The 72089-nt window shown below is 41.4% G+C and overlaps 2 protein-coding genes and 1 long non-coding RNA gene across 3 annotated transcripts; 1 reads left to right on the top strand and 2 right to left on the bottom strand.

The window, feature by feature from the left end:
* Window positions 1-8781: 8781 nt before the first annotated feature.
* Window positions 8782-14541, bottom strand: LOC125377804. Its single transcript, XR_007219825.1, has 3 exons — window positions 14526-14541; window positions 10901-10963; window positions 8782-8844 (listed from the first exon to the last, which is right to left on the bottom strand). It is a non-coding gene; the product is annotated as an uncharacterized LOC125377804 (long non-coding RNA).
* Window positions 14542-22919: 8378 nt separating this feature from the next.
* On the top strand, window positions 22920-37104 carry LOC124135058. Its single transcript, XM_046500235.2, has 5 exons — window positions 22920-23092; window positions 33114-33607; window positions 34087-34183; window positions 34948-35090; window positions 35925-37104. The coding sequence occupies exons 2-5, from the start codon at window positions 33122-33124 to the stop codon at window positions 36066-36068; spliced, it is 870 nt and encodes a 289-aa protein (XP_046356191.2). The 5' UTR covers window positions 22920-23092; window positions 33114-33121; the 3' UTR covers window positions 36069-37104.
* Window positions 37105-40094: 2990 nt separating this feature from the next.
* On the bottom strand, window positions 40095-62574 carry LOC124135056 (L-galactose dehydrogenase-like). The gene is made up of 11 exons (XM_048389271.1): window positions 62089-62574; window positions 56789-56898; window positions 55068-55213; window positions 54222-54383; window positions 52914-53044; window positions 50347-50449; window positions 48788-48919; window positions 45307-45392; window positions 44531-44617; window positions 43105-43197; window positions 40095-40391 (listed from the first exon to the last, which is right to left on the bottom strand). Exons 1-10 carry the CDS (start codon window positions 62094-62096, stop codon window positions 43113-43115), a joined length of 1050 nt encoding a protein of 349 aa, XP_048245228.1. The 5' UTR covers window positions 62097-62574; the 3' UTR covers window positions 40095-40391; window positions 43105-43112.
* Window positions 62575-72089: the final 9515 nt, after the last annotated feature.

Here is a 72089-nt window from a genome sequence, read left to right as displayed (position 1 = left end):
CAAATACATGCTCATGCTCAAGTTCGTACTCAGTTGAGATTTGTACTCGGAGGTTATAAAACATCTTGAGTCTGTACTCAGCTGAGACAACTCACGCTCGGCTTGAGCATGCTCGAAGGACTCTTTGTTTATGACACAAGCGGCATTCTGGAACTCTTCAGTCGAGAATGGTAAGAAAACAACCCGGATGTTGTCGTCTGCTTATTTACAATGGCAACGGAGGGCGTGACCGAGTCGAGAAGGCGGGGTAAGGGGTGGACAGAGGCGGAGGAGGTTTGTCTCATCCAGGAAGTTGTTCAGCGAGAGCAACTGTTGTTTAGTGAGATCAAGGGACGCGGTGTGAAGTCCATCCATCGACAGCAGACCGATGGATGGCAAAGTATCCCAGACATCCTCAACACGTAAGTTGTTCATATTTTATCGTTGTTTAATATCATTTGCAGCATGATACGCTATATTATCGCGGTAGTTAAGTTATAAATACGTCTTGCGCAAAGTGTTCATTCAACTTTTATGACACAGGATTGATCGATGCTGATTTTATTTACCATAATCGGTAAAACAAAGTACCTGTCATAAGCGAGTTAAAAAAGTAAGGGCGGGCGGTGTCTTCGCGTCCCACTATAATTGTGGTGTGATACGTTTGAATTATGTGGTTTACATATTCACACGATCTAGTTAGGGTCAAGGGACATCCTCCAAACAGTTTTAGTAGATTCTTTTCTAACCAATTTCGAGTGGAGGAAGGGGTAATTAAGTTATAAATAATTCTAACTTGAAAAAAGTTAAAATAGCTGCATTACTGTATTTTAATTTTTAGTGGATTCTTTTCTAACCAATTTCGAGTGGAGGTAGGGGTAATTAAGTTATAAATAAGTCTAACTTAAAAAAGTTAAAATAGCTGCATTACTGTATTTTAATATTCTGTTCACTTCAGTCATTCATGAAACTGGCGATGTAGCTGCCGCTGCACCAGAAGGTAATACATATCATCATATGTCTGAATACTATTAACATGTATGATTATACACAATCAAATATATCACATGGGACATATATCTAATAACTTTTTGAGTTGTCTCCCTTATATAGGTCATGTCTTGTACATAATACCAAAATTTTCAACATGTATTGTAGAGCAGTTTGCTATTCCTGTCATAACATTATTGTCTGAGCTGATACATTGTATACTATCAATGTAATTATTCTAAATTAATAACATGAAAGTATAACTTTATTTTGTGACTTTATTGAATGCTTAAATATATAAATGTCTGAAAATGATACTAATTTTTTTGCATTTTTGCAATGTTAAAACTTTTATCCCCTTATTTACAGGTCTGCAAGATGAAGAAGAACACATTGACGTGCACATTGATGAGCAAGACAACACAGCAGAAGGTACATCAGAAGGTCTGGATCTGAATAATATCTGTAGAACATATTACTATACTAAATAATGAACATTTTCAGAGTTTATTTCAGTATATTCAAGATTGCAGTTACAGATCAAATTTATGTTTACATAATCCTTCTATAATACTAGTATAATACTACTACTAATAAAATATGAGCTTTGTATGGATTATTGAAAGCATAGAAATAAAACACTAATAGCAAGATGCTAATACATGTATAACCCCAAATCATACATTCACTGTCTTGTCATAAGCTGAACATACTAAGAGACAGGAAATATATTAGAATTATATTTCAGTCACACACACACCCATAATGGTATCAACAATACTATACCACCAAAGATGAACTCAGATTATTTATAACCTCCGTTTATTGAGTCTGAGTTTTGAGTTGAGCACGAAACCGGATTTGAGCATGAAATCGTACTCAGGGAAGTTTTATAACCTCGGGGCCTGGTTGACTGTTTGTGTTTTGTAAAAAAAAAATTATATCGCAAGAGTATGTTTGGGCACCCAGTTGTTCCACTGGGCCTGCAGTTTACGAAATGTGCTGGCCCTTAAGGCTCTCATTTTACTCTGATGTGTTTCAGACACTTCCTGAAGTGGTGCTAATGCTATTTACCAATTTTAAAAAAAGAAAATTTCTTGATTTCCGTGGAAACAATTTGTACTAAGTCTCATACGGCGGTGGATTTCGTTTCCGTATCCGGTCAGCAGTCGCATCAATTTCCAGAATTACAAGATCACACGCACGCTCGTGGTGAGGAGAAAGTATTAAATGTAGATGAAGGAAGTATATACAGCTGGAAGTTCTGCGTTCACAAACCTCCACGGTATGGCCACTTACGTTTTAGCTGTTTAATAGTCGGTTGCTGAGGAGACCTTGGTGCCGGGTTGGAAATCGTTGCAGTCAACGTTGTGTCCGACGTCACGACTTTAGATGTGGTGGGTGTCTGTAAAATACAATAACAATAACTAGATTAACATAAATACAAGCAACGATGTAGGGCTCCAATTTACTCGAAGATCCAGTTATACATGTCCCTTTGGATGGTGTATATTTGGGCGATTAGTGCAAGAATCATCAGAAGATGACAAATCCTCTGGCACCCACTCGTAAACACAATTCTTCTGACTGCAACTTTAAGTCCAACCTGATGAGAGAATTTCTATCTAATCTGTCTGTCCGTATACAAGGGTAGTTATTGAGATATCAAGAACACCATGGAAATGGGATTCGGAGCTTTGTATTTCTATGTCAGGTACACACCACTAGGTACAGAGTCAAACTTGTTGCCATGAAAACGGGAAAAAATATAAATTCTAAACACTCTAAGTAGCAAACGGTACCATCATTAGGCAATCTGGTCTTTGAATGTGCGCGGTTTCAAGAAAGAATACCTATTAATGTTAGAGATATGGTCCGGACAAGCACTCCATTATGAACAGACTCAAAGTCAAACCTGTTGCCATGGAAACAGGAAAAATTAACATTTTTAATATTCCTAAATAGCAAAAGGCACCACTTCAGCTCTTGATTAATACAAATATATATGCCAAAAATCCTTAAATAGCAGGATCTGTTTTATATATCTTGCAAGTTTTGTTTCAAAATATTGAACGGTTTTTGAGTTGTGTTCGGGAAACGAAATCCACCCCTTATAAAAAAAGTACAAATTGTTTCCACGGAAATCAAGAAAAATATAAATGCCAAAAATTGGTAAATAGCAGAAGGCACCACTTCAGGAAGTGTCTGAAACACATCAGAGTAAACTGAGAGCCTTAAGGGCCAGCACATTTCGAAAACTGCTGGCCAAGTGGAACAACTGGGTGCCCATGCGATATGAATTACAGAACACAACCTGTCAGCCAGAAGCCTTTGCTGCCATCACACCGAGTTCCCAGAGACTCAGTGGTGATAGATCAAGCCTACATTTATCACGGAAATTATCAGCTTGTAGGTTTGCTTTGTTGTTTAACGCCGCACTGAGCACCAGCTTTATATGACGGCGGTCTGTTAATAATCGTATCTGGACCAGACAATCCAGTGATCAACATAATGAGCATCGAGCTACGCAATTGGGATCGATGACATGACATGCATCAACCAAGTCAAGGTTAAACGTGCGCCCATCTGGCCCCGCCCCAGCATTTATCCACTTCGATCATAACCCAGGTATCAGTTCTGAGCGGTCCTCAAAAAGGTACTGAAAGTTATTCTTCCCACTCTTTCCGGATTGGAGCAGCAACAACTACAGCTATCAATGGGGCACCACCACATCTCATCCAGCAACACGGCAGGTGGAAGTCAGAATGCTATCAGTCTTATATATGTCTTCCTGCGAAATAATTATTCATGTTAGTTAACAATATCTAAAACTAATAACTGCAAAATGCTACTACAGTACATTTGTTCCAGTCTGGCTGGTGGGCTCAAGCTTCATGACAAGGGCAAGGCAACAGCTATCCCCCACAGCGCCCGGAGCTGGTGCCCCACAAAAAGATCTTGTGGTTGGTAAGGGGCGGTCTACAGTGGAACGACCTGGATAGGGTAATAGATGCTCAGGTGGAGGCAATGCGGCGCAGCCCTTCAGCTGTGGTCATACACCTGGGATCTAACGACTTGGGCTCCACTGAGACAAGCCAGCTCCTCCTCGATATGGAGACATCGATCATGCGGATCCAGGCACACCTGCAGGATACCCATGTCTGTTTTTCTGGCATCCTGCAACGTCGATACTGGCACTCCGTACGCGACCCACGTAAGGTGGAAAAGAGCAGGTCCAAGCTTAATAGGGGGCTAGCCAATTGTCTCCGCGACGTTGCTAACTTTTCATTTATACCCCATCCCAAATAGTGGCCACTGACCGATTCTGGTTCCAATGGGAGGGAACCCACCTTAGTTTTAAAGGGATACAAGTTTTCATCAAGGATATCAATAATGCCTTGGTTCCAATTTGCAAGTAAGGTAATAATAAAAGTAAGACATCTTTCTTGTGAGGCAATCATGGGGGGCACGAGTATCATCATTTGCGGCCGTTGGGTGTGGGGTAGCACTTTGGTGCTGAGTGGCATGGTTCTTCTGGGCTACCGCCTATATCATTATAATTTAAATTAATATATATACTAATTAGGGTTTCCGGTTATCTTCTTTCCATTTCCATTTCCATTGTTCATCAACTTTAATGTCCATGACAGGTACCAGGCACAACAAATTGTACATATCTAATTATCTATCTCTCCAGAATAGTGTACATGTACATATCTTTTCAATGTGATTAAAACAAGTCATTGAGTGGCGTGGTTCTTCTGGACTACCTCTTATATCATCATAATTTATATTAATATATGTACTAATTAGGGTTTCCGGTTACCTGTTTTCCAGTGGGAACCCAGACTGGGTTACCTTCTTACCAGTTGGAACCCAGTTTATCCCGGGTTTTCACTCGGGAATCTAGTAACAATTATATTTAGCAACGCAATTTGCCACATAGCTTGGCCTGGCGGCGTTCGCTCCCATTTAGACCCGCAGCTGTGGTCGGTTAGTGACGTTTGCGCCATAGCATTAATTATCTATTAACAAATATGTTTGGCGACTTAAGTAGCCACATAGAGAAATTTGACCTGGCATGGTTATGCCATTTAGGACTTTAATAGTATTTATTCCATTTCTAAATTGGGGTAGCCCTTTAGAACCTCCACTCCCTCGGCCATTAAATCCACTGTTGTGTCTTTGTCGTTCTTTCAACATAGCCCACCTTCCTCAGGTAGGTGGGCCCTCGCTGTAATATCCTGCAATAAATCCCGGTTTCAAATGTACGATTTGTGCGCGGTAAAATTATACACGTTCTAATAAAATCATTTCATATTCTGTTAATGTCAACAAACATCTGTCCAAGGATATTCACTCAGATGTTACTGACTGCACTCTTCAAATTTAGCTGCCGCCATTTTCGGCAATAACGTTTCACACAAAGAATGTATGGTGCACAGTTGATGAAAACCAAAATTATGTTTCATACACAACACTCAACATAGTTCCACCATCAGTTAAGAAATATTGAATGAGTCATTCCAACTGGAACATTTGAAAACATTTATGACATGTTACTCTTAAACCGTTGGCTCACAGTGGGCACAGAGAATTTGTGTATGAGTGCGGACAAATCGTAACTTCGTGCAAAATACAAGATGTACCCAATGTCCTCATTAACTGCACTCTACCCACTTTACAAATGTGATGGTATCGTCATCATCTGTCTTGCTGTCTGTGAAACTGTCATTAGGTGGGGACTACAGGTGTGCGCGTAGCCTTGGAAGCAGTACCAGCGCGACTAGATCTCTTCCCCTTGGCTTTGTTGTTATTGGAAGAAATGCCTTTTCCCATAGCTATAACCATGCCTGATGTTGCAGGCTGGTCAGTACATGGATCACGTTGACTGTCCCGTTTCCTCTTACAAGGATTGTTTGCCTTCTTTATTCTGTCTATCCCGATGCTCTGTAAATTTGTTCTGGTCAGTTATTACTTTCCCACGGACGATTTTACTCAGTGTATTCCTTGTATTAAACATTTTAACATATTTTCAAGACTTAACCACCCTGACATTACAGAAAATCCTTCTGAATCAGACGGCGGGGTCCTGGTAAAAGAACGGGCAGGCATGACAAGCAAGTCATCAACAACATCGGAGTTCAACGGGTGTTCAATGTTTTTAGGCGTCAGACCCGTGAAGATTCCGGGCTAGAATAGGTCTTCAGCAACCCATACTTGCCATAAAAAGCGACTATGCTTGTCGTAAAAGGCGACTAACGGGATCGGGTGGTCAGGCTCGCTGACTTGGTTGATACATATCATCGATCCCAATTGCGTGGATCGATGCGCATGATGTCAATCACTGGATTGTCTGGTCCAGATTCGATTATTTACAGACCGCCGTCATACAGCTGTAATATTGCTGAGTGCGGCGTTAAACAACAATCAATCAATCAATCAATCAAAGTGGAATTGAACACTTTACATGCATATGTCGTGTTTACTGATGGCTCTCCCGGAATTTTCTGTAAGAAATTATTGATAGGCTCTGATCCAGGTGATCTCAAAAGGACCGTAACACTCGATATCAAGCGGTTGCAAATGGTGACTGGTATGAGGTGGAAGAACAAACAATATGACGTGATTTTTGCATCGCCAATTCAATTGAATCAAGTGACACGTACGTGACTCCTGTGGCCGTCATATATAATATAAGAGCGGGCGAATTTGTGCCACGAGTAGGGGGAATTTAGCCAAGTGATCCTTCGTGTAGGTGCAGAATACGTCCGTATTCGACCATCCTGTCTCAGATACAGTGCCAGGGGCTCCAGGTGTTTCTTCGGACAACAGTTCTTCTCTCATCCGTTGACCAGGAAATACAAATGAGGAGAAACATTCCCGCCATTGCACTGACAGCTGCAATCATCGTTTTATACTTCCCCGATGTCACGGTCTGTGCCTTACAGTGAGTGAGTGTGGTTTAACGCCACTTTTGGCAATATTACAGAAATATCCAACGGGGGACAGCAGAAACAGGCTCCACACACTGTACCCATGTCGGGAATCGAACCCGTGTCTTCGGCGTGAAGAGCGAACGCTTTATTTTACCACTAGGCTACCCGACCGACCATGTTCCTTGCAATTTACACTGGCAACAATCTTGAGGGGTGGGTGGGGATGTAACGTCGGCAGAGAGCCCTTTCTCATCGATGTTGAAGATAGCATTGGGAGAATTGTCCAAGCTGTGTTTCTTTATCACCTGTACTAGCTCTTAAAAATACCCCGCATTGTTCCCCTTGGTCGCCAATCTCGCCCTTGCACCCTAATCTCGCCCTTGCACCCTCCAGTTTACGTGGTTTCTGGACTTTAAGTTCTGGCATCTATCAATAAAGCTGTACAACCACCGTAAGCTCAATGGATGAGAACGATCCCGATATCCGCCAGGTTGATTGTCTCCTGACGAGTGTAACCATAGCCAATCTCCCCCATAACCCGACTGAGACTGGCCAAGAATTATTTCTGTGTTGCTGTAAATAACGGCATCGGCCCCGACTTGACAGTATCGAGGCTGACATTTCCAAGAAGACGGTCTTCAAGCGTTGAAACTGGAACAGCCCACCCCGCTGCGGATACAAGTTTATTGGCATTATTTGATATATAATGACCACGAATGGTCTAACTGGTCTGAAAAAAGATAAAGTTGATTGGTTGGTTTGTTGTTTAACGCCGCACTCAGCAATATTCCAGCTATATGACGGCGGTCTGTAAATAATCGAGTCTGGACCAGACAATCCAGTGATTAATATCATGAGCATCGATGACATGCATCAACCAAGCCAGCGAGCCTGACCACCCGATCCCGTTAGTCGCCTTTTACGACAAGCATAGACTCCTTCTACGGCAAGCATGGGTTGCTGAAGACCTATTCTACCCCGGATCTTCACGGGTCGAAAAAAAGATAAAGAAATATCTTTGAACAAATGGTAAAAATAGTATTAGATGTCACGAAAACGTTTCCATATTTTTTTAACCGCGCATCATCTGTTGACGTCAGTCATGTGATATATTGTTGCCCAACATGGTTAACTTAGCAGACGAAGACGAAAGGCAAATTTTTAGAAGTTCAGTACAGCGATTTTCAACAATTTTAAAAAGGATTCGATTTGTAATAAGTTTCTAGAGGCTATTTCAACGTCTTTGAAACTATAGCAAGAATACCTTCCTCATTTCCATATGGAGGGTCGAAGGGACATGCTGACGAAAATATCACCCGGTTACCTCTGACACAGCATGTGCTCTCGGACAATAACGCGAGAATTAGAAACTCCGAAAACAGGAGAACGCCGAATTCAAGTAACGTTCAAAATGATCTAAAAGATAAATGGTGACAATATTTCCAAATTTTTATGATAAAAAAATGCCTTAAAAAGAGTGCTGACAATATATTTCTTAATCTAAAAATGTGTTTGCAAATGTGCTCATTTGCGGAGGAGATCCGGGGTAGAATAGGTCTTCAGCAACCCATGCTTGCAGTTGAAGGCGTCTAACGGGATCAGGTCGTCAAGCTCGCTGACTTGGTTGATGCATGTTGCCAATTGCGAAGATCGATACTCATGTTGTCAATCACTGGATTGTCTGGTCCAGACTCTATTATTTGCAGACCGCTGTCATATGGCTGGAATATTTCTGAGTGCGGCGTTAAACAAAAAACAAAAAATGTTTGACGAAAAAGGAGACTACCTACGGGATCGGGTGGCCGGGCTCGCTGATGTGGTTGATGCATGCCATCGTGCCAAGATTCAATAATATCAATAAGCATATCCTTACCTGGGTTTTTCCTGTGGTCCGATTTTTTGTCCGATATTTTCTTGTGTGAAAGTACCTACGCGGCTGAAATATGATATGAAAATCAATGCGTCAACATCTATATACGTCCATGTCGAAATATATCAGAGATCATGACGTATACCTTGGCAGCTTTTGGGGTTTGAGGTGAAATTAAAACAAAATGTTAAATTGGGTTTGAGGTGAAATCAAACAAAATGTTAAATAGGGTATGTTCGAATTCTTTAATTTGACAATATTGTGGAATGTTGAAATTTGTGTAGCTTTTACATTGGAAGAAAGCCAAACGCGTTGCGGTTTGCAATCAAAAGAAACGCGAAAAAACGTTTCCTTGACCCAAAGGATATCGCAGAGTCGATTGTTCGATTCCGACTGTATCATCGCAGGTTTTAATAGATGTAAGAAATATCAAGCTTCATGTGTGTATTCGGGACATTTGGGACCTTTGCAAAGCTACTTTCAAGCAGCTTAAAGAGACTGGTGTTAAGTAAAAGCGACAAAATAGTGAGTGAGTGAGTTAAAATTTTACATTGCATCGGCTATATTGCAGCCATATTGCGATGAAAAGAAGTTAATTATTATTAAATACCTGTCAACAAAGGACAGTAAAACAGTAAGTCATGTATCACAGCTAAGGTATAAAACAAACCAGTTCACAATAAAATCAAAGCATTCAAAGAAAACAAAGCTAGACCTCCTAACTGGGGATCACGGGAACTTACAGTGCTTTTGCTTCCTGCATGATTCCCAGCAGGATTTATGTTGTTGTTGGTTGGTTGTTTTATTGTTTAACGCCGCACTCAGCAATATTCCAGCTATACGACGGCGGTCTGTAAAATAAGCGAGTCTGGACCAGACAATCCAGTGATTGACATCATGAGCATCGCTCCAAGCAATTGGTTTGGTTTGTTGTTTAACGCCGCACTCAGCAATATTCCAGTTAACCAAGTCAGCGAGCCTGACCACCCGATCCCATTAGTCGCCTTTTTACGGGAAGCATATGTTGCTGAAGACTTATTGCAATTTGGATACGATGACATGTATCAACCAAGTCAGCGAGTCTGACCACCCGATCCCGTTAGTCGCCTTTTACGACAAGCATAGTCGCCTTTTATGGCAAGCATGGGTTTGCTGAAGACCTATTCTACCCCGGATCTTGAAATGGCGTTTCTTTGTATATTGTTATAATAACGAAGAAATGCCACATCGTCGCATTGATTTGACTGAAAAAAGCGACACATGTATAACTTTCCACCACACATTAATATTTAATTATGTATATTTGGAGTCGCATCGATTTAAGGTGAACGAAAAGGGATACATAAGGCTCACTTATACTGATTGTTACACATTAAACTTTAAACCCTCATCGATCAGTTTGTATCGGTATACGACTTGGATGCATAGCCGTCTCAAGTAACCCATGCTTGCCGAAAAAGGCGACTATGCTTGTCGTAAGAGGCGACTAACGGGATCGGGTGGTCAGGCTCGCCGACTTGGTTGATGCATGTCATCGTATGATACTAATATAATTGCGTTGATCGATGCTCTTGACATAAAAAACTCGATTGTCTGGTCCAGACTCAATTATCTTCAGCCCAAATTCTTCTGCCCGCTGTTTCCGCGGCGGAGTTACAGTATCTTTGCTTTGGGTCCTGTCTGCCAAGCACGGCGGAGGGATAGTAACTGGACTGGACAGTCGGGGGGTTCCGAATATCGGCTGGTCAGTCCGACAGCTGTGAAGATCGAGGTCCGATGAATAGATAGGTCTTCAGCAACGCATGCTTGCCGAAAAAGGAGACTACCTACGGGATCGTGTGGCCGGGCTCGCTGATGTGGTTGATGCATGCCATCGTTCCCAATTGCGTGGATGGATGCTCATGATGTCAATCACCGTATTGCCTGGTCCAGACCGCCGTCATATAGCTGGAATATTGCTGAGTGCGGCGGTTAACAGCAAACAAACAAAAACAAATCAATTCATCAGTCCCAAATAAGAATAACCTGTTAGTTGTCTAGAGCAATTGTCCAGCTAAAGAACATCGCGGCTTTTTCAGATAAGATTTTTAAGATTCAATAATATCAATAAGCATATCCTTACCTGGGTTTTTCCTGTGGTCCGTATTTTTGACCGATATTTTCTTGCGTGAAAGTACATAAGCCGCTGAAATATGATATGAAAATCAATGTGTCAACATCTACATCCATGTCGAGATATATCAGAGATCATGAGGTATACTTTGGCAGCTTTTTGGGTTTGACGTGAAATTAAATAAAAAAGTTAAATTGGGTTTGAGGTGAAATTCAAACAAAATGTTATATAGGGTATGTTCGAATTCTTTAATTTAACAATATTGTGAAATGTGACAGGAATGTTGAAATTTGTGAAGCTTTTACATAGGAAGAAAGCAAAACTCGTGGTTTGCAATCAAAAGAAACGCGAAAAAGGATATCCCCAGAGTCGATTGTTCGATTCCGACTGTATCATCGCAGGTTTTAATAGATGTAAGAAATATCAAGCTTCATGTGTGTTTTCAACATTTAGGGACCTTGCAAAGCTACTTTCAAGCAGCCTAAAGAGACTGGTGTTTATGTAAATAAAAGCGACAAAATACATTTCCACGATCATAAATAATATCTGACGAAGTCCATTTTTCGATTCCCACTATATCATGAGCATATCTTTATGAATCACTATCAGATAGTCAGCTTATCCTGCCTCTTTCATTTCAATTGTGTGGATCGATGCTCATGATATCAATCACTAGATTGTCTGGTCCAGACTCGATTATTTACAGACCGCCGTCATATAGCTGGATATTGCTGAAGTGCGGTGTTAAACAACAAACCAACCAACCACCCAATCTTTCATTTCAGGACCCGTAAAGATACGGGTTAGAATTTGGTCTTAATTAAGCAACCCATGCCTTTCGTAAGAGGCGACTAACGGGATCGGGTGGTCAGGCTCACTGCCTTGGTTGATGAATGTCATCGATGCTCATGATATCATTCACTGGATTGTCTGGTCACAGGCTGTCGTAATATAGGTGGAGTAGTGCTGAGTGCGGCGTTAAACAACATACATATGCATACATTAGCCCGTGTGTGTGGCTAGCTGTGCCACTGCTATCGAATTCATTAGACTGTATCGCTTGCCGTTCCGCTACTGTCGAACCCATTAGACCGCCTGTCGCTTGACATGCCGTTACTGTCGAACACATTAGAGTGTGTCGCTAGCTGTGCCGCTACTGTCGAATCCATTAGACCGCCTGTCGCTTGCCATGCCGTTACTGTCGAACCCAGTAGACAGTGTGTCGCTAGCCGTGCCGTTACTGTCGAACAAATTAGACATAGCGTGTCCTTAGCCATGCCGTTACTGTCGAACCCATTAGACATAGTGTGTCGCTAGCCATGCCGTTACTGTCGAACCCATTAGACAGAGTGTGTCGCTAGCCATGCCGTTACTGTCGAACCCATTAGACAGAATGTGTCGCTAGCCATGCCGTTACTGTCAGACCCAGTAGACAGCGTGTCACTAGCCATACCGTTACTGTCGAACCCATTAGACAGCGTGACGCTAGCCACGCCGTTACTGTCGAACCCATTAGACAGCGTGTCGCTAGCCATGCTGTTACTGTCGAATCTAGTAGACGGAGCGTCACTAGCCATGCCGTTACTGTCGAACCCATCAGACAGAGCGTATCGCTAGCCATGCCGTTACTGTCGAATCCATTAGACAGAGCGTGTCACTAGCCATGCCGTTACTGTCGAACCCATTACAGTGTGTCGCTAGCCGTGCCACTACTGTCGAATCCATTAGAGTGTGTCGCCAGATTAGCTGCCAAGTGGACCATTACGTTGTTGTTTTAGACTGTATAGTGGGCAGTTTCAATTAAATTAATTTCTTTGAAAACAAATTAATTAAATGACAACTTATATTATTTAATAGATCCTTTATGGATGAATAGAAAAATCAACAGAGTCATTGTGATTCTCCCCTCACAAGGATACAAAAACGGGAGAATCCTTACGTTTTGATAAATAATCATGTTGAATCTAGTATTGCCATAACGACATCAGAGATTCAGACCCGTGAAGATCCGGGGTAGAATAAGCAAGTGCGCGCAAGTTTGTTGTTTAACGCTGCACGCAGCAATATTCCAGCTATATGACGGCGGTCTATAAATAATCGAGTCTGGACCAGTCAATCCAGTGATCGACATCATGAGACTCGATCCACGCAATTAGGATACGATGACATGCATCAACAAAGTCATCGAGCCTGACTGCCCGATCCTAATTAGTCGCCTCTTACGGCGGTTACGTCTCTACTGGTATTCTGACAGCACATGTACGTACAACCGCGAGGAGTATACGCCTGCTTACTGGACTTGCCTTGTAGTAGTTGTTTTGGAATCTCCGCCCGACATATTTCTTTCCATCAGTAATTGTACAAGGTTGTTTAATTGTCGACTAAAGAAGTTTGGACTCAATGTATTCTTCGTCTTCAATCTGAGCTACTTTCCCCGTCAACATACGCGTTGACTGAACTGTGTGTGTGTGTGTGTGTGTGTGTGTGTGTGTGTGTGTGTGTGTGTGTGGCGGGGAAGAGACCACAATGAGGTTTCACTAAATGCACTACAGTGGCGGTTCGATCCCCGATCACACCAAAAATCGTTAAAAGATATTGTTACTCTCCCCATCGCTCGGCCAGTAAAACAAGGACTGTTCGGCTGTGTTGAAGTTTGGTATCCATGTTAAATCCGCGGCATGGTTTCTCAGTGGGCTGGAGCTAGCACACACACACACACACACGTCACGACGTTAAACCCTCACGACGCTTAGACGACAAGCATAGTCGCCTTTTACGGCAAGCATTGGTTGCTGAAGACCTATTCTACCCCGGATCTTCACAGGTCCATTTTGTTTGAAGCAAATGCAAGTGATACGAGAGGTTCAATCTGATTGGTCCATAGGAGAGGCACATAGAGGACATGACTCGTCATAGCCACTGGTGGCGCTACGCTCGAGCCAAGGAATTTCGGCAAGGGTGGAAAATGGACTTTTAAAGTCAGTTAACTCTCTTGCCTCGGGAAGATGCTCAGATGTAAAATCAGTTCTCTTCTATTGCATTCAATAGAAACTGGATTTTGATCGCTTCCCAGGGTGTTTGATGGTTTGGTTTGGTTTTGCTCAACGCCGCTACATTCCAGCGGTCAGTAAGTAATCGAGCCTAGACCAGACAATGCCGTGATTAATATAATGCGCATCGACCCACGCAATTGGGATCGATGACATGCATCAACCAAGTCTGCGATCCTGACCAACCGATCCCTTAAGCCGCCTCTTACGGCAAGCATGCGTTGCTGGAGACCTGTTCTACCCTAGATCTTCACGGGTCCATAAAGCGACTACAAGGGTCACTTGGTTTGATTAAATGGGCGAGGCTTATATTCTGTATAACAAACAAACGAACGAAAAACCAAGTTTAGATGAAAAATCTTTCACGGTTTTCAAATTATGCTCCGGAAACGAAATACAGACGGACGAATGGACTAAACCGAACTAAGGTGCATTCTGTGGTACCTGTACAACGAGGGTAGAAAAAAAGTATCGCTTCCGCACAAAAGCAATAAGAACCATCTGATTTTGGAATCACAGACGGAATATCAAAATTTTAAAACGAAAGAAGAACAAATGGACAAATGCGCTTAGTTCATTCTCACCTGAGGAAAAATCGTCATTGGATACCCGTAGTCTTTAATACTCAGCCGACATCTTCCCAATTCAAAAACAATATATTCACAGAAACGTTTAGCAAGACATTTGGAAACACACTTCATAAAATCTGATCCATCTGTGAAACGACTGGGAAAGCCACTTCTTTCCCCTGAAAGTGCCCCTGGAATGTTCTGACGACTGCAAAGACTTTGAACATATGTCACCGACATAAGGGTGAACATAAAGATCCCAAACACGCAGCGCCTCATGAACCATACAGCGTCAGCCATGTCGACGATGCCCGTGTGTTTGAACTCTCGGCCAAGATCAGTGCTGCCTGCGGTTTTGAAAATATTTATAGCGGAGCTATTATTGATTATGTGTTTCGTTTCTTCTCATCCACGTCAGTATATGACAGCGTACATTTCAGTTTTTGTGTTGTAGCCTTACAATCTGTGGTTTATAGTTTGTGTTTGTTGTTTATGTTTAACCAAGTTAACCAAAGATGTTTTGTGGGATGATGCAGGCGGAGGCGGAAATTGCATACAGACCCTATCAAGTTGTCCCTCCGCCGTGCTTGGCAGACAGGACCCAAAGCAAAGATACTGTAACTCCCCCGCTGAAACAGCGGGCAGAAGAATTTGGGCTGAAGATAATTAAGTCTGGACCAGACAATCGAGTTTTTGATGTCAAGAGCATCGATCAACGCAATTATAATACGATGACATGCATCAACCAAGTCGGCGAGCCTGACCACCCGATCCCGTTAGTCGCCTCTTACGACAAGCATAGTCTCCTTTTTCGGCAAACATGGGTTACTTGAGACGGCCATACATCCAAGTCGTATACCGATACAAACTGATCGATGAGGGTTTAAAGTTTAATGTGTAACAATCAGTATAAGTGAGCCTTATGTATCACTTTTCGTTCACCTTAAATCGATGCGACTCCAAATATACATAATTAAATATTAATGTGTGGTGGGAAGTTATACATGTGTCGCTTTTTTCAGTCAAGTCAATGCGACGATGTGGCATTTCTTCGTTATTATAACAATAGACAAAGAAACGCCATGTCAAGATCCGGGGTAGAATAGGTCTTCAGCAAACCCATGCTTGCCGTAAGAGGCGACTATGCTTGTCGTAAAAGGCGACTAATGGGATCGGGTGGTCAGGCTCGCTGCCTTGGTTGATGCATGTCATCGTATCCCAATTGCTTGGAGCGATGCTCATGATGTCAATCACTGGACTGTGTGGTCCTGACTCGATAATTTACCATCTGCCATCTGCTGTTGAGATACAGTAACGGCTCTCGTCTGACAAGAGGACTCTTCTCCACTGCTGATGGCGCCAATGCTGGTGCTGTGTTGTCCACTGAAGACGGTCCCGGCGATGACGTGGTGTCAGAATGGGTCCTCGGTGTGGCCTGTGACAGTGGATGTGTCTGCTCGTCAATCGTCGACGCACGGTGTCCGCACTAATGTGTGGCTGGTGTGTCCCAATGGTCCGTCGAGCAGTTTCCGCAGTAGTAACTAAGCTATGTTGAAGATGCTGTCGCACAATCTGACGATCCTGTCGTCGGATGGTGACCCTTGGTCTTCCACTACGTGGTCCATCATATCTTAGTGTTAGTAGTCTGGCCTGTATATGGTCCTTACGTCGACTTGAAATGCATTGGCTACTTGCCGGGCGGTTTGTCCAGCTTGCAATCGTCCAAGGGCTTGGCGTCACTGATTTCTTGTCAATCTTGGCATGTGGTAGCAATTCAATAACGAATGAATATTATCCGATTTGGGGGGATTTTTATAGGGCCAGAAATGGGGGAACGCATGTGCATTTCAATTTGCACGGAAGTCACGTGCGTAGGGTTACCATGGCCGTTGTCGTGGTGCGTTTGGCGATCGGTTTTATTGTCATTTGCTTTGTTTGTTTGTTTTATCATCAAATGTCATTTTTCCGGACAAGGTAATGTTAAATTTTAGAAACTTTGACATATATATATATATATATATTGTTGAATGAACAGTTCTTTACACAAATGGGGGCACGGGTGGCCCAGTCGTCTAAGGCGCCGCGATTCGCTGTGCATAGTTGCGTCCCTTGGGCACGCCAAAAACCTATGATTGTGGGTTCGAATCCCGGTTCGCCCCGATTATGTTTCTAGGTTTGTCAGCACAATACCCGTGCTCGTGGGTTTCACCGAAGTGGTAAACGTCTGAGACCTGTATCACTTCGGGCTTTCCTCCCACATTTAGCTGACACGCCGTGATATAACTGGAATAATGTTAAAAGCGGCGTTAAACCCAACTCACTCACTCACTCACTCACTCACTCACTCTTTACACAAATCTTTTAGTTGTACATATATAATGTGGTACTGCCTTAAATATAGCTTCATTTTCTGTAACAACGTGATCTGCATTGCCGTATAACAGTAAGTGTACATTAACAGGTATGTTATGAACAATATGTTTAAGGCTCTTTAACATAATTTCACGCTGATGACTAAACAATGTACATTCCATGAGATAATGATATGCATTTTCACATGTATTCGAACATGTACAGTTCTGGTGATCTTTTATACCAATTCTATATAAATCATAATTGAATTGACTGCACATGTATCTCAGTTTTGTGTGTAAGATATTATATTTTCATTTTCCATAAGCGAAGTACGCAGGTGACTTGGGGTGGTGCTTTGGTAACGAATTTTTAAAACAAGATCTGATCTGATAACGGAATAGAGTTCCACAATCGGATAGACGATGGGTAAAAGGGTTCACACGAATGTCTTAGTCTTGTGAGAGGAAACACTGATGTTTTCAGAGTTTCTGTGACTGTATGAGTTTTTTGCAGCAACGGTTTTGGGTAGAATATCTGTTAGATAGGAAGGGGCCATGTTATGATTAATTTTGAAGAAAAGACAAAGTTTACGTTTCTTTCTACGCTCAACTAAGGGTTCCCAACCGGTTTCGTAATATAATGAATGCCTGGGGGCATATTTAGGTAGACCAGTTACAATGCGTGCAGCTTCTAATTGTAATTGTTCTAATTTCTCACTTTGTCCTTCGGTGCAACCATCCCAAACCTCACATGCGTATTCAAAGTGTGGTTTTATGAACATTTTATATATATTGTTAATAGTATTTCTGTGAAGTAGATGTTCGAGTTTTCTCATTGAGTAAATCATCTTGGAAGTTGTTTTAATTATGGTATCATATATGACAAGACTGGCTTCAAGTATAACACCCAAGTGCTTATGACTGTTTACAGAGCTGATTTCTTTTCCGTTGAAATATAGTTTTAGACCTCCATTTTTGTCTTTGCGAGAGAATAGAACCGATTTAGTCTTTTCGGGATTGTAAGTTATGAGCCAAAGTTTCGCCCATTCACTTAAGATTGCTAAATCTTTGCTTAAGGAACGTTCCAGTACACTGTTATCATTGGATGACATGCCAATCGATGTATCGTCGGCAAACAGTCTTGTCATACAGTCTAATTTATCAGCAATGTCATTTACATAAACAATAAAGAGTAAAGGACCAAGCACGGACCCCTTCATGTATCTTGATTTGGATATTTCCCCATTCACAAATACGCTTTGACTACGATTACTTATGTAACTGGTAATCCATTTTAACAATTGGCCTTTTATACCATACCTCTCTAATTTATACACAAGCCCATTGTGCCATACACGATCAAAGGCTTTTGATACATCACATAATACAATACAATAGTTTTCTTTGTTATCTAACGCTGTACAATTTTGGTGGTAAAGTTCTATTAGTTGATGGGCAGTTGAGTGACCAGCCTGAAACCCAGATTGGTACTTATACAACAATTTGTTCTCATGAAAGTAATTATATAAATGTTTGAACACAACTCTCTCAAACAAGTTTCCTAAACAGCTAATGAGTGATATCGGTCTATAATTAGAAACGATAGTGTGATCACCTTTCTTAAATAATGGCATAACGTTTGCTTTTTTCCACATTGATGGAAATATACCTGATTGTAGGGACATATTGAACAGTAAACACAATGCTTCGCTTATAGAATATACAGTTTTCTTTAATAATTTATGACAAATTTTGTCCGGTCCGGAGGCTTTGTTCTGAGGCAAACATTGTATTATGTCTTCAATTTCCTTTTTAGATATGACTTTGTTGTTCATCTCTGTCTCTGTACGAAATGTGAAGTCGGGCATAGTTGTTTTTGTATCATAGACATTAGATATAGATTGAAAATATTTATTCAGTTTCTCTGCCTTTTCAATATCAGTAAAAAATGTCGGGTGTTCGTCCGTATCATACTTTTTAAGAGCGGCTATGTTGTTAGCTGAGCCAGAGTTCTTCACAACATAACGTAAAACTTTCCAGTAGGAGGGTTTGTTTTCTGCATGCAATTCTGATAGCAATTCGTCGAGGTTTGAGTAAAAAATGATCTTTAGCGTGACATTTCATGTTATTTACTTTGTTCCTCTGGTTTTTATAGGCCCCAATGTCGTTTTCCTTATTACTTTTTCTAGCCTTCTTTTTAATCTATATCTTTTCCTGGATTCTCGTCTTAAACTGAAATCATACCAAGGTTTGTCCTTTGGACGAATGGTTACTACTTTGGTTGGAATGCATATTTTAACATATTTATTCAAGTATTTATAGAACAGATTACATGCTACATCAACATTTGAATTTTGATTAAATAATTCATTCCAGCAAGTATTTTCAATGAGCGAATTGAGCTTATCATAGTCACCATTTTTAAAACATGAACTTTCTCTTTTATATGCTAATTTTGTTCGCAAATCAGTGTCTATTTCAATGTAAGTTCCCCTATGGTCGCTAATTTTACTATCAAAATCAATTACACCACTGTCGATGACTTTTATATCTTCACTGATAATAATAGGATCCAATAAACTACTGGTATGGTCAGTAATTCTGGTAGCCTCGGTTATGTTATTGTGTAGATTTTTCCTATTTAGTAATACATTTACGTTTAAGATCCTAGACGATAACATATTTTCATATATGTCACCAAAAATAGTAATCTTGCACGAAATATCCAGGGCATTTTCAATGCTATCATCTAAGCGAGACCAAAAGTTCACTGAATTATGTTCAGGTCTGTTGACAGAGCACAATAAAACTGAGCTTTGAGGTAAGCATATTTGAATCCATATCGATTCGTCTTGCATGTTTTCTAATTCATGTCTTCTGTTAAAAGATAACAGCTTATTTACATATATCATAACACCACCACCGAACATATTTCTGTCTTTTCGTACCGGTTCGTAAAAAAATTCCCAGCTCAAGTCTTCATTTTTAATACTGTCATCTAGGTGTGTCTCGGTAAAACAAACGACGCTGCAATCTGAAAGGTATTCACTCAAATAAGAGAGTTTGTTACGTATACTTCTAGCATTTAGGTGAAATATAGACAGTGACTGGTCAGTGTTGTCACGGTTCGGTGGTCCAGGATTTGGATATACGTCCCCGGTTAGCATGAGCAACAATAACAATACAATTGTTACATAAGCGCTTCTGTTTGTTTGTTTGTTTATTTGTTGTTTAACGCCGCACTCAGCAATATTCCAGCTATATGACGGCGGTCTATAAATAATCGAGTATGGACCAGACAATCCAGTGATTGACATCATGAGCATCGATCCACGCAATTCGGATCGATGACCTGCATCAACCAAGTCAGCGAGCCTGGCCACCCGATCCCGTTAGTCGCCTTTTACGACAAGCATAGTCGCCTTTTACGGCAAGCATGGGTTGCTGAAGACCTATTTTACCCCGGATCTTCACGGGTCCATTAGCGCTTCTGATCTGAGCTTGCAATGAAACAAAGAAATACAAACACGCTGCACGCTCTGCATTCGACATAGGATGTTAATTGGGGTGACGTTTCTTTTGCGGTCAAGTATATAACCTTCGACCACAAATTCTATAAATACATTATACATACCGCTGACAAATTATTGTCCCCCTGAGAGGATATGTTAGACCACTTCATTCAAAGTAATTTATCTATCACTGTTTTTAAACGTAGAATATTTGTATATTTTAATTTTCGGCTAATCTCGTCAACAGTCGCCAATAACTAAAGGAATGGTGTAAATCCTGCTACGGAACCTTGTAGGTAGCTAAGGTACTGTAAGTCCCCTTGGTCCCTAGTATGGTGGCCTAACTTTAGTTGTTGGTGATTAATAGCCTGTTTTTATAATGTGTCGTCTGTTGTAGTCAAATCATTTAATTGTTCTAAAACTAGTTTTACACTTATGTTCTGTGATGTATTGCTGGTTGTTATACTGTCCTTCGTTGACAGCTTTTATATAAATCTATAATATAACTGCATAACTTGTTCAAGTCACGATATGGCTGAAATATTGCCGATGTGACTTTGAATTAACTCACTCACTCACTCACATACCGCTGACATCCTCACATTATATCAAAGTTGGGGTAAATTATGATGTGGAAGGAGGTAAGGGACTGGGAAGGAAAATAAGAATCATGCGCCTCCCCAAAAGTTAAGTTACATACTTACCCGAAACACCCGTACCTTTACTCACGAAATAAACAATGTCCTGCACACATTTGTTTTAAAGTGGACCATGCCCGACCGGTTTAAGTGTACTCTGGGGTGTCATGCTGGATCTGAGGGTGGCTACATCTTAGACCCCCTCTTTCCTGACCACTACAGCAATCCGTCTATCGAGTGATTTTCTTTGAGTTCGACCCGTGAAGATCCGGGGTAGAATAGGTCTTCAGTAACCCATGCTTGCCGTAAAAATCGACTATGCTTGTAAAAGGCGACTAACGGGATCAGGTAGTCAGGCTCACTAACTTGGTCGATGCATATCAACCTATCCCAATTGCGTGGACTGATGCTCACGATGTCAATCACTGGATATTGTCAGGTCCAGACTCGATTATTTACAGACCGACGTCATATAGCTGGAATATTGCTGAGTGCGGCGTTAAACAAAAAATAAACAAACATTGAAACTACTGAAAGTGTGGCATGAATCAAAGTTGTTGATTCTTATTTTATATTGGATCGAAATATAAAAAGTTGCTGTATCCAGAATGGTTTCAGTAACGGGCGGTATATTTCTATATTGATCTGTCACAGGAACGTGACACTGGGCTGAGGTTTTATTTGGCTACAGAAAAGTCCTGTAAATACAACAAATGAAATGTTATGTGGCCTGGTGGTCCGGCTTGGTGCGTGTTCACACTGACCATGGAGTTATTTTAACTAGTATATTATTGATAATTATTTCAATAATTAAACAGTTATCTGGCATAATATAATTCACACATGGAACATGTAACCTATCGATCTCGATTGGGTAAAAAGATTAAAAGAGCATTCACTCAACTCATTCAACATACCTGTAAATATAGGAAATGAAATGTTATGTGGCCTGGTGTGTGCTGGGCTCCTAGCATATGTAGTCTTTATAGGACAGTCATGTGATTTGCCTCCACATCATTTGAAGGGACTGCCTGTACCAGGGCCCAGGATGTACCTGGAAGACCACAGTTAAGGTGGACTGTTCATGCCAACCTTAGGTGTGGAAAAAGATTGGTGACATAATTGATTGATAACAGATTAGTAAAAATTAACCTGCGACAAATCTATAAACGGCGTTCAGTGTAATGTGGAAAGTCAAAGTTATGCAAATCGTAGATAATTACCACTTTAATTTGTCAACCCGTGAAGATCAGGGGTAGAATAGGTCTTCAGCAACCCATGCTTGCCATAAAAGGCGACTATGCTTGTCGTAAGAGGCGTCTAACGGGATCGGGTGATCAGGCTCGCTGACTTTGTTGATGCATGTCATCATATACCAATTGCTTGGATCGATGCTCATGTTTTCAATCACTGGATTGTCTGGTCCAGAATCGATTATTTACAGACCGCCGTCATATAGCTGGAATGGTGCAGAGTGCGGCCTTAAACAACAAACTAACCAACCAACTTTAATTGGTCAAACCTACGAGGAAAGGTATCGTACTGGTCGACCAGGGATAAAAAAACGGGAAGAATTTCGGGTTCGAACCCATGACTAACTGATCCTTGCGCGTTTACATAACTTTATACACATTGAATTACGTTGGGTCACCATACCCTGTACTGATTTTAGAAAATCCTGTTTCGACAGAGTCCAGTATATAGATGTATGGGCCGACAGAGAGCCGCAGAGGCTAGAGATTGACACAGACACACACGTAGTGTCAGCACAGGTCCACATTATAAACCCCAGTCAACTATCTCTTCCTTTCAGCTGAGTAACTCGTGACATGGCGGTCAGAGAGCTATCCTCAGGCTTTATATAGATCTACTATAACTGCATGCATCGGGGATTTCTGTCAATGGGCAATCAGCAACGCAGGTTTCAACGCGCCCCGTAACTAGGGAAGCTATCGGCAAATGTCGGCGACCTTCGGCAAACAAACTTTGAGGTTGTCGAGTTTATAGAGTCGTATTGTGTTGTCGTTACTGGGATTTAATATGTGGTCGTTCCGAGTTTAGGCTGAGACACACACCAGGTAAGACTATTTTCTCGTTATATATTCTACTATGTACATAGATAGGTAGGTGTTAAATATGTCCTCGGACAGGCCACCGGTCGTCTTGGTCGGTTATAAGTAAACATATATCACTCACGCAGTGCTAAGCAGGCACTTGACGTGTAAAGACAATATGTTTGAGTATGGACAGAAGGAGTCGTATTGATGTGTATTTAATAATTATCACATTTCTTCCTCATTACCAGGCACGATAAACACACAGTGAGTTATTTCAACATTTCCTCTAAGTATATTTTGCGTGTGTGAACCTTATTTCCTGTATATTATCTTAATCATGATCAATATGATGATATGCGTATATTATAAACGTTTTCTAGTAAACAGTATAGCCAATACACACATAGTCAGTTATTTCAACATTTCCTCTCAGTAAATTTTGCGTGTGTGAACCTTATTTCCATTATATTATCTTAATCATGATCAATATGATGATATTTGTACATTATAAACGTTTTCGAGTAAACAGTATAGCCAATACTGTATGTTCATACTGTAAAAGAGTAATCGGAAAGTGATATTTGATAGTGATTCATAAACACATGCTCATGATATAGTCGGAATCGGACAGTGGACTCTGCCTTTAATAGGTATTTCTTTTGATTGTGGGAAATAAATTTTGTCGCTTTTATTCAAAATCATATTGGAAATATATCAGATTACAATAAAATACAATTAGAAGAACAATACGCGGATGTTGATTTCGCGGGGTGTGTCTGGGCGATAAGGGGTTGTCACACACACACACACACACACACACACACACACACACACACATTATTTTGAAACACTCTATATGTTTATGAAATCCGAAAATTTATAGGTGATCGGGTATACTAAAATTAAAAGGAGTACAGCAGAAATTGCAAACCTCATAGTTGTATCCACGCTTGATAATGGTCTATTTAAATGTAAACCAATATATTTTATTGAAGGTTTTATGATCCCTTTCCCCGATAATCAAAGCACTGCAAGCATTAAACCCTTGACGTGGTGAAAGCAGTATATTAATCAATGTCATTGGCCCAGTGTGAAACGGTGTCCATATATATATATATATATGTGTGTGTACAAGTACAACATAACTCTCTCGTATATCCGTCTGTAGTCTGAGGAAGGATTTATGACGGTGTGTGAATATATTTGACTGATCTGCTTGCCATGGAACGTGTAGAGGAAATATTAATAGATTTATGTTTTTTGTGAAGTAATTTACTGTAATTTCACTTGGACAATGTGTACTCAAACACATATTGTTATAACAGTTATTAAAGAATATTTATTAGTGTGTTCGCAAGGTCCGTTATAATTCACCCGACCTCCAATATATAAATATATTGGCTGATACGGATAGTTATATTTCCTTCATATGCATATTATCTTTATTAAATTGTTTACAAAACAAAACAACATAAAGACATATTTTTTAGTATAATGAAATATTCAAATTGACATCTTTTGTTGGGTGTGTAGGTACTGTTTCATATGAAATGAAATAATTCCAGAGAAGTATTTTTTACGCATTATTTTTTGTTTGTTTGTTGTTTAACGCCGCACTCAGCAATATGACGGCGGACTGTAAATAATCGAGTCTGGACTAGACAATCTAGTGATTGATACCACGAGCATCGAACTACGCAATTGGGATACGATGACAAGCATCAATCAAGCCAGCGTGCCCGACCACCCGATCCCGTTAGTCGCCTCTTACGACAACCATATATAGGTTGCTGAAGACGAATTCTAACCCGGATCTTCACGGGTCTTATTACGTATAAAGGCGTATTAGAGCTTGCAGGGAATACATTGCGTGGGCAATCGGAAATTTATTAGGTGATTGGGTATACGAGAATTAAACGTATAGCACCAATACGATTAATACATTTTCTTATATATTTCAACAGAAAAACACAATGAGGAATCACGAATTGCCAAATAAGAAAGACCACGCTTCCTTTTTCAAAGTTGTCTCTGCGTTTGATAATGGTTGCTTGCTTGCTTGGTTTGTTGTGTAACGCCGCACTCACCAATATTCCAGCTATATGACGAAGGTCTGTAAATAATCGAGTCTGGACTAGACAATCCAGAGATTGATATCATGAGCATCCATCCACGCAATTGGGATCGATGACATGCATCAACCAAGTCAGCGAGCCTGACCACCCGATCCCGTAAGTCGCTTTTTACGACAAGCATAGTCACCTTTTACGGCAAGCACGGGTTGCTGAAGACATATTCTACCCCGGAATCTTCACAGGTGCGTTTGATAATGAAGTACCGGATATATTTGTTCGAAGAATCACTGAGCATGTACAATTCATAATCACCGGCTAATTCTACATAATGCAGAGGGTGATTGACTATTATTTGATGTGCACGTTGTGTGAATGTTCAGTGAGTGAGGTCCAAACCGCATGAATGTGTTTCACTGTCATGTGACTGGCCTCTCGTCCAATAGTAAAGCCGTATTACACGTGACCTTAACACTAATCAATAATTATTTATCTTAAGCTTAATCATTTGGTATATGTTTAAGTAATACTATATTTCTTTACATTAATCAATAAAATAATATCTTATTATTACTATCTTATTAATATCCTAACATTAATCAATACCTGGAATATTGCTGAGTGCAGCGTTCAGCAACAAAGAGTGAGTGAGTTGGGTTTAACGCCGCTTTTAACAGTATTCCAGTCATATCGCGGCGTGTCAGCTTAATGTGGGAGGAAACCCCGAAGTAATGCAGGTCTCAGACGTTTACCACTTCGGTGAAACCCACGAGCACGGGTATTGTGCTGACAAACCTAGAAACATAATCGGGGCGAACCGGGATTCGAACCCACAATCATAGGTTTCTGGCGTGCCAAGGGACGCAACTCTGCACAGCGAATCGCGGCGCCTTAGACGACTGGGCCACCCGTGCCCCCTCAGCAACAAAGAAACAAACAAACAACAACTATACATCTTAACGTAAATCAACTCGATTATTTAATGACCGCCGTCATATAGCTGGAATATTGCCGAGTGCGGCGTTAAACAACAAACAACCAACCTGATCCTGCTTAAAACCACATCACGATGCAAGAGCTATAAACATAATACCAATGAGGAATCAAACACGCATACTTTGCGTGACGATCGAATGCTGATCGAACCCTTATCGTAAGCACTGGGCTACCCCACCGCTCGACGAAGGCCAACGGTGAGATTATATTAAGAAGTCTACAAGACGCGTTGCTTCATCGATTAGCATATGAGTAATCCTAATCTCGCTAGTCAATTCTGATCAGATAATGTACACGTGCGTAATACATGATAATCCTTTACACGCTAATCCGTACATAACAGGACGTGGTTTAATCCCGGAGGGGCAAAAACTATAAAAGTGGTTTTTTTGCAAAAGAAGACGCCACACTGTTATAGGTTTGGTTTGGTTTCGCCGCACTCAGCAATATTCCAGCTATATGACGTCGGTCTGTAAAATAATCGATTCTGGACCAGACAATCCAGTGATTGACATCATGAGCATCGATCCACGCAATTGGGACCGATGACATGAATCAACCACGTCAGCGAGCCTGACCACCCGATCCCATTAGTGGCCTTTTACACAAGCATAGTCGCCTATTACGGCAAGCATTTCCCCCTTCAATATTTGATTTATGCACAGTATATTTATATATAGTTTCTAAATATGATTCAAAATGAAACTGTTCCTTTACATTTTTATACAGAAGTAGTTTACCGTTATTTTGTTACTCGACCCGTGAAGATGCGGGTTAGAATAGGTCTTCAGCAACCCATACTTGCCGTAAAAGGCGACTATGCTTGTCGTAATAGGCGACTAACGGGATCGGGTGGTCAGGCTCGCAGACTTGGTTGATGCATGACCTCGATCCCAATTGCGTGGATGGATGCTCATGATATCAATCACTGGATTATTTACAGGACCGCCGTCATATAGCTGGAATATGTGCTGCGTTAAACAACAAACCAACCAACTAAAATTGAATGATATACACAATGCAGTGCTATCAATCAATACAGTGGGGATTTTCCTCAACCCAGCCAAATCCATATTTGTACAAAATATTTCTGACCTTTTTTTTCTAAGTTAGATTATTTATATTTGAATTCTTTACTTGCAACTGATACAAAGTCTGTAAACTATAGTTACAAGTACTTCCAACTTTAAACCAGTTTTTTGTGACACGAACATATCTTTTAATATATAATGGAAACGCCATCTGTAACTCAATAATTGACATTGACATTTTCCTCAAGAGGTGTTCCTTAAACTTCTATATATAAAGAGACCCGTGAAGATTCCGGGGTAGAATAGGTCTTCAGCAACCCATGCTTGCCATAAAAGGCGACTATGCTTGTCGTAAAAGGCGACTAACGGGATCGGGTGGTGAGGCTCGCTGACTTGGTTGATGCATGTCATCGGTCCCAATTGCGTGGATCGATGCTCATAATGTCAATCACTGGATTGTCTGGTCCAGACTCGATTACTTACAGACCGCCGTCATATAGCTAGATTATTGCTCAGTGCGGCGTTAAACAACAAACCAACCAACCAACCATATATAAAGAAAACAGAACCGGAGACAATGCCTGTATTATATATACATGCTGAATTCCTGATACGTTTACACAGTTTATGATTTATGTACAAAGATAACAACATCGTGAGAAAATCAATGGAATTAACGAGAGAGGAGCTAATAAAAACCGCAGTAAAACAAGGAGATGAGGCTCACTAGGGTAACAATGTCACAGTGTAATGAAATAACGATCAATATCAATGTTTCCATTTGGAGAGTAATGGTTGAAGAAGAGCTGAAGACCCAATTGCGTGGATCGATGTTCATGCTGTAAATCACTGGATTGTCTGGTCCAGCCTCGATTATTTACAGCTGGAATATTGCTGAGTGCGCCGTTAAACAACAAACATACAACCTTTGTTACATCCCACCGGTTAGAATTGGCCTCTTTCAACGAATGTAAGTCGTTACAGGCGACCTAATAGATCGGTGTCAGGCTTGGTGACCTGGTTGATGGCGTGTCGTCATACCCGACGGTGTGGATCGGTGATCATAATATCAACCACTGGATTGTCTGGTCCAGACATTCAGTATTTACACACAGCCGTCATATAACTGGACTCTCGCTGATTGTGGCGTTAAAAAAACATACAACTAAAAAAGTTTAGTTTTTTAGTGTTTCTTATCCATAATACAAAAGTAAGATTATAAGAAATATATGAAGTGTTTGCGGAAAAGCTAAGAAGATATCGCCGTGCTGGTATATCAGTCGTGCTGCGCCTCTGTTGACACGTACACGGAGTCGGGTTGATTGCTAAGTCAGGAAATCAATGCACTGTACAAGTAGGTCGCTCACTACGATCTATATTTACCACTAAGATATCATGTTACGCTTTGCTTCGGTTGAGATATAATCTATGTAGATGGTAAGATTTACCAATAGGTATTATACTCTCACTCCTCACCTACTTTTCATCAATGGAAGCTTTGTTCTTTTTAGCTGAGTCTCCACTTTTTTCATGACCTAAACAGTGACATGACGGTCTATTTTAATTTCACTAGCCTCCTTCCACGATGTGAACAAGCCTCTTTTTCATGATGTTAACTGTCCCCTTCTATAATAGTAACAATATTCCCTTACATGATGTTAACCCCACTCACGTCTATAATATTAACCAGCCCCCTTTCAATGAAGTTAACACGTGAAGATCCGGGGTAGAACAGGTCTTCAGGACCCATGCTTGCCGTAAAAGGCGACTGTGCTTGTCGTGAGAGGCGATCGGGATCGGGATCGGGTGGTCAGGCTCGCTGACTTGTGTGTTGCATGTCATCAATCCCAATTGCCTGGATCGATGGTCTGGTCCAGACTTGATTATTTACAGATAGCTTTCATATAGCTGTAATATTGCTGAGTGCGGCGTTACCTTGACGATAACCGCACCCTCCCCCCCCCCCCCCCCCCCCATTCCATAATGTTAACCAGTACACTTCCATGATGTTAACACTATCCCACCCTTTCCTCGATGTTAACTCCACCTCACTTGATGTTAAACAACACCCATCTATGATGTTCACAACACCTCCTCTTCAATGATGTTAGCGAGTCCCCCTTCCACGATGTTAACCACACCCTCTCCACACACACATTCCACGATGTTAACCAGCTCTCTTCCTTGATGTTAACCCCACTCCTTTAAATAATGTTAAACAGCATCCTTCCACGATGTTAACCACGCCCTCTCCACACACACATTCCACGATGTTAACCAGCTCTCTTCCTTGATGTTAACCACACTCCTTTAAATAATGTTAAACAGCATCCTTCCACGATGTTAACCACACCCTCTCCACACACACATTCCACGATGTTAACCAGCTCTCTTTCTTGATGTTAACCCCACTCCTTAAATAATGTTAAACAGCATCCTTCCACGATGTTAACCACACCCTCTCCACACACACATTCCAGGATGTTAACCAGCTCTCTTCCTTGATGTTAACCCCACTCCTTAAATAATGTTAAACAGCATCCTTCCACGATGTTAACCACACCCTCTCCACACACACATTCCAGGATGTTAACCAGCTCTCTTCCTTGATGTTAACCCCACTCCTTAAATAATGTTAAACAGCATCTTTCCACGATGTTAAAAACACCCTCTCCACACACACATTCCATGATGTTAACTCCATCTTCTCTTCAATGACTTTAACCAGACTCCTTCCATGACGTTAACCCCACTCATGCCCTCATAATGTTAACCCCAGATACCCCTTCCGTGATATTGAATAAACCCCTTCCATGTTGTTAACCCCACATTCTCTTCCATGATGTTAACACCTTCCCCTGCTGTGATGTTAATCGGCCCCCTTCCATAATGTTAACAATACATCCCCTTACATGATGTTAACCTCACCTCCCCTTCCATGATGTTAACCCAAGCTCCCTTTCAAAGGATGTCAATCCCACCTCCCTTTCAAGGATGTCAACCCCATCCCCCATCCCTCCATGATATCAACCCCACCTCCCAATCCATGATGTTAACCCCATCTCGCATTCCATGTTAACCCCCACTTCCAACTCCATGATGTTAACCCCACCTCGCACTCCATGTTAACCCCACCTTCCATTCCATGGTGTTAACCCCACCTCGCATTCCATGTTAACCGCATCTGCCATTCCATGATGTTAACCCCACCTCGCATTCCATGTTAACCCCACCTTCCATTCCATGATGTTAACCCCACCTCGCACTCCATGTTAACCCCACCTTCCATTCCATGATGTTAACCCCACCTCGCATTCCATGTTAACCCCATCTGCCATTCTTTGATGTTAACCCCATCTCCCATACCATGATGTATTGTTTAGTGTGGGGATCTCGGCAACAGAAGACAGAACCGAGTCTCCTTGTAAGTACGTGAAAGTATGTCGCCTTGGCAACGCTATAGATTATAAGGATTTCTTATCTCTAAGTGGTATTTTAGAAGCTGTAGTATCAGTAAAGACAAAACTGACTTATTGATTTCAACTATATTTGTAATGGGACGTGTCGGTGCAGGTGCTCGTAACGTATGGAGTAATAAATCTACAACTGAGGCTGCAAACACCCTTTTGATACGCGGGATTTTGGGGGGTTATCAACAGTAATCCGGTCTCAGGAGTTGGATATGCGGGAGGTTAAGAAAATCGTTTTATTAAGCAGATTCAACATTTTAAAGTTAATCGTGTTCGTAAAACATTTCTTTATATATTTCATTTTATTTCAATATTTTTTCAGTAATTTAACTTCAAATCACACCCTTGTATGACCTGGGAACGGGTTCTGGGCTATAGGTTTACGCCTGTGATCGACTTTCTGCGTTTGTAGAGTAAAAATCTGACGTGTGCTTTTGAGACTTGTGTTGAGTTGAATTCATGATTCAGAGGTGAGATTCAGAGTGAAAAGATGATAACTGGGATTCAGCGGAGGAGGGGGTGGGCACCTACAAACCTGGGTAAAACATGGCCCCTCTGCTAACTTGCTTGATAACGGTTTGCTTGTTGTTTAACGCCGTGCTCAGCAATATTCCAGCTATATGACGACGGTCTACATAATCGGGTCTGGACCAGACAATCCAGTGATTGACATCATGAGCATCGATCCACGCAATTGGGATACGATGACCGAGTCAGCGAACCTGACCACCCGATCCCGTTAGTCGCATCTTACGAGAAGCATAATCGCCTTTACGACAAGCATGGGTTGCTGAAGACCTACTCTACCCCGGCTCTTCAAGAGTAACATAAGGAGAGTAGCCAGATAATGTTAGCATCATTTGATCTAACAGCTAACTATCGGTCTTAAATCTTCTCTGATGGACGTTTGTCTCTGTAATAATAAAAAACTGTGTCGTTTCAATATTTCTTTTACGGTAATTGTCAAGTCATAACAGAGTGTACAATGTACTGATTCAATTCATCACACAGTTCATATTTATGTACAAGTCTCAACATATTAAAGAGAATTGTATTGCCAAGTCAGTGGAATAATATATGTTTGAAATACAATTTACAGCTGGGTCTGCATAGCTTTCCAAACATTAGGAGGGATTGCTTATCAATATAACACTCAACACTGACAATTTTGAGACTGTCAAGGACAACAGGGTTGGCTGTTTGTTTTGGAAGCATTTGGACCTTTTACAAAAATAACGCTGTGTAGCTTCAAACATTTCATATTCCCTGCCAGTTAGTTGACCCAAGACATTACAGCCAAACAGTGCACTTGGTAGTAACACTCTTTCCCAGACACGAACAGCTGATGTAGGGTCCAATCCTCCAAAGTACAGGCCATATCCGTGATTGATTATCTTTCTTAACTGTAGGATTCTGATTAATTGTTGGGGTTAATTTTATATTTAAGCGGTCTTCATTTAAGTTGTAAAGGGAAGTAACTTTTCTTTTTTTTGTTGGTATCGCTATGTGCAAGAGACTGTGCTGTGAGCAGGGGACCGTAGAGGTTATAAAACGGTAATTATGCAAATAAATACAAAACTTCAGTAACCGAGAAGTAAGACATTATTAAAGTGACCGTTTATTTTCATATTTGCGTCTAAATAATAGTATATTCATAGACGTTTCTGAATTATTTTGCAGTCAATAAAACTGACAGCGCTACCTTAGTATTTCGTGGCAACGGCACCCTTCAACTAGAACAAGAATCTGTTAGAATATGAAACTAAGAATTAGAATAAATGATGAAGTTGAAGAATGATTTGACGTCCTCAATTCTCGAAACCCACATCAACAGTTCCCAGGCAGCTCGTGACCTTTCATAAGATGATTTCGAATTACTGATATTCACCCCCAATAGAATCCATGATTCTTGTAGGCGAGTTCATCCTTTCCACGGGATACACGTGGACACAGTTCTGGTTTGCTGTAAGGAGATATAGTTAATAAGGCATTTTTACTAACGTTGTATACGAGTTGCCATTTGCAGGCATATCGGTGGACATCGTGCGTGCGTGCGTGCGTGCGTGCGTGTGTGAATGTAAATATGTTGTCGTGTGTTGTTGGTATTTGTATTCTGTCATGGATCCATCGTGCTATTAGAGCCGTCTCTGTCATGTTACTGGTATGATGTTAATCAAAATCCGCTCTTCACACTTTTAATGTGATCAGGACATTCTTTCACTAATGACTTGCCTTTGCATGTGTTTCTGACGGTGCCACCGTTTGGGCAAGATATGCTAACCTTTTCGCGAACACTTGATCCATTATTATTTGATAGTGATTCATAAATATATGCTCATGACATATTTGGAATCGTGCAATCGACTCTGCTATTGGCAGAGATTTCTTTAGATGGAAATATGGAATATGAAAGGGTATTGTCGCTTTTGTTACAAATAAATGAAATAACAATTTTATGTATAATTACAAACAGGTCTGACTATGGCGACAACACTCAGCCAGTCCGGCGTGGAGGCTGACACGTCACGCCCACCAAGCGGAAAGAGCTCACTGGGGATAGTCCAGTTCGGTTTCCACGCCAAAACAAGCTTTGACGCAGATGACGCGTTGCTCCAAACTAGAAGCGAAAAGTTAAAAGTTAAAAAGAACACCAAAGACGATGATATATGGAGGAAGCCACCCCCTGACTTCAGGGTGGCTGTGTATGACCCTAGGCCCCCAAAACGCAACACCATCGACTCCATGCAGCCCTGGCGGTACGGAACCATCCCGGGAGAGCGGACAAGGGTTAAGAGGGAGCGGGCATCGTTACTGCCGGTCATCTTTCGTGACAATGGCCAAAAGGAGGCAAAGTTCGTGACGAGATTCCATATACCCCGGCCCTTCACCGCTAAGAAACAGTTCGTGAAAGACGGGATGTACCCAGCAAAAGAGTACGAGACGCCGCAGAGGCACGACTTCAGACGAGTGAGTGAGGCGCATGCCGTTGTCTTTCAGTAACGTTGTTACCAGTCGTCATAATAGGCCATGAGATTTCATAAACTTCGTCACTTGTTATAACCCTTTTACTCGTTTGCCTAGCCAAGTTTCTACCCGCTTTCTGTATGTCAGACTCAACTATTGATATGGATATCGACATATTGAACCCGCGAAGATCCGGGGTAGAATAGGTCTTCAGCAACCCATGCTTGCCATAAAAGGCGACTATGCTTGTCGTAAGAGGCGACTAGCGGGCTCGCAGACTTGGTTGATGCATGTCATCAATCCCAATTGCGTGGATCGATGCTCATGATATTAATCACTGGATTGTCTTGTTCAGACTCGATTATTTACAGACCGCGTTCATATAGCTGGAATACTGCTGAGTGGGGCGTTAATCAAGCAAACAAACAAACAAATCTGTCTGTCTGTCATGTTTCACGTACATTAATATCTGTGTTGCTTAGTATCCGCCAATCAAAAGCCTCGGATTGCCAGAGTTCTTGACAGACCACGAGAAGGATCCCTATGACATCCGGTTCAACACTGATCACCTCAATACAAGTATGTCGTATTTTGTCATGTAGATATCAGCTCACTTAATCCACATGTTCGAAACCAAACATACCTGACAGAGCACACAACAATACCCCGAGAGAGTGCCGATGTTATAGTGCTAGCCATCTGAGATACCATGCCAGTTTAATACCCCACTCGACCGCCTCCGTGGTCTAGTGGTAGAGCGTCCGCCCGGAGAGCGGAAGGTCCGGGGTTCGATCCCCGGCCGCGTCATACCAAAAGACGTTAAAGATGGTACTTGTTGTTACCCTGTCTGGCGCTCGGCATAAAGGGGCTAAAACAAGGACTGGTCGGCTCGGAGTCAGTATACTGTGTCTGAGTGGGGTATTCATGTTAAACTGCGGCATGGTATCTCAGTGAGGTAGCACTATAAATCGGCATCAGTCCAGACTAGTACAAGCAGCCACACACACACGTGCATGCACGTCGATATATAAGTGCAATAATCTTGGACGCGACGTTAAACCCAATTTCAACTCAACTCACCTCACCTCACCTCACCTCACCTCACCTCACCTCACCTCACCTCACCTCACCTCACCTAATACCCCACTCAGACGTAGTATGCTGATTCCCAATCGACCAGTCTTTGTTTCAGCCTCTTAATGCAAAGCGCCATATGTGTTTACGATAACCTTCTCCTCATGTTGAACATACGAGTATTTCTACACGTATCGTTATCAATATGGTTCAATATTCCCGATCAATCAAACTGTATATGTGTTTATGTGTACATACGTACGTTACAGTACACGGCTTGACTCTGGGCTGCGTGGAACGCGACCTCGTGAACGACCGCCAGATGGCGCCAGCGATGCCGTCACAGCCAAAATACGAATCTGAACTCGTCTTGTCCAGGGACCCCTGGCCTACCAAGAGCGGAGCTTACACGGTGAGTATAATAAATACTCTGCAAATTAGGCTTAACGCCGCCGAGGGGCGGTTGGAAAGCCTAGTGGTTAAAGCGTCGGCTTGTCACGCCGAAGGCCCGGGTTCGATTCCCCATATGGGTACAGTGTATGAAGCCCATTTCTGGTGTCCCCCGCGGCGATATTGCTGGAATACTGTTAAAAGCGGCGTAAAACTATATTCACTCACTTAACACCGCCGAACATTATTTCGGTAAAATTAGGGCGTATCAGCTTCATGTGGAAGGCTGGTGGCCCCAGCCGTGATATTGCTGGAATATTGCTAAAAGCGGCGTAGAGCCAAACTAAATCACCTGAAGCCTGAAGTGATGCAGGTATTATACGTTTACCACTAGGGTGAATCCCAGGAGCACGGATACGATGCTCACAAACAAAGATCATAAAAAGGATGAGTCTGAGACTAGCACCATGATCTGGTCCTGGCGCGCCTAACGGACGGAATCTTGAGCAGTGAATTGCATCCTCGTAGATGAATCAGCTAGGGTTAGACCCGTGAAGATCCGGGGTAGAATAGGTCCTCAGCAACCCATGCTTGCCGTAAAAGGCGACCATGCTTGTCGCAAGAGGCGACTAACGGGATCGGGTGGTCAGACTCGCTGACTTGGTTGATCCATGTCATCGATTCCAATTGCATGGATCGATGCTCATGTTGTCAATCACTGGATTGTCTGGTCCAAACTCGATTACTTACAGACCGCCGTCATATAGCTGGATAATTGCTGAGTTTGGCGTTAAGCAACAAACAAAAGCTAGGGTCAATTTACTGTGACTAATGACCTTGAACTTGTCTCTTTCAGCGTCACCGTCGACGTAACCGCCAGGCATACAGCGCCTTCATGGAGCGCGTGGAGACGGAGTTGGTCACGCAGTGGGCACGTGAGAAGCTGGAGAAGGTTTTGCAGGAATACGAGGAAAGACGCCAGACCGTTAAAGAGTCTTAGCATCACCTAGGGGAACTTCATTCTTGTGGTCCTCGCCTCAACAGGGAAGTCAGTGTATATACCGATCTTCTACATTGGCAACACGTTTGACACGGTCCCATTAACAGCCAGGCTTCACCAGCGGACCAAAACCTTTGGATGCACATAACTTAAAATGAATGCAAATATTCGAGAAGCAATATACGTTTTGGAGTTGTGCTACGTTTGTTGAAAACATGTCACTAAACGATGTAGGTTTGTTTTTGTACGGTTACATGACGCGGATGCTTCAATGCCCACCCCTGCATCCACAAACACCACCCCCAACCCTACCCTCCCCACCCACCACACTGGTTGTGATTTCATATAAGGTACAATCTGATATCTCCATACACATGGTATCATTACCATGGATGGTCGTGTTGCTCAACAATGGCACAACTTGCTCGTTTTACAGCAAGACCAGGATGTGGGTTACGTTCCCATAAAATCAATGTATTACAACCGTCGTCAGTACAGGGTTATCGGACCCTCTTTCAAGACATTGAGAGACAATAACATAAATCATTGAGCTACTTAGCATTTCAAATTTCAAATTACAAGTCAAGATAAAGTAAGTGTTATATGCATATTGTGTCGGTACCTAAACCTACTAGGCGTTAATGCTTTACAGACATCGACATTCAGTATATACGTAGGCGGCTTTTGTCTAGATATCGGAACTTATGTTATACCACTCAACTTTTGTTGGGATATCGAAATAATGAACCCACGAAGATCCGGGATAGAATAGGTCTTCAGCAACCCATGCTTGTCGTAAGAGGCGACTATTTTTTATCACTTTCGATGAAGTTTATTTGTCGTTCATTTTTTCTTGCAAATATTGTCTCTAATGGGTCTATACTTAAACAAAAAAGTCACCCTATCCTGCTTGACCCGTGAAGATCCGGGATAGAATAGGTCTTCAGCAACCCATGCTTGTCGTAAGAGGCGACTAACGGGATCGAATGGTCAGGCTCGCTGACTTGGTTGATGCATGTCATTGATGATCCCAATTGTGTGGATTATTGCTCATGATGTGAATCACTGGATTGTCTGGTCCAGACTCGATTATTTACAGACCGCCGTCATATAGCTGGAATATTGCTGACAACAAACCAACCAACCAACCATCAAAGCTTGAGACTGTAGCATATATCCAGTATATTGAAGGCGTACCATGGCCTTGGTTGTAGCAGTTCTCGAGTTAATGGATAAGTTATATACAGAGAGGCTGTCTTCCACGTTATATATTCATGAACATTATCAACTAAACCTACACTGGAATCGGAAAACCTGTCGGTTGAGGAAACTATTTCAGATATATGAGACATAACACACTTATCGTCAACTGTCTTCGTATTTTGTTTCAAAACTGAGTAGGGACTTATTGATTTAACGTCTTGTAGATAAGAGACAAGTGGAAACCCGTCGTAAACTAAAATGGTAAAAAGTAATAACAACTTTCTGGTTCAACAGTTGAGATTATTGTGTGGCCATATATACCCACCGCCAAAAGAAACGCGAATACAATAAATGTTGGTTTATTGAGAGGAATTACTCATATTCAAGAGGTATTGGATTGGTTCGATGCACAAACGAACATACATGTACTGCATGGTATGTTGTGTGAAACGACGCTCATGAACGCATTACATGTGACGTCATCAACTCATGACTCGAGATGCACCATTTGTCTCGTGCAGGATTGGAGTGTAAAGTTTGGCAATCACATGCGGCATATCCTGATAAGCGTATGGTCACTCTGTGGTAACACTTGACTGATTGTTAGTTCTGCCATTACGTGGTACATGTTGGAAATATATCTTCTCAACGTACATACTTCTGTATATGTTTCTATGGTTCGCGTTTCTTTTGGCGGTGAGTATATTCACAAACAATCTGTGACACCAAGTACCAAATTGCACTAAGCGATCTTACCCTGCAACTATCATAGTAATGGGATTGAGTGTGTGAGTTGTGTTTAACACCGCTTTTAACAAAATTCCAGTAATATCATAGCTGTCAGCTTAATGTGGGAGGAAAGTGATGCAGGTCTCAAACATTTACCACTTCCATGAAACCCCGAGCACGGGTATGGTGCTGACAGACCAAGAAACATAATCGGGATGAACCAGGATCCGAACCACAATCATAGGTTTCTGGCGTGCCCAAGGGAAGCAACTCTGCACAGCGAATCGACTGGGCTACCTGTGCCCCCAGTAATGGGCTTGACCTGGGTCTATTTATTTGAGGATCTTGGAGACACTCGGTGATATTTTTTTAGGGTGTCAGGAAGTGTCTGGGGATATGTATACTTGCCTCGATCTCCAATAGGTCTAATGATTTCAGGGGCGGTCGGGTAGCCTAGTGGTTAAAGCGTTCGCTCGTCACTCCGAAGACCCGGGTTCGATTCCTGACATGGGTACAATGTGTGAAGCCCATTTCTGGTGTCCCCCGCCGTGATATTGCTGGAATATTGCTAAAAGCGGCGTAAAACAATACTCACTCACTCACTCTAATGATTTCATAGCTCTGCGCATGACCGGAAGCCTGATCTACTTTATGCTAATCAAAGAGAATGATCTCGCATTGCATGGTTTTAATACCAACATGATTATAGGTCACATGTGACTTCAGATAACTTGCGTCCATTCCCTGGTGTCATCCATACATGGCGCACCAACTTGTGTCCGGAAAAATGTGATTGTGGATAATTCAAAAGATTTTATGGTGATAATCCTATTGTTTTATGTTGATAATCCTCTTGTTTTATGTTGATTTCAATTATTTATGGAGTCATGTCTCACAAACAGCATTAAAGGTAATATTTTTTTACATAAATATATATTTATAGTTGCATTTGCTCACAAAACCCAAACAGTATTACTTACCTGCTCAAACGCACCTGCTAACCATATTACCTACACACGTAGATAGAGTGTATATGCTATATATCTTGAAGATGGGTTATGCTATTAAAATGGTGAAATCATAATTGCTTTGTCTTATATCTTAACCCTTCTGATCTCGATCTCGCACAAGTCCAAGCTGTCTTCCAAGCATGTAGTCAGTTTCTTGGATTTAAGACAAAAGAGATGAGATCCAGTCATCTGAAAGCCTGAAGTGATGCAGGTCTCAGACCTTTACCACTTTGGTGAAACCAACGAGCAGGGTATGGTGCTGACAAACCTAGAAACATAATCGGGGTGAACCAGGATTGGAACCCACAATCATAGGTTTCTGGCATGTGCAAGGGACCCAAAACAACATTGCACAGTGAATTGCCACGCCTTAAACTAGGGGTGAAAGAATACAGCAAGGTCCCGATACATGGGTCCCGTTACAATACCCATATTTACGTCAGATCGCATGGAATTTTCAGGAATAATCAGGGTGAATCTGGGATCTAGGTTCCTAGCATGCCTAAAAGATGCAACTCTAAACACCAAATCGCCCCAGTGAGTGAATGGCACATCACCCTGGTCTGTAAGCACCCACATGGAGACAAGCATGGGATCTTTGTTTGTGCTTTGTTTAAAATGTATCTGCACCCAGCAATGTTCCAGCTCTGTAGCTGAGACAATCCAGTGATTGATATGACAAACAATCAACCAAGGCTTGATCACCTGATTCAAAACAAGCACTGGCTTTATGTACCTCGAGATGATAGTCGAGCGTTGGAGTCTGGAGAACTTATCTGCCCCAGCGGCGAGATATGGCTACAGGGGCCTTACCTGCATCAGGATCTCCACAGGGGGACAAGGACGGAGGACACAATCCAGGATTGTGAGTGAGTGAGTGAGTGAGTATGGTTTTACGCCGCTTTTAGCAATATTCCAGCAATATCACGGCGGGGGACACCAGAAATGGGCTTCACACATTGTACCCATGTCGGGAATCGAACCCGGGTCTTCGGCGTGACGAGCGAACGCTTTAACCACTTGGCTACCCGATCGCCCCTCCAGGATTGTGAAGATGTCATATAGTCGAAAATGATAAAACAAAAAGGATCCACACATTTATTTCCAATCAAATAATGTTTCAAACAATACTGTCTGAGGTACAAAAAACAATGGCCATCAGGTAAAAAAAACTCAAAGTATGGTACCTATACCAGTCCTAGACAAATTCTGCAGAATGATTCCCAGAATATATGACAACGCGGAATTGCCGAAAAGTCCGTAAATTTGCCCTTTCATCAATCAATGCACTATTTTTCTTTATTTTCAAGCTTTTCAGTTGGAATTTTGCACTTGAATGATGATGCCCAAACATGCGATTCATACTCACAAAATATGAAACCTGCAAAACAACGAAATTTGGAATAAATAATTCTCACTTGATAAAAGAGACATTATATAATATTAATTAAGACAAAGTTCTCCTACTTCGGTTTCAAGGTTCCACTGACATTGTTATACACACCTGGAAAGAAACAACAACTAAAAAAATACTTTCATATAAACTTGCCATATCACAAAACTGTATCATGCATCACTTTCAAGTGCCTCATCTGCTTCTTCGCCTCATATGATAAGTGAGTGATAGAGTTAGGTTCATAAAGATATAGAAAGAAAATAAGGGGCGGTGCTTAACCTTTTTCCAGGTGTATAGATGGACCACACTGGTCATGGAAGACAGCTATAGGTATAACATGAAATGACAACAACCGTTAGCCTCTATATGTAGATACCTTATTCGATGTAATAAGCGCCCAGGGCGCTCTCAAAATTAGAAATAGGGGGCTCTTATTAGAATAATATTTTTTTGAAAAAAACAGAGTTGAAAGATAAATTTTGTGGTTTATGCCGACAACCTGAAATGTTTATATACAACATATATATTTTTCCAGAATTTAATTGCCCATAATTAAGGATGCATATAAAACACGAGTGTGTATTATACGTGAATAAATAACTCTTTTGTACATTGATCAATCAGAAGGGGCGCTGATTGGGATTGTTCACTAGCCAATATATTAAGAAATATCGCCATGGGCACTTATCACGTCGAATACGGTATATGTAGATAAACATTCCCACATGTGCATCAACAAAATACCATGCACTTGTACATACTGGGACAAAAGTATGTCTCTCATTTAGCCTATAATATCCTCCCTCAGGCTAAGACTTCGTATTAATCAACACACTCATATAAACCTTTCAAACTGACACGATGAATATAAAGTAGAAACATTAAAAAATTGCTTTGCATCTTAGCCACATTTAATGATTTTACTGTAAATATAAAAGGTCAATGCCAGAGAATAACCAGTCTCGATTATCTCACGAAACAGATTCCATTTGCCATAGCTCAAATGAGCAATACCCAAATGCTGGAAGACATAAAGTGCACACTGACCTATATACATCACAATGGAACTCCCTTTTTAACTTCCAGTTGGCACATAGGTGAAGAAACCTCCCCAAAAATAGAAACATGGACTCCACAACTACCTTTAACTAGTTTTACAAACAATTTTATGATGGATCGCTACAGACAAATGGCTGCAAATGATCAACTTGTCACCACACATTATCAGACCAGAAACAGAATAAATATAAACATACAAATTCCCACACACAAGACAATCCCTCAGTGATACAGATCGCTAGTTGCTGTAACAATATTTATCACTGCACAATGTGAGTCAGCGATAGAAATAGTGAAGGTATCAAAAGGACTGGAAGAAATTTGCCATTTTTAAGAGTTTTGCTATGTTTTATCATTATAAGGACTAGTGGACTAAAACTGTTACTCTCTATCGCTACAATACATTTCAGTCCTTGTATCAATACAGTCAGGTGCCATGTTGTTGAAACTGTACACTCAAGTACCGTTAATCCAACATGGTTGGTTGCATATTATTATGTCGAATTAACGAGTAAGTCGGATAAACGAAATTAAGTTGTATCAACATTCGTGATCGAAAATCTGACAACTATATGACAGATAATGATACAACCACGTAATATAAAAATGAAAAATGATCGACAGTCAGTCACCTGCATTGTGTTTCGTTGTATGGAAGAGTTACTACCCCCTGAACACAAACCAATATCACATTGAGTAACCACTCACTGATGTAACTGATGATATGACATACTCCATGCCTACCAAATTATCAATTCCTATTGAAATTTTGAATCTTTTTCAAAAAGTCATAAATAAAAAGATATATTATTACCCTGCTCAATGTCTACCTAAGCTACTGCTACCTAACTTTAATGGCAGCCCTTAATCATCTTCCTGAGGCAAGGGAGTTAACTGACTATAAAAGTCCAGGTCCATCCTTGCCGAACTGGGCTGGAATAATGGAGTTACACTTTGGCTGGAGTAATGAGTCAATGCCTAGTCCAATTAAAATCGTGTAACGAAATCGATATCCAGTTTGAAAACAGCCTCCCAGTTTTTACAGACAACTTAGTGTAAACAGATATTTTACAAATCTTTTCATGTTTTTAATCAAGGTGTTCACGTGATTTGATGCACTTTGCAAAGTAAGACCCATTTTATTACAATATAGATCCTGATTATCGATCAGATTGTCTCGACTGTGAGATGCCATTTTATTTGAATTAAATGATAGCTATGAGAGGTGGAATCTGATTGGTCAATAGGAGGGGCACAGAAGGGACATAACTTGTAATAGCCACTGGTTAGGCAAGGGTCAAAACTGGACTTTTAGAGTCAGTTAACTCAGTTGCCTCGGCAAGATGGTCCTAAATGAAAATGTTGATTCTCTATACAAAGCATAACACTATTAGAACAAACAAAATTAATAACTTTTTCGGCTCCAGTCACCTAGGCTAAATGAAACATGGAGAATTTTACACATAAACAGTACAAAAAGAGCTGGTATTACAATACGTACCACATCATACATATCGTTAGAAAAGTATCCCGATATGTATCATGTCGTGACTCTGGTATCAAAATATATATCGTATGACTACTCAAGTATTGCAGTATGTATCTGAGGTATGGGGACATATCTTCTGAGATGTAGTACCTCATGGTTCAGCCATCTTGGCTTTTCAAAGATGCCCGGTACTCCGCAACCTCCACGCCCTCCCAGTTCTTGTTGTTCAGCGGCTTCATGAACCTACGACAGGAATGTTAATGTGACACTGCTTGTTGCTCTGAACGTTCATAGTGAGTGAGTGAGTGAGTTTTAGACTGAGTGTGTGAGTTTTAGAGTGAGTGAGTTTTAGAATGAGTGAGTGAGTTTTAGACTGAGTGTGTGAGTTTTAGAGTGAGTGAGTTTTAGAATGAGTGAGTGAGTTTTAGACTGAGTGTGTGAGTTTTAGAGTGAGTGAGTTTTAGAATGAGTGAGTGAGTTTTAGACTGAGTGTGTGAGTTTTAGAGTGAGTGAGTTTTAGAATGAGTGAGTTAGTTTTAGAATGAGTGTGTGAGTTTCTGAGTGAGTGAGTTTTAAAGTAAGTGTGTAAGATTCTGAGTGAGTTTCAGAGTAAGTGAGTGAGTTTTAGAGTAAGTCAGTTTTAGAGTAAGTCAGTTGTAGAGTGAGTTGTATAGTTAGTGAGTGAGTGAGTCTTAGAGTGTGTGCGTTTTAAAGTGGATCAGTTTCAGAGTGAGTGTGTGAGTTTTAGAGTGAGTGAGTGCATGAGTGAGTTTTAGAGTTAGTTAGTTTCCTCTTCCACGAGCATAAATCTCCAGAAACTTTGAACAAGTTTTGGGAACAAAGTTTCAAATTTTATTGTAATTTAGCAATTTTGGGTTTGCTTTTCTACATTTGTTTGAGACATTATTAATGTGTTATAATATAATGAAGACTGCTCCAGTCCTGGGTGTTCGGATACAGTTGAAGCGGTCGATCCTCATGCTGACTGCCAGGACATGAAGAATACTGCAAACAGCTGTCAAAAACCCTACTCACTCACTCACTCGCAGCATGAAATAGTGACATGAAATGACACTATTGAAAGAATGAGTATGGTTTTATTACTTTTTTAGGGATATTTGAACCAAATAATGGCACCGACACCAGAAATTGGCTTCATACCTATCATCCATTCATGGAATCAAACTCAGGCCTATTGAAGTAACTGAGGTATGACATTTTGACTATTGTTTAGTTGGTTTGTTGTTTAACTCCGCACTCAGCAATATTCCAGCTATATGACAGCAGTCTGTAAATAATCGAGTCTGGACCAGACAATCCAGTGATTAATATCATGAGCATCGATCCACACAATTGGGATCGATGACATGCATCAACCAAGTCAGCGGGCCTGACCACCCGATCCCGTTAGTCGCCTTTTACGACAAGCATAGTCACCTTTTACGGCAAGCATGAGTTGCTGAAGACCTATTCTACCCCGGAATCTTCACGGGTTTTTTTTACTATTGGCTGATATGAGGGCATCGTGCCTTGGGGCCAACTATTGTCATGGATACATCCCTGCTTGCTGACTTACTTCTCCATCACTTCCTTCTGTGTCTTCCTCTCCAGCTCAGTAAGAGGCGTGTACACTGAGTCAATGTTCTTCTGTAAGTTTTTCAAACTGAAACAAGCAAAACACAAGCATAAAGTCCACTCATCCCCAACAAAACACCAACCCCATAAGGATAATGGCGTTGGTGCCATGCTACAACAGATAAACTTTTTATTTTGCAAAATTCCAAATGGCTGTCAGAGGCTCATTTTAGTGGGGAAAAAGCCTTCATGCCAATGTGGTTTGCAAAATGATATTGATGTGTTCCTTAGGCTTGGAGAAAAGATCAGGGAAAAGAAAAGAAGTATAGTGGTGGACAAAGACCTATAAAATAAGCTAATATTGACAATATCAAGGCGAGTTGAAAATGCCCCAACTCTTATAAACTGGTGTGTCTTACTAGCTGAGGGTGTGGAGAGCAGAAACACATTGAACTGGTCTCAGCACTAAGGGCGAGCTACCACTAAGATGACATGTTACTAGAAATTTATGACAAACATTAAACTAAGGTAGCTCTGTGGAACCTCGTTACAATGAATGTAAATCAATGTTCACATATATCATAGCATATCGCTTTGAGGTATTGAATTTGTTTGCTATTTTAACGCAGCACTCAGCAATATTCCAGCTGTATAAATAATCAAGTCATGACCAGACAAACCATTGACTGACATTATGAGGAACATGGTTCCAGACTAACAGGGTTCCAGACTAACAGGGCTCTAGACTAAGAGGGTGTCACTGTCAAAGGCCTTTACCTTGCAGTGCTGACCAGAGTTGAGTGGTATTCTGGCTGTGACAAGGTGAAGTCCATGGCAAGACGGGATATGTCCACTCCCCTCTCCTGGAAAACACAAGGAAGACATGTCTGAGTGAGTGTACAGAGCTACATATGCATATGGCTTTTGAGAAAATTTACGAGCATGGTCAAAACAAGGTCTCAATCAAAATATTGCAAAAGGGACACAACTCTGCACAGTGAATCGGGACAATGCACAGGTTTGTGGGTGTGTTTGTTATTTAATGCCACACTCAGCAATATTCCACTATATGATGGCAGCATGTACATAATGCAGTCTCCAGACAATCCGACCCGTGAAGATCCAGGGTTAGAATAGGTCTTCAGCAACCCATGCTTGCCGTAAAAGGCGACTATGCTTGTCTTAAGAGGCGACTATTGGGATCGGGTGGTCAGGCTCGCTGACTTGGTTGATGCATGTCATCCATCCCAATTGCGTGGATCGATGCTCATGATGTGAATCACTGGATTGTCTGGTCCAGGCTCGATTATATACAGACCGCCGTCATATAGCTGGAATATTGCCGAGTGCGGCGTTAAACAATAAACCAACCTACCAACAATCCAGTGATTGATATCGTCAGCAACGATTCATGCCTGACCACTCAACCCAATCGGCCATCTCTTATGACCAGCATAGGTTCCTGGGGGACCTGCTCTAACCTGAATCGCCATGGGTGTATATATACAGCAGGTGCCACTCACTGAAGCATTCGGGGTGGTCGGGTAGCCTAGTGGTTAAAGCATTTGCTTGTCACGCCGAAGACCCGGGTTCGATTCCCGACATGGGTACAATGTGTGAAGCCCATTTCTGGTGTCCCCCACCATGATATTACTGGAAGATTACTAAAAGAGGTGTAAAACCAAACTCACTCACTCACTGAAGCATTGCTGAAGAAGACTTCACTGAAAATTTCAACGGTTTCAAAACAATTGTTGGAACCTATAAAAACTCATTTACTGTTTTTAGTGGGGTTTTTTACTGCTTTTTTTCTATTATTTACCATCATTATGTACCGTATGTGACCGTGGATAAGCCGATCCAATAGATAAGCCGAGGCATTTACAGTCAAGTCTTGTTAATCCGACATCGTTGGTTGCACATGATTGTACAGAGCTACATATGCATATGGCTTTTGAGAAAATTTACGAGCATGGTCAAAACAAGGTCTCAATCAAAATATTGCAAAAGGGACACAACTCTGCACAGTGAATCGGGACAATGCACAGGTTTGTGGGTGTGTTTGTTATTTAATGCCACACTCAGCAATATTCCACTATATGATGGCAGCATGTACATAATGCAGTCTCCAGACAATCCGACCCAATAGATAAGCCGAGGCATTTACAGTCAAGTCTTGTTAATCCGACATCGTTGGTTGCACATGATTGTGTCGGATTAACGAGTATGTCGGATTAACGTAATTAAGTGATTTGTGATCGAAAATCGGACATCTTCACGATAGATAATAACCGTGTGTTTCCTCGTGTAAATGCAAGTGCTACTGTCTTAACAACTTGCTTCATCTACTTTAAATAGTCTGTCAGTGTTTTCTGTTTCTCACATTTTGAAGGCACACTTCTCAATGTCCCCTGTTCGCTTGACGTCTAGGGCTGGTGGTTCTTCAGCATCAACATTGTCGAGGTGTAATTTCATTTGTTTTTTATAATAAAGCTTGAAATTCTTTATGATCCCGGCATCTAGTGTTAATTGTTAAAGTTAATCTCTGCAGCCAGTGCGTGTCAAAACACGGGGTTGTGTACTTGCAGGCAGATGACCACGGAGTACGCTGACCACTGTGTCGGATTAACGAGACTGATTAATGAGTGATTTCGGTAATTCGTTGCAAATTAGGTGTGTCGGAGTCGGAGTGCGAGAATGTCGGATTAACGGGACTAAATAGCGCTGAATCAATCGGTTCCCATCATTTGTGTCGGATAAAGCCGAGTGTCGGATTAACGAGTGTGGGATTAACGAGACTTGACTGTATTTGGTCCTTGAAATCTGTATCAAAATGTTATATGTGGTAGATAAGCCAGACCCCCAACCTTAAACTTTGTCTCGTTATGATATGTCATCGGAAATAGAATATCAACCAGACAGTATTGAATTATGCCAGTTAATCGTGTCATTACACCATCGGTAATAAAAACTGTTTAATTGTATATCTGGACCTAAGTAATCTATTTTATAAATTTTAATCAAACTTTCATTCAATAATATATACATTAATTTTGTTGTCCATCCGGTACTTACAACTTCCGTTTGCCCTGTTCCATACACAGGGTAATCTTTATCCCTGCATATAAAACAATGCCTAGCAAAACAAGAAATACAATCAAAATAGTAAATCATCATGTCTAGTGATGTTTAATCGCAAATTTCACATTTTCATTAACACAGTTTGTTACAGCTTTGTTCATTCACCTGGAGCGATACGATGTAGTTTTTTCACCAACATAAGAAAAGAGTTTGATGAAAGTGTAACCCATACATAAGCCGACCCCTTTCTACAGAATCTTTTTTTCTGGTCCTCAAGATTTGGTTTATCAACAGTCATATACAGCAATGGATTTCATAATTTACAAAACAACATGAGAGCATAATGTTAATTTGCTGAAAAACACATAAACAGAAACACCGTGCACATGTTTTCCTTTACTTCAAGAAACTGATAAAATTTTCATGCTACTTTCCTAGGGATGTGTCTAGGATTCAAATAAAACTGCCCTTGGGAGTCAAATTGGGAAAACAATATTTCACTAATAATAACAACTTCATAAAGTTTAATTTTTCTTAAATTCAGAGGCATTTCAACACTATTTTTCACACTGCATTCAATGCAAAAATGTAAAATTAAGCTGGTCGTGCAGTAGGTGAAATACAGTCATCTCTCAAAAGCTATAACACTAACAATTTTAATGGGGAAATTGGTAATTCCGATTTTGTAAATTGTACAGACATTTGCTTTAGATTTCAGAATAATAACAACAGGCTATTTATATTGAGCTTATTTCCACACCACCAAGGGGCATGCTCAAAGCACTATTATTACCCTGGTCACTGGATCACTGTGCACTCATCAATCATATTCAGCTCCTTGGGGAGTATACAACCCAAGCTACCTGTTAAGCGCTAGAAGGTTAACAACCACATTGCCATCTCATCCCACAGGGTGAACACATTTCAAACAAAGTGACTTGCCCAAGGAGACGCCACATGTGTTACATGTGCTTCAGTGTGGGGCAGGACCGAAGCCCTAGAAACTCTCAGGGGCCTAGCTCATCCAAGGACTCTCTGCGACCGATTTTGAATAACTTCACCTTATTTGTGACCTGTGCGCTGTGCATGAAATCACGGGCCACCACAAAGTTTATACTTTGACTGCACATATGAGTAGACTCCATGTCTGAGTTGACTACACATCTGAGTTGCCTACCTTGCAGTAAGCAGCTGCTGCAGCACATGTGTCCTTGATGTCCTGGGAGGCGGGGTGCCAGGATGGGGCGCCACGGTCCGACAACAGACCCATACTTATCGGTGACGCATTCATTATCCCGACACCTTTAGACTGCAACAGAATCTAATGGCTAGGACCATAGGAAATATTCATTTATTCTTCAAAGAATCTCCTTTCTTATATGATGACCTGTATAAATACATTGGTCATTAATTTTTCAAATTTACATTAATACCTGGCAAAAAAGCAAGATATGATGAAACTTTAAATCAGCAATCACATATTTTTGGTATTCCAGTTACTAAGAGCAAAATATTTCTGCAGCAAGCTAGCCCTTTTGTTTTTTTGGCACAAAAATCCAATTTCCAATATGCTAAGTATGGTATGTAATCGGACAGTCAGTTATCCTACTTCCAAATGTAGTATATATTCGGCCAGTGAGATATCCTACAATGTTTTTTAGAGTATGGTATATAATCTGTCAGTGAGATATCATATATTGAAGTATGGTATACAATCTGTCAGTGAGATATCCTACATTGAAGTATGGTATATAATCTGTAAGTGAGATATCCTACATTGAAGTATGGTATATAATCCGTCAGTGAGATATCCTACATTGAAGTATGGTATACAATCTGTCAGTGAGATATCCTACATTGAAGTATGGTATATAATCTGTCAGTGAGATATCCTACATTGAAGTATGGTACATGATCTTTCAGTGAGATATCCTACATTGAAGTATGGTATATAATCTATCAGTGAGATATCCTACATTGAAGTATGGTATACAATCTGTCAGTGAGATATCCTATATTGAAGAATGGTATACAATCTGTCAGTGAGATATCCTACATTGAAGTATGGTATATAATCTGTCAGTGAGATATCCTACATTGAAGTATGGTATATAATCTGTCAGTGAGATATCCTACATTGAAGTATGGTATATAATCTGTCAGTGAGATATCCTACCTCGAAGTATGGTATATAATCTGTCAGTGAGTTATCCTACCTCGAAGTATGGTATATAATCTGTCAGTGAGATATCCTACATTGAAGTATGGTATACAATCTGTCAGTGAGATATCCTACATTGAAGTATGGTATATAATCTATCAGTGAGATATCCTACATTGAAGTATGGTATACAATCTGTCAGTGAGATATCCTATATTTAAGTATGGTATACAATCTGTCAGTGAGATATCCTACATTGAAGTATGGTATATAATCTGTCAGTGAGATATCCTACATTGAAGTATGGTATATAATCTGTCAGTGAGATATCCTACATTGAAGTATGGTATATAATCTGTCAGTGAGATATCCTACCTCGAAGTATGGTATATAATCTGTCAGTGAGTTATCCTACCTCGAAGTATGGTATATGATCTGTCAGTGAGATATCCTACATTGAAGTATGGTATATGATCTTTCAGTGAGATATCCTACATTGAAGTATGGTATATAATCTGTCAGTGAGATATCCTACCTCGAAGTATGGTATATAATCTGTCAGTGAGATATCCTACCTCGAAGTATGGTATATATTCTGCCAGTGAGTTATCATTCATAGATCCCCGGCAGTAGGTCAATATACTGTCTATCTCCACTGTACTCTTCTCAAGCACTGTCCTAAACAAACAAATCACATGTTTCAGATCATGCTTACGTTTCTCTTCTCATATATATACTGGATCTTGACCGGAAAATAATGTCAATGGCCACTTAATTTAATGGCTGTCTGTTTGTTGTTTAACGCTGCACTCAGCAATATTCCAGCTATATGATGGCGGTCTGTAAATAATCAAGTTGGACCAGACAATCAAGTGATTGACATCATGAGCATCGATCCACGCAATTGGGAATTGGTGACATGCATCAACCAAGTCAGCGAGCCTGACCACCCGATCCAGTTAGTCGCCTTTCATGACAAGCATGGGTTGCTGAAGACCTATTCCACCCCAGAATCATCACGGGTCTTGAAAATAGGGGGTCCTGGGGGTCTCCTCCTGTCCTAATTGAATCCAGGCCCCCTAAATCTTGAACTTGGATTCATGCTTAATTACGAACACTTGTAGTGTTGAGTGGGTGCTTCATTATGTCGTTGTTGTTGTTTGTTACTGGATGCTGCACATATTCCAGCCATATGATAGTGGTCTGTAGATAATGACTTCTGGACCAGACAATCAAGTGACTGACCTCATGAGCATTGATCCAGGGAATTGAGATACGATGACATGCATCAACCAAGTCAGCAAGCCTGGCCCTGATCCTTTCAGTCGCCTCTTACAAGCTGGGGACCTATGTATATTGTTCCATACACTCACATGTATAATGTCCCGTACTCACATGACAGACAAACAGGTTGCTGGGGACCTATGTATATTGTCTCATACACTCACATATATAATGTCCTGTACTCACATGACAGACAGACAGGTTGCAGGGGACCTATGTATATTGTCTCATACACTCACATATATAATGTTCTGTACTCACATGACAGACAGACAGGTTGCAGGGGACCTATGTATATTGTCTCATACACTCACATGTCTAATGTCCTGTACTCACATGACAGACAGACAGGTTGCTGGGGTCCTATGTATATTGTCCCATACACTCACAGGTATAATGTTCTGTACTCACATGACAGACAGACAGGTTGCTGGGGACCTATGTATATTGTCCCATACACTCACAGGTATAATGTTCTGTACTCACATGACAGACAGACAGGTTGCTGGGGACCTATGTATATTGTCCCATACACTCACATGTATAACGTCCTGTACTCACATGACAGATAGACAAGTTGCTGGGGACCTATGTATATTGTCTCATACACTCACATGTCTAATGTCCTGTACTCACATGACAGACAGACAGGTTGCTGGGGTCCTATGTATATTGTCCCATACACTCACATGTAAACTGTCCTGTACTCACATGACAGACAGACAGGTTGCAGGGGACCTATGTATATTGTCCCATACACTCACATGTATACTGTCCTGTACTCACATGACAGACAGACAGGTTGCTGGGGACCTATGTATATAGTCCCTTACACTCACATGTATAATTTCCTGTACTCACATGACAGACAGACAGGTTGCTGGGGACTTATGTATATTGTCCCATACACTCACATGTATAATGTCCTGTACTCACATGACAGACAGACAGACAGGTTGCTGGGGACCTATGTATATTGTCCCATACACTCACAGGTATAATGTTCTGTACTCACATGACAGACAGACAGGTTGCTGGGGACCTATGTATATTGTCCCATACACTCACATGTATAACGTCCTGTACTCACATGACAGATAGACAGGTTGCTGGGGACCTATGTATATTGTCCCATACACTCACATGTATAATGTCCTGTATAATGTTCTGTACTCACATGACAGACAGACAAGTTGCTGGGGACCTATGTATATTGTCCCATACAGTCACATGTATAATGTGACCCGTGAAGATTCCAGGGTAGAATAGGTCTTCAGCAACCCATACTTGCCGTAAAAGGTGACTATGCTTGTTGTAAAAGGCAACTAACGGGATCTGGTGGTCAGGCTCACTGACTTTGTTGATACATGTCATCAATCCAAATTGTGTGGATCGATGCTCATGATGTCGATCACTGTATTGTCTGGTCCAGACTCAATAATTTTACAGACCGCCGTCATATAGCTGGAATATTGCTGAGTGCGGCGTTAAACAACAAACAACAAACAACCAACATGTAAAATGTCCTGTACTTGCATGACAGACAGACAGTTGCTGGGGACCTATGTTCTTACCCAGCATGCCCCTTAGTTGGCTTCATGATGAGATTCACATCATTGTTTCTAGCATGATCAGAGACCAAGGTGATGACAATCTTCAGTCCAGACAAAATGTCCCTCTTTATGAATCCAAGCAAGGGACAATCGCCCATTGAAATTTTCTAATTTCATGATTTTCAGTGATCCATTCAAGTAACTTTCACAAATATTTCGCCTTTTACGACCAAAGAAATCTGGTATGCAGATAATTGAGATATTTAATACGTTTACAGTACAATGTTGATCCACCCAATACAAACCTGAAGTTTTCCAGCGGATATCCAGTAATACCAATCAGCTTAGCCTTCCCGGCATCCTTCACTTTCTGTAACGCTGGAAGAGTTTCATTGATCACAACATCCAGGCTGTCAGCAAACTCCATGTCATGGACCTGAAACAAGACCACATCTGCAGTTTTGGGATATTATATCATTTTTCATTTTGACACTCACAATTGTTTAGTCTTTTTTGTGTTTTGTGACATCATGAGCATCTATCCACGCAATTTGGATGCAATGACATGAATCAACCAAGTACGAGAGCCTGACCACACAATCCCGTTAGTCGCCTCCTACGACAAGCAAAAAAATCGCCTTTTACAGCAAGCATGGGTTGCTGAAGACCTATTCTACCCCGCGTCTCCATGGATATCTTTTTTTTTTCTTTTTTTTTGTTACTGCAAAGACTGTATAACACACAAATCAGTTCATTGGTGTGTGCTACCAATCATGATTGTTTTGTGTGTAGATTTACTCCTGAACACCTGTTCTATCAAGTAGCCTCTTTCAGCCAGCATAGGCTGATGGAGAGCAATTGTAACCCAGAATCCCCACAGGGTCCAAATTTAGTCACCTCTTGTCTTACTAATAGTAGTAGAGGTAGTAGTAGCAGCTTTAGCAAGCGTAGTAGTAGTAGAAGCCGCAGTAGTAGAAGTGGCAGTAGTAGAAATATCGGTGGTAAAAGCAGTAGTAGTAGTAGTAGTAGTAGTAGTAGTAGTAGTAGTAGAAGCAGCAGTAGTTGTAGTAGTGGTAGTGTAATCGAGTCTGGACCAGACAATCCAGTGATTGACATCATGAGCATCGATCTTCGCAGTTGGGATACGATGACATGCACCAACAAAGTCAGAGAGCCTGACCACCCGATCCCGTTAGTCACCTCTTACGGCAAGCATAGTCGCCGTTTACAGCAAGCATGGGTTGCTAAACAACAAACCAACCAACCAACCACATGTATAATGTCAATGGTTTGTTTGGCTGTTTGTTGCTTCACACCGCACTCCGCAATATTCCAGCTATATGACGGCGGTCTGTAAATAATCGAGTCTGGACAAAACAATCCAGTGATTCACATCATGAGCAACGATCCATGCAATTGGGATACGATACATGCATCCACCAAGTCAGCAAGACTGACCACTCCATTACGTTAGTCGCCTCTTATGACAAGCATAGTCGCCCTTTTACAGGAAGCATGGGTTGCTGAAGACTTATTCTACCCCGGACCTTCATGGGTCAATGTCAATGTGAAACACTCACCCTAACAATGTCAAAGTGTTAAAGAAAACTCACCTGTATAATGTCGATGTAGTCTACACCGAGTCTAGCGAGACTTTCATCTACACTCCGTAAGGTTCGATCCGCACTGAAGTCGAACATCTTGTCCGCCTCAGGCAGGTAGCGAGCCACCTTGGTTGTGAGGTAGTACGCTTCCCTTGGGACTCCCTTCAGGGCCTAGATAGGTAAACACTTGTCACAAGTCCAGGCCACAATTGTTATCAAACATTTGATTCAGTTTAAAGATTTCAGTTTTTCATTCTTGGCTTGCCTACTGCACCTTTTGTTGCTCACATCTTCATGTTTGTTGTTTGTTGTTTGTTGTTTAACGCCGAACTCAGCAACATCCCAGCTATAACATCCCAGCTGTAAATAATCGAGTCTGGACCAGACAATTCAGTGATTGATATCATGAACATCGATCCACACAATTGGGATACCATGACATGCATCAACCAAGTCAGCGAGGCTGACCACCCGATCCCGTTAGTCGCCTCTTACGACAAGCATAGTTGCCTCTTACGGCAAGCATGGGTTGCTGAGGACCTATTCTACCCTGGATTGTGTGGTCCGGGCTCGATAATTTAAAGACCGCCGTCATATAGCTGGAATATTGCTGAGTGTGGCGTAAAGCAACAAACCAACTACAGCAAAAAATGGTTCCTGGGGTGAGTAACAAAACTGATATTCAAGCTATATTACAGCCACCACTAAGTTACTGTGGCATGCCCATTCACACAATTAGCATAAACAGTAATGCATGTCCTTTAATAAGGAGACAACTACACATGTTATTGTGTATATATCTTGGATGTATTACTAACGAAACTTTTAAAAAACTTTAGTTAAACAACACTGTACCTTCCCCAACACGGTTTCCGCCTTGCCATGGCCGTACCAGGGCGCCACGTCGATGACATTGATGCCGCTCCTCAGTGCCTGGTGAACCACCTCGATAGACTCCTCCTCTGTGGTGGAGCGGAAGACGCTGCCTAAGGACGACGCACCTGACACATAAACAGTCAATGGAGACACTGTGTGCACCGGACACACAAACAGTCAATGTAGACACTGTGTGCACCGGACACACAAACAGTCAATGTAGACACTGTGTGCACCTGACACACAAACAGTCAATGTAGACACTGTGTGCACCGGACACACAAACAGTCAATGGAGACAATGTGTGCACCGGACACACAAACAGTCAATGTAGACACTGTGTGCACCTGACACACAAACAGTCAATGTAGACACTGTGTGCACCGGACACACAAACAGTCAATGTAGACACTGTGTGCACCTGACACACAGTCAATGGAGACACTGTGTGCACCTGACACACAAACAGTCAATGTAGACACTGTGTGCACCGGACACACAAACAGTCAATGTAGACACTGTGTGCACCTGACACACAGTCAATGGAGACACTGTGTGCACCTGACACACAAACAGTCAATGTAGACACTGTGTGCACCGGACACACAAACAGTCAATGGAGACACTGTGTGCACCTGACACACAAACAGTCAATGGAGACACTGTGTGCACCTGACACACAAACAGTCAATGGAGACAATGTGTGCACCTGACACACAAACAGTCAATGTAGACAATGTGTGCACATGATGCACAGTCAATGTAGACAATGTGCGCACCTGACACACAAACAGACAGTGCAGACAATGTGTGCACCTGATGCACAAACAGTCAATGTAGACAATGTATGCACCTGATGTACAAACGTTTACCTTGGTCAATGCACAACATGTACCATGTCCAGTGCAGAGTAAATCAGAGTAACCAGACTTTCGGAAGGATGCTTGCTGTTGGTGACCTGGTATTATTGCTGTAATCTGTAGATGGTTCTCACTTGGACATTAAAAACATTGGCAACCATTCGTGCAGTCGGTTTCTCTGATTCTTGGTCTTGGCATGGCACTAGTATTGATACTAGAATTTTGGATCCACATATTGGGGTGCCATTTATCACAAAAATCACAAGGAAAGAAAGTGCATTTTGATTTTCATGGAAAGTATTCAGTTTGGTTTGGCTTGTTGTTTAACGCCGCACTCAGCAATATTCCAGCTATAGGACAGTTGTCTGTAAATAATCGGGTCATGACCAGACAATCCAGTGATTAATATCATGAGCATCGATCCACGCAATTGAGATCGATGACATGCATCAACCAAGTCTGTGAGCCTGACCACCTGATCCCGTTAGTCGCCTCTTACGACAAGCATAGTCGCTTATTAAGGCAAACATGGGTTGCTGAAGACCTATTCTAACCTGGATATTCAAGGGTCAGAAACTTTTTACCATGGTTGTTCGTTAAGCTGTGTTTTGGCAACCCATGTATTCATATTTGTGGCACTTTTTGGCCGCTACTAAATTTGGATAAAGACAAATGTCAAAAATGAGACACCTCCAAAAAATGCTTTGATATTTCAATGGGGAAACTTTCATGAAGTGACGATTCTTTTGCGGTTCATTATATATTATACTGTACTGTACTGTACTGTACTATACTGTACTGTACTTAATATCAATGTAACCCAACACAACCAATTCTCACCAAAACTTAGTACTGATACCGCAAGTCCTGTATCCCCAAAGGAATTGTAGCGCATTTTGGAACAAAGCTCTTCATCATGAAAGCCGGGGACGAATGTTACAGGACGTTTCCTGAAACAATACATCAAAAATGAAGTTAATATTCAACCAATAGTATTATTAGTAGTGCAATGTGCATTAGTACTTGATAGTTAAACACTATCTCTCATATGGTCTGGTGATTTCTTAAAGTGCCATTTAGAAGATGGTATGATTAACAAGGGAGACAACTTCTTTATTACAATGAGTCTGAGTGAGTGAGTTAATGTTTATCGTCACATCAGCAATAGTTCAGCCATATTGTGACTAAATCAAGTTATATATAAATTTTACACAAAACTGAACTATAAAACCTGTCAACAAAGGACAGTAAAATAATTACATTATCACAGATGTAGATTTAAAACTAGCATAACATCATAAAATTTGAACAATTCATAACAATACACAATAAAAATGGGCCATAGATGACCAACAACCAAAGGTAGTTTACCATGCATACTAGGTACCATGGGGACTTACGGTACTTCTGCTACCTATACATGGTAACCCAGTAGTATTTACACCATCCCTCTGGCTACTGGTGATTGTTACTACGTTTTAGCCAAAGCATTAAAAAAAAACAAGATTTCTACAATCAAAACCATGGATATGAAACATTGCTTTGAATGAAGTGGGACTTATGTACTCTCTCAGGGGGGCAATTACTTCATTACAATGACTGCGACCTTCAGTTGTAGATACTAACACCATTATCAGGCAAGTGATGTACAGAATTGTGAAGGAAGTAGGTCGTTTCTGTACATCACTTGACTGATAACGGTCTTAGGATCTACACCAAAATGGCGCATTCATTGAATATAAAGATTTGTTTGTTTATTTCACTGTTGTTTAACGCCGCACTCAGCAATATTCCAGCTATATGACGGCGCTTTGTAAATAATCGAGTCTGGACCAGACAAGCCAGTGATTAATATCATGAGCATCAATCTACACAATTGGGATGCGATGACATGCATCAACCAAGTCAGCAAGCCTGACCACCCGATCCCGTTAGTCGCCTCGTACGACAAGCATAGTCGCTTTTAACGGCAAGCATGGGTTGCTGAAGACCTATTCTACCCCGGAATCTTCACGGGTGTACCCTGTAACATTGTATAGTGTGTGTGTGTGTGTGCGCGCGCGTGCGATTCCATTAGTTGCCTCTTACGACAAGCATGGGTTGCTGAAGATAAAGAAGTTGCAGATCAATTGCACTGTCACTCTCGGCCTGATCAGTCAGGAATATACCAGTAATCTTTAGTTCCTGAAAACTGAAGTGAATGTTTGGCTACTTTAAACATAACTATGGGATACAGCTATTTGGGCAAGTGACTTTGTTCAAAATGTGCTTTTGTTCACCCAGCAGTTAATGGGTACCCAGTAGGATGAGATGGCAACATGGTTGTTAACCTTCTAGCACCTAACAGGCAGCTTGGGTTGTATACTCCCCAGGGGGCTGAGAATGATTCTAGAATGCGAGCATATTCAGTGACCCGGGTAATAGTAGAGCTTTGAGCATGCCCCTCAGTGGTGCCATGAAGACACAGGCTAGAACAGGTCTTCTGCAACCCATGCTGGCCGTAAAAGGTGACTATGCTTGTCTTGTAAGAGGCGACTAACGGAATCGGGTGGTCCGGCTTGCAGACTTGGTTGATGCATGTCATCGATCCCAATTGGGTGGATCGATGCTCATGATATTAATCACTGGATTGTCTGGTCCAGACTTGATTATTTACAGACCGCCGTCATATAGCTGGAATATTGCTGAGTATGGTGTTAAACAACAAACCAACCAACCCTGAGTGGTGTGGAAATATGCGAACTACAAATTAGTAATACTGATGATCCATTACAAAAATATATATAAGTCCTTCAAGAAAATCAACCAATCAGAACTTTTCACAGCCATCCCTAATGGAGCCCAGCATAGATTGCTGAGGACCGTTCCTGACCCAGAATCCCTAAGGGGTAATTAGGGATAAATTGCAATTTAATATAATCCTGCATTACATAGAAATAGAGACCTGCAAATTAAAACTTCATTCTGTTCCAAATTCGTCACAATATAAACTATTGTTGGTGTGCTGTGTAGGTTACATTCATCAACATTCCAGCTATATGACTACAGTCTGTAAATAACTGAGTCTCGAACAGACAATCCAGTGATTGATATTATGAGCAACAATCCATGATGTTGGGGCACGCTGACACGCTATCAACCAAGTCACCAGGGCCTTACAACCTGATCAATTAAAGTTCCTCTTAAAACCAGCATGGATGCTAAAGGTTAATTCAAACCCACATCCGAAGAATGACCGAGTCAGTTACTTTTATAGCATTATTTCAGACATATCATCAAAATGGACAAAAATAACAGGTTTCACTCATTGTTCTTATTTATATTTGGAATCAAACCTGGGACTTCAGTGTGGCCAAAGCTTTAACCACTTGGCTACCCTATCCATGCAATTGGGATACGATGACATGCATCAACGAAGTCAGCGAAGTTAGTCTCCTCTTACGACAAGCATAGTCCCCTTTTACGTATGGGACAAGTAGTCATTACTTTAAGGTTTGTTTATTTGTTCAACAAACCTCAAGATGTTATGCCACTGCTTGAGCTTATCTGAATGGGACAACATTTTTCTCTTGCTAGGGCATACAGGGATTTATCTCTATTGGGCCCAAAGTATCAATAAAAATTTACTCAATTGATTTAGTTAAAACTAATGCTATGGCTTTGCAATTTCACTTGGATTTTGCTGATACCAGGACCAAGACAGGGAGGCTGTAATGCAGAGAATTACATTATTTCATTAAATGGATCTATCTAAGGCTTTTGATGGTCTTCCCCACGACTTGTTACTGGCCAAGCTTCAGGTTTACGGCCTTAATGGCCAGGGCAACAGCACACCTATACAGGTATCTCAGTAACAGGAAACAGCACTTAAACCTGGGTTCAAATTGCAGCGATTGGCTTTATAGTGTTGGATGTACCACAGGGTTCCACTTTAGGCCCTATCCTATTTAATATTTTTACATATGATGTATTTTATTCTCTGGGTGAGTCTTTATTATATAATTATGCAGATGATACAACATTGTCCAATTCTCACATGGATCTTGAGTAAGTCTGTAAACCTGTAAACCGATGGTTTAAGAACAACCAAATAAAAGCTAATTCTTTGAATTTTCAAACAATTAGCCTAGGGAACAATCCCTCTGCAATTATAGAGGGATGTATACACCTCAGTTGAGAATGAAAATTGAGTGCACACTGATCCATTGACCGGTGTAAAATCAGGGTATGAAACTCCCAAAAATTTCAGCCAGACCACAGGACTGGCTAGCTGAAATACTTGCCAGCCCTGACCAAAACCTGCCTGCCCACTATAATCATATGTTTCTCAGGATTATTTAATTAATAATATGAAAACTGATTGCTTGTAGCATAAGCGCATCGCTAAATATTAGGTTGTCTAAAAGCTAACTGGGTTTCTTTTTGGTTACATTTTATCATTCATCTTTACATGTGAATTAATGCTTATCATCGGGAAATATTTAGAATATTTTCACCTATGAAATATAACCCGACCGTCGGGCAGGGGGATTTGAAAATCTGACAGCCCGAGTTGAAATCAACCCGTCACGGACGGTCAGGCAGGCAGGTATTTCGAACGCTGGTAATATTAATGTAGTGCCATGAGAATTCACGTGAGTGGAGTGGTGCAGTTTAAAAAATTATTATTACCATTATTATCAATTAAGAATTTCACTTTTGGAGATATAATACTGGATTGTGATGACAAAGTTACCTTGCTCGGTGTAGATACTGACCACATGTTGATGTCTTAGAATCACATTACCAACTCACACTAAAAAGGCTGCTGCACAACCGGCACTCCTCAAACCCATGGGTCACTACATCACGAGGTAAGATTGTTATCTACAAATCTTTCATCCACTCTAAGCTCAATTACTGTCCCCTTATTTGCCACAAAAATCAAGAAAGAGCCATAAAATTGACATGCATGTTTTCAAAATTTAATGAAATTATTGCAATCAACCTACTCTCTCATGCTGGAACTTACAGCGGAGATTCACGGCAAAAAGGCATCTAAATTTGGTTAAATCAAAATGCCTATTGAGGCCTCCGGAGTCTGGAGATGCCTGTCAAATGATTTTCTAAGTTGAATCATTTAGTAAACTGAGCAGGTGTCTTCAGACCTGATCCTGTCCCCTTTACAAATACTCTACATGAAGCTATGATAACTGATGTACCCTGTGATTAATATTTGTCTTATTTCTTAGGCATTATATACAGTAAATGTTTTGTTTAATTTGTCAACTATTCTGTTCAACTCAGTTGTTATCATTTGTTTTTGTTTTTTTGTAATCATGTTAGTCTGTTAATCTATTTGTGGGAGCTAATGTATTTTTTATTTGAAAAACCAACATTAAACATTGTAATCAAAATTTCTTTATTTTTTAACACGTTTACACAAAATCATTGTTGGTTCAAAGTGACAAATTTGCCTAGGATAAAAGGATCTATAAATGCATTAATTTCTAAAAGTCATAACAAAATAAGTTGTAGTAAACACCAAGTTTCAAATAGGTTCATTTTCTGGGACATTGACCAACTGTCGTCCAAAATGTCCGAAAGATGAGTTTAATATTTGGTAAAAATATAGAAGAATGTCCTTTGATAAGATGACTGAATCGTGAAAAGATCCTGCAAGTCACTCTACACTACCGTTTGGGTCTTGAGATAAACACTTAGGTGTATTAGATTTTGTGTGGGATATTAAACTGCCCCCTACTTGAGTTGCTGCTTAAATATTAAGTTAAGATCATGAGGGTCAGAAATTGTACTATCCTATTATATGCTATAATAGGACAGTGTGTTTCTACCATGTGTGATATTAATTGATACGGAAATATTTAAGCAACAGCACAAGGGCCTGTGTGCAATTATTCCTGACCAGTCCAGTGATGATCTTAATGAAGATTTAGTTGAGATTATGTTATCAATGGCATAGGCAGGTCCAGAGGGGGTCGCGCCTACCCTGTTGAAAACCAAATGTAGTAAGTCGTGGGCAGTAAAAGTATCTGAGAGAGGCTTTTGATATTTTGGTCTTTACCCTTTTAGAAAAGCTCGATCTACCCTCGAATGGAACATCTTTACTTTCTTATTTTCTTCAAATTTATTTAACTTACCGGAGCATATTGGAACTTGTTCCTCGAAACTTCAAACAGAGATGCTTGCAAACTCGTTGAACACTAACTGTCCTTGACAAGACAGCACACTGTGATTTGGAATGATACCGATAACGCAAGGTCCAGAATAACCTTCACAGAAACACGCACACACTCGCTGAGCATTCATAATACATCTTTGCAGTGAGGTGGACGATAAGCTGTCAGTAATCTATTTCGACCGAGGTCAGTATGATAAAACCGACTCAGGTCGTGAGATTGTGAGGCGACACTGTTTGACGACAGCTACAGCGACTCTATCAGCTGTATATATTTGCTGAGCAGCTGTTGCCGACGCTGGTGATGCGTGTAGCCGAGATGTGGGGCAGTTCACTGGCTAGTTGCCACAATAATAGTGCCACGTGCCACGCAGCCATCCATGTGAATCGCGTGTCCCGTTTATTTACCACGACTTTTTGTTGTTATTATTTACGATAAATATTGCCGAGGCAAGGGAGTGTACTCTCACTACTCGTGATGGAAAATGCCGCTAAACAATGCAGTACGTCCCTCCAGAGTGAAGCCGGTACAACCCGCATTGCTTAGCAACACCTGAGCATGTCTTGTGTTTTCCAATTCTCCCAAAGCTGTTATTATGTCGAGGCAAAGATAAAATAAAATCAATAGATCTATTTTGGAGTAGGTCAAAGCGGCCTCAAAAGGTAGTCAAAACTGCCACCCAAAATGTCAAAACGGTAAGAATACATTCGTAAATATATAGACGTCAAACTCAATTATTCAGTTGGTTGGTTGGTTTGTTGTGTAACGCCGCACTCAGCAATATTCCAGCTATATGACAGCCGTCTGTAAATAATCGAGTCTGGACCAGACAATTCAGTGATTGATATCATGAGCATCGATCCACGCAATTGGGATCGATGACATGCATCAACCAAGTCAGCGAGCCTGACCACCCGATCCCGTTAGTCGCCTCGTACGACAAGCATAGTCGCCTTTTACGGCAAGCATTGGTTGCTGAAGACCTATTCTACCCCGGAATCTTCACGGGTCCAATTATTCAGTCATGATTTGTATTAATTATACATATTGTTCATATAACAAGGAATAACAGTACCCTGTAGTTTGTTTGTTTGGTTGGTTTGTTGATTTAAGCCGCACTCAGCAATATTCCAGCTATATAACAGCGGTCTGTAAATAATCGAGTCTGGACCAGACAATTCAGTGATTGATATCATGAGCATCCATCCACGCAATTGGGATCGATGACATGCATCAACCAAGTCAGCGAGCCTGACCACCCGATCCCATCAGTCGCCTCTTACAGCAAGCATAGTCACCTTTTACGGCAAGCATGGGTTGCTGAAGACCTATTCTACCCCGGAATCTTCACGGGTGTACCCTGTAACCCTCTGTGTGTGTGTGTGTGTGTGTGTGTGTGTGTGTGCGTGTGCGCGCGCGTGCGGGGAATTGGGGTGGTTTATTGTACGTGTCACCTGTCAAATTTTTGGGTGACATTTTCATGACTTCTAAATAACAATGTTCTAAACATACATATATTTACGGAAAATAAGTGACAAAAATCATAATGTATAATTTCAGTCAGGTGCGGACCACGTTGAGCAGTGTATGTCAAAATGGAGTTCATTAAAAATTCCATATTTCATATAAATAAAGATCCACTGAGGTGATGTTTGTTTGTGTTTTATTTAATGCCGCAAACATCAATATTCCAGCTATATATGACGGCTGTCTGTAAATATTCGTGGTCAGGCTCTCTGACTTGGTTGGTGCATGTCATCGTCACTCAAGTTCAATAAGGAGGTCCAGTCCATGTCCTGGCATATTTTCAAAATGGACAATTAGTCATAAGACAAGATATTGCATAGCCGCGTTAGGGGAGTGTCAGTGGTGTCTACAGCAGGACAGAAAACCTCCTCAAGTATAATATTATGTCTGTAGTTTGACCATATATGTGGGTCGTTATATGGCTGAAATAGTGCCGATGCGACGTTAACTTTTAACTCACTCACTCACCATATATGTGGGAAAACGAAATGTATGTTACTGTCCCAGTGATATAAATGCAACATTTATTATTTCCAATGCTTTGTTTGTTTGAGTAGAAGAGAGCAGTACCCTGGTAACCAAGCCAGCAGGAGTTATCTCCCCTACCGGAAGTGCCGCCGACTTAGATTGGCAAAGAGGGGCATGGTGGGTGATGCGTGCGTCACGTCCGGTTCCGGGGAGGCGTGCGCCTCCGAAAGAGCGTCAAATCCGGTTCCGGGGAGGAGGACATAAGAAGCGCTCGTAAAATAAAAAAAGGAACAGAAGCTCACGTAAAATCCTCCACTTTTTTTTAAAAAGTGGAGGTGGCGGCGGCGGCGCTGGTGGTGGAATAGGGAGGAGGAGGGGGTTTTTTTTGGTTGTGGTTGGTAGGTAGGTAAAGCAATGATGAAAGCGTTCTTTGGGGAGAGTGGATTGGCCCTGAAAAGGGCCGTTTGAAACAAACTGGAACAGGAACTGGGAACGGAAACGGAAACGGAAACGGAAACTTGATTCCAGGAAGGCGGGAAAACTTCCTCATTCTCATTCTCCTCGCACAGATAGTGCCAGTAAGTAGCAGCTGCTACCACGCTCTTCCTCTTGTGTCTCACCAGCACCACTACAGTCAGCTTGAGGTAGGCGCACTGAGAGGACCACTTGAGGTGTACCAGCCAAGGATCATCGTGAGGCGTCCATCTTCTCAGCCCCACGCCGCAATGAAAGCAGTACACACCATCGGCACTTTGCGTGTACACGAAACCCGCATGGGCCATCTCTTCACCGGTCTGGTTCATCTGCATCGGCAAACCCTCAGACGAGGCTAGTCTTCTTTCAAAGTGTAGATAATGGGGCGACGGTGGCTTACTGGGTGGCGGCGGTGGTAGCCTACCATCACAACCATCCGAAAACTCAGATCTGTTCCCACAAGCATCCATACCCTCAATCCTGGGTCCATAAGAATCCAGAAGAGTCCTGGTCCCCTCACAAGCATCTGTATGTATGACTATGATCATGGGTATACTTAAGGGTTCTTTTCTTGTTGGATTGACAGGGCACCCATCCTTCCTTCCCCTGATGTCAGTTCAACGCAGACCGTGTTGGAACAGCGGTGGGAACAAACCCCTCGAAAACAAACCTATTCGCCTAATCTGCCTGTGATGATGATCAGTGACGATGATAATGAATCACACAAGTTGGCAGCACTTCCTTCCATGGAGCTGGACACACCAACCCTGCTTGATGTTTCTTGGTCACCATCATCACCGGAGGATGTCTTCTCCTCAGGTATGCCAGCGGTTTGCGACGACGACAATGAGGACGATCCTTATGGAGAAGCTCAACTCACTTCCATACAGCGTGAATGTAGTGTCTGCCGGCACACAGCATGTTGTGGTCAAGTGATGTGTCATGTCTGTATCAGGGAGGCCGTAGACTGTACATGTTTTTCTGAGGGGTCCCAAACATTGTTTGCACCTGTTTAGGACAGTATGATGAAGGACCACATCTTATGGTGACCCCATCTTCCCTCGAAGAGCTTGAAGATGGAAGATTGAAGATGAAAGGTTTTTGCGTTCTTTGAGGGTCATGTGAAACACGCCCTCCTCAGTTGTCTTTCGTATTTCCTATGTATGTGGGTTGATGTTATTGTTGTTGTTGTTGTTGTTGTTGTTCATCATTAAACGGTGATTGATTGAACTGACTCTTTGTCTCTTGATTTATCTCAACTCCAACAGGGTACCAAACCGAGGGTAGAGACTGAGTTGAGATGTAGTCAACGCTCTCTGTCTGTGATGTCTGTGCACATGCTCGTTGTAAAAGTAAAGAAAAATAGATAAAAGAGAAAGGCCATGCTTGAAAGATCAGTTGCCTTGTGTCAGTCACCCAGAACACATGATAGAGTCTTATCACATCGTCAGTGACATGTAGGACGTCATGGAGTCCACATCATGTTCAGACTGTGGTAAGACATTTTCTAGAAGCGATGTCTTACTTCGTCATAAAAAACACGTCCATCACCAAAACCATCACCCCTATGAGACCAGTGCTCGTTGTAAAAGTAAAGAAAAATAGATAAAAGAGAAAGGCCATGCTTGAAAGATCAGTTGCCGTGTGTCAGTCACCCAGAACACATGTGTACAGGATGACGTCACATGGTGATGATGATGAAGAGGTCATGACCTCACCTTTGACCCTACGCCATTGCTGGACCCACAGGATCAGGAAAAAGTTCCGTTGTGAAATCATGTATGGAGCAGATGCATCGCCCAGAAGTGTTGGATACACCACCCCATCGCATCGTGTTGGTGTACAGTGAATGGCAACCGCTTCATCATGAGTTTGAAGAGATGGCAGATCGCTTAGTGGTCACTCTTGAGTTTGTGCAGAGCATGAAAGAAGCGGATCGTGCCTTGCCAGAAAAAGGGGTGGCCCCGCATTGGCTCGTCATCGATGATTTGCTGGGCGACAATACAAAAGAAGATTGTTTGTTGTTTAACGCCGCACTCAGTAATATTCCAGCTATATGACGGGCAAAAGAAGAAGAAATGGAAGTGTTGTGATGGTTCACCAAGAAAAGTCATCACCCAAACACATCCATGTTGTATCTCACTCAGAACTTGTTTGCCCAATCACCACAACATCGCATCATTAGTCTGAATGCTCACTACATGGACCTCTTTAAAAATCCGAGAGATGCATCGCAGATCGACAGTCTGGCTCGCCAGGTGTTTCCAGGCAAAGTTCTTTTTCTGCGTGAAGCCTATGGAGACGCCACCAATGAACCTTACACTTACCTGTTCTTGAACTTCAAACCCATCACATTGCAAGACCATCGAGTACGTGCCCGCCTGTTTTTGAGATCCGAGATGCCAGTCGTGTATGTGCAGATCCTATGAGATATGGAGAAACTTCCTAAAAGCATGTGAACCCACTGACCTTCCTTCAGTGGAGCCACAGCCATCATGGGGCAAAGACGGTCTATGAATGCCATGCCACCATCCCAAGATGTCGCCGATACCGAGTGGGTGTCTGAAAAGGTGAGAGAACAAGCGACACGACACATGGCAACTCGATGACATCCTGGAGGCACGACCTTCTCCTTCTTACACCTTGAGTCATCCTTCTCATCCTGGCTATGATTCATTTCAACAACGTCTGAGGTCTTTTCAAACGTGGCGTAAACAGATGGCCCAGACCCCTTATGACATGGCCATGGCTGGTTATTTCTATCATGGTCGGTGTGATCGTGTTATCTGTTATTGCTGCGGTGTGGCACTCTGCCAGTGGGAAGCCACAGACAAACCCTGGAAAGAACATCTGAAGCACGCCAAAGTCCCCTGTGAATACTTGTGTGTGTTTTGTCCTAATGGAGAAGTGAACGAAAAATAAAGGTGTCTGTTGTCTGAAGAAGCATGGAAGAGAAGAGCAGAGAGTCTTGTTCACTCCTAGTGACAAAGTTTCCTGTTCACAAAAATCACAGGGACGCCCCTCATCCTGTCGCTTTTGTTTTGTTGGTTGGTTCATGTGAGCGCGAGAATTAAAAAGCATGCACAGCTGAGGGAAAAACAGGATCGAAATCTGACCAATCAGAAGCTTGGGTTTTCGACCAATCAGAGGCCGCACACGCTCTGTACGGCCCTCTGATGGGTCGAACAGCGGTTGTGCTTTCTCGCCCATGGAACAGACCTGTTCCTATGGAAAACAAACACAAGGGTCGGGTCGGTTTGGAAAACCAGGGCTCAGACCAGGCGCCGGAACAGACCAATCGGTGGGCTGCGTTTTCGACCAATCAGGACGCAGGGTTTCAGTGCCTGTCCTATAAAAAAAGAGCGAAGCCACGCACACCGTCACAATCCTAGCACTGAATGAGAGATCAACCATGTCGTCTCGATACAACTGTATGAAGTGTCAGACCAACAGTCACAGTTACCTGTACTGCCCTGAAGTGACTGTACCGAGTGCCACACTCAAGGTCACCGTCACTATGTGTGTACGAAGATAAGCAGTCAAGATAAGCAGAAGACTCCCCAGGGCCCATGCTACAACTGTCAAGCCGTGGGTCATTTCGCTGCAGATTGCCCAGAACACCGCAAGAAGACTCCCAAGGGCCCATGCTAGAACTGCCAAGCCGTGGGTCATTTCGCTGCAGATTGCCCAGAATCCAGTTGAAAGAAGACTCCAGCAGCACCGTCCATGTCGACACAAGTGACACAAGTGCTCCATCTCATAGAAGACATGCATATCGATGTCCGTGCCCTTAAAGAATGCATCATACAACTACATGCGGACGTCACACCACGCCTAGGCAAAAGAAAACATGACAGAAGCCCCTCAAGAAAGCACCCTTCAAAGCTCTGGCATGTCATCAGTTCGAGGAGGAGGAGGAAAAAGATATATCATCTGAGCAAAGTGACTAACGCATGGCACATGCTGCTCAACTGTTTTTCCAGTTTCCAATAGTTTCCAGTTTTCCAGTTTCCTACAGTTTCCAGTTTCCAGTTTGTTTTCCAACGGCCCTTTTCATGGCCACCCATCTCTCCGAAAGAAACATTTTGATCATTGCTTTGTCAACACAAACAACAATCCAAAAGAACCCACAGATTAATCTTTACTTTAGAGATGAGCGCTTAGGATCTATCGTTTCTAGATGTAATGGTTACAATTTTCAAACAATAACATTGAAACAGATGTATATTACAAACCAACCGATTCCAAGCAATTACAATTCCTGTCACCCCCGTCATACTAAAAACAGTGTCCCTTACTCATTAGCACGTAGAATCTGCGGGATAGTATCAAATTCAGATCGTGCACAATATAGACTCGATGAATTGAGGGAGTCACTATTAGAAAAAAAATACCCCAGAAAAATAGTGGAAGACGCAATAAACAAGGCTAAATAACAAAACCATTGTGATCTTTTAAAACCTAAAGAGAGTGTTCTCCCTTTTGTTACAATCTTTAATCCCCAAAACCCGAAATATTGGGAAGTGTTCGGGAAACACTGTATCCCTAAAAGAAGTACAAAAGTGTCCCTAAAAACAGTACAAAAGTGTAACAGACCAAATTGATGTACTTGCCCTCATGTTTTACAATGTTGTTCTGTTACATTCAAAGACAGAAAAACTTTCTATGTCCGTGAAAATATGAATTGTGCTTCAAAAATCTTGATTTATGTCATACAATGTGCTGGATGCAAGGCCGAATACATTGGAAAGACAGGGGACACCCTAAGAGCGAGAGTGAGGGTTAACAGACAACAAATAAGGGACCCCTCTTGCCGGTGTATCCCACTCAGTCAACACATTGATCAGTGTGCCGGGAATAAAAAAAACAAATTTTGTGATATTCCCGTTTTACAAATGTGACAATGATGCATTGAGAAAGATAAAAGAAAGTTATTTTTTTTAATACTTTCAAACCAAAATTAAATGGCCTGAAATAATTGAATTATTTTATACAATTACAATGTATTGTACATTTTACTGCCACTACAATACTTATTTCTGTATGAGTCGTACGCCTGCCCTATCGTCTTACGCCTGTCTTATTGTGACGTCACGTCATACTATGTGAGAGAGCACTGTGACGTCAAAACAGCGTAACGGTATAACTGTACTCTTGAAAATCACATGCGTGAAACCGGTTGAGTAAATTATACAGCTAATCTTTGGACTTTTGTATTTAATCTCTCTCTCTCTCTCTCACAGAGAATTGGGATATGGACTTGGAACTCACGAAGACATTGCCATCGCCCCCATGGCACGAAGGCACTTGATGGGACGTTTCAATGCGTGTATTGTCACACCGTCCTGAATGACACTTACATGAGGCATTTAAGCCACACCAGTAAGTGTCCTGTCAGAAGACAGATGATGGTCCATCCGTGCCTTTGTAGCACAGCAACTATGTGGGTGAGGAGGTAATCTTCAAGATCAAACGGCCCTTATAAGGGCCATCCCACTCTTCCGAAAGAACGCTTTCAACATTGCTTTACCTACCAACCACAACCAAACAAAAAAAAACCTCCACCACCACTTTTTTTTTTAAAGTTGAGGATTTTACGCGCGCTTGATCCTTTTTTCATTTTTCATTTTACGAGCGCTTCTTATGTCCTCCCCGGAACCGGATGTGACGCCATCTTGGATGCCCACGCATCACCCAGCATGCCCCTCTTTGCCAATCCAAGATGGCGACAATTCCGGTAGGGGAGATAACTCCTGCTGGCTTGGTTACTAGGGTACTACTCTCTACTACTTGTTTCTATAACGCCGCACTCAGCAATATTCCAGCTATATGACAGCGGTCTGTAAATAATTGAGTCTGGACCTGACAATCCAGTGATTGACATCATGAGCATCGATCCACGCCATTGGGATCGATGTCATGCAATGGGTTGCTGAAGACCCTGATTTTACCCGGATCTGATTATGCTCCCTTTGACCATGCATTCCGATCTTATTAAGGTGAGTTGAAATAGGGCTTAACTTCGCGTTCATGATTATTGCACTAATATTGCGTTATTTAATAACCAGATTCCTGGGTAGAATAGGTCTTCAGTAACCCATGCTTGCCGTAAAAGGCGACTAACGGGATCGGGTGGTCAGGCTCGCTGACTTGGTTGATGCATGTCATCGATCCCAATGGTGTGGATCGATGCTCATGATATTAATCACTGGATTGTCTGGTCCAGAACCGATTATTTACAGACCGCCGTCATATAGCTGGAATATTGCTGAATGCGGCGTTAAACAACAAACCAACCAACCAACCAACCACAACCATGCTTGGAGTTGTATTCGTTAACCGACTGACCGTTATGTTTACAAACAAGTAATGATTGACGTGACACCGAATACTCTTACCCCTTCTAAATTATTTTCTTTGTTTGTCAATTCGAATTTCTGTTTCATTACAATTATCCTGTTATTTGTATAGTAAGAATGTAAGAGAGAAGTTGATTGATTTTCCGTTCGTCTGCAATCTCGAACCAATTTGATCAAACAAACAAAAGTGTAAATTCATTGGTCAGTCGTAATCCTTTTCAAAATTAACTGCGATGGCAATCCAAAAGACATAAACAAAAGTATTAAACGTTACTACATTTGGGGTTAGAGGGAAAATTTCAAGATTCTTGTAATGGTGGCACACTGGTGACAGCGATGTTACCGAGAGTGTAAGGAAGGTGTCACGCGCTGGTATGGCAAGTCGTTTTCACATTTATTACGGAATTACAGATATCTTCAATTGTTTTAAAGATATCTTGAAATGAATTGAAGATATCTTGAATGGAATTGAAAATATCTTGAATGGAATTGAAGATATCTTAAATGCAGATAATTGTAGATATCTGCAATACAATTTGAGATATCTTCAATTGTTTTAAAGATATCTTGAAATGAATTGAAGATATCTTGAAAAGAATTGCTGATATCTTAAATTCGATTATTGATATCAAAATATGATTTAAAGATATCAAAATGTCATGTTTTGTTATGATGTCATTAATTCAATTCCTGATATCTTGAAACTAAATACAGAAATCAATGATTAATTATTGATATCTTCAATTGTTGCCATTATTAAAGATGTTACATTAATAATGTTACTTAAATTAGATAACTGATATCAATAATTGATTTAAAGATATCATCAAAAGTATTAATGATATCTTTAATTGGATGTTTGATATCAGTAACTGTCAGAATTAATGATATCTTGAATTGAATTAAAGATATCCCAATTGAATTAAAGATTTCTCTAATGGAATTAAAGAGATCTCTAATGCATTTGTGGATATGTATAACTTATTTCAAGATATCTTGAATTTATTTCTAGTATATTTATGTACTGTAGGATGGTAATTGTTTAATGATATCTTAAATACATTTAGAGATATCACAAACTAATTTGTTGATATCACCGTAACATTTTAAGATATCAGTAATTGTATTACGGAT

This window comes from Haliotis rufescens, unplaced genomic scaffold (genome assembly GCF_023055435.1).
Source record: "Haliotis rufescens isolate VD_foot unplaced genomic scaffold, xgHalRufe1.0.p SCAF_10, whole genome shotgun sequence".
NCBI lineage: Eukaryota > Metazoa > Mollusca > Gastropoda > Lepetellida > Haliotidae > Haliotis > Haliotis rufescens.
Note: the sequence above shows the minus strand (reverse complement) of the source record. Positions and strands in the feature narration are given on the sequence as shown.

What these genes read in the sequence shown, in the direction of transcription:
- LOC124135058 (XM_046500235.2), top strand. Translation starts at nt 33,122, where the DNA reads ATGGCGACAACACTCAGCCAGTCCGGCGTGGAGGCTGACACGTCACGC. An exon ending in CACTGATCACCTCAATACAA is followed by an intron (nt 34,184 to 34,947) that starts GTATGTCGTATT and finishes CGTACGTTACAG; the next exon opens with TACACGGCTTGACTCTGGGC. An exon ending in CCAAGAGCGGAGCTTACACG is followed by an intron (nt 35,091 to 35,924) that starts GTGAGTATAATA and finishes TGTCTCTTTCAG; the next exon opens with CGTCACCGTCGACGTAACCG.
- LOC124135056 (XM_048389271.1), bottom strand. An exon ending in CGGAAACCGTGTTGGGGAAG is followed by an intron (nt 54,384 to 55,067) that starts GTACAGTGTTGT and finishes TTACCTATCTAG; the next exon opens with GCCCTGAAGGGAGTCCCAAG. An exon ending in TATCCGCTGGAAAACTTCAG is followed by an intron (nt 50,450 to 52,913) that starts GTTTGTATTGGG and finishes TTGTTTGTTTAG; the next exon opens with GACAGTGCTTGAGAAGAGTA.